Here is a 72,089-nt window from a genome sequence, read left to right on the forward strand (position 1 = left end):
AATTTGTATGAAACCACAATAAATCACAAAAGCCAAAGCAATCTCTGGGAAAAAATAAAAATAGAAACAAAAAAACACAGTAGTCTGGGAAAAAACATATACATAGACCATGAAACGGAATAAGGTGCTCAAAATGAATCCACACATGTACAGTGAATTGATTTCAACAAAGATACCAAGAACATATAATGGGGAAAGGACAATCTCTGTAATAAATGGTGCTGGGAAAACTGAATATCCACATGTGGAATAATGAAATTAGACTTTTATCTCACACCACATACCAAAAATCAACTGAAATTATATTAAAGACATTAGTGTAAGATCTGAAACTATAAAACTAGTAGAAGAAAACATAGGGAAAAACTCCATGACATTCATCTGGGCAATGATTTATTTGGCTATGGAGCCAAAAAGCACAGGCAACAAAAGCCAAAATAAGCAGTGTAATTATATATATATATATATATATATATATATATATATATGTATATATATATATATATATACACACACACACACATATATATATATATATATATATATATATATATATATATATATGCTTCTGCATAGGCAAGAAAACAATGAACAGATTTAAGACACAACCTACAGAATAGTATAAATCTTTAATATTTGTATGCTATACATCTGATAAGGGTTTAATATTCAATCTATATAAGGAACTCAAACAACTCAATAATAAGAAAAGAAAAGAAACCTGAATTTAAAATTGTAGAAGGACCTGAATAGACATTTCTCAAAAGAAGACATACAAATAGTTAGCAGACAAATGAAAAAGTTCAGAGTTTTCTCTAAATATCATTTAAAATTTTAAGATATACAACACCTTACCATTGAATGCTGTCACCCTACTGTATGATAGAACGTTTTATTCTCTTTTTGTTATTCATCCATTCTTAAAAGATAAACTTCCATACCTTTCAAAATTCTTAACATTGTGAATGTAGAAATTTATACAGGGATAAATCTTTTCCATATGTAAATGAGTAGTTCTGGGCAGGAGGAGGGATGACCAACTGGAGACATTGCTTGCCAAACTGTCCTGGAGGGAAGTTAGATCTCAGAAAAGGAGAGGGGAGAAGAGCTTCAGATCAAGTGTAGATCATAGAGAGAGATGCCAAAGTTAGCTGGGGAACTCATGAAGGGAAATTGTGAAATAAGGAAGAAGATAAGAGAAAAGGATATCCACTAGTATTGAACTCAGAGAAACTCAGCATCCAGAGAAACAATATTAAAAAAGAAAAAAAATATTAACTATATGGTCACATCAAACAATCTTTTGCTTATTCTCCATTCATGAATGTTTTTTATTTCTTTTGTTCCTCAATTATCTTCTAGTAATTCAGAAAATTCCTTGTGGTTGTTTTGCCAGATGAAATTGCTACCAAATGAGGTCCTCATGGCTTCCAAGTATAAAATTTCTCCTTTCCTTTTCCTGGTATTGGATTTGCTATCCTCTAAGCTTTACTACAGCAACAAGATTATAATATTATGGTTCCTAAACCCCCATTAAGATACATTATTTCATGTCTTGGGAGTATGTGGGGGGTTTGCTTTTGACTTTGGCCTTGTGTTACTTTGTCTTACTGGTTGTTAAATCTCCCATATGCTGCCTAGCTGCTTGAGATATTGCTGTCCTTTCAGATAGACACTTACAGTATGGAACCATTTGTTATACCAAGCTATGATTTGTTCTGACAGTCACCTCAGTAAAGAGGAAAACGTTTATTAGATAAATTGACCACCTTTTCTTTATTTCTAAAGTTTCCAACATGTTTCTCCAGGATGACTAGACCAAAACTAGGATAGTTGATAGATGGATAGATGATAGATGATAGATAGATAGATAGATAAGAGATAGAAATAGAGACTGAGACATAGACTCTGCTATGTTTAAAATCACCACTAATTGTTTTGTTCTAGGCCTAGGTGGTTTGACTCTGTCTTTGAATAAATAGTTTCTTATAAAACTCTTTGGTTTGTCATGAAAATAAACCACTTGATAGACTTACTTCCTTATCAGATTTCTAAGAATATCATGACGAATCTGAATCCTTAAAGCTTATACTTTGGGGTCACAATCTAGAGCCCTAACAACTATCAATAAATGGCATAGCAGCAATAGTCATAAGAAAATAGGGAAGACAAGAGGCACTGGACATAGAAATATCTAATAAAATAAAATGGTAAAGAAAGTGAATCAATGAGTAATTTGCTCAGACCCTTTATAAAATATTTAGCATTTTCATGCAAGCTCATACCTAAAAGGCAGAGAACCATTGTAGTCACCTATCCTTTTCTCTCAGATTTCTCCAGGCATGTCTTTCATTTCTTTCCTCTACTTCTCTTTTTCCTAGACTAATAGTTCAGTTTTGATGCCACAATTTGACTCCCAGTCTCTATCTAGGCTTTATATTGACCCTTTTTGAGGATGTTTTATCATTCACCTTTGACACTCCTTCTTGGATAGACTTTATCTTGGATGAGAGACATTCAATTCTAATATCCTCTCTGAGTCTCATGGGCTTACATGTATCAGGAAACAATTTTATTTGGCTTTAAACTAATAGGGGTTGGTAATTGGAAGTGTTCTGGAGACATGATCAAAATGAAAATACATTGATAAGGGTCAAACAGGAAATCAAAGAATATATGGATCCCTACTGTTTAATTTTTGGAAGCTGAGAAAGGTCAGTTAGGTAAAGTAATTAAAGGTCAGTTAGAAAGGTCAATTAGGTAAAGTAATAAAAAGAATACCAGAAAGTGATGTAAAGACAGAAGTCTATAAAGCAACCTAATAAAATGAAATAGTCATATATTATCTTCATGTAGTGTTGGCAGGTTTAGTAACTAAAAATGCAAGATGCTAAGTTAAATGTAAATTTCATCTTGACAACAATTTTAAGTGTAAATTTGTTCCTAAACATGTTTAATTATATTTAGTACACACTTATACTGAAAAAGTATTGTTTAGAAAAAATTCAAATTTTATTGTATATCTGGTATTTTATATGGCAGGCTTATTTCCACACTCTTTCAATCTTGAGGAGAGAATAGAGTTAGGATTTTATCTGTGATAAGGCAAAAATTATAAATTTATGGATGTTCCCAGCCTTTACCCTTTTCCTGACTTTTTCAGGTTTGCCATTTAAGTTATTCCCTCCTCCCACACTCTGGTGAGGGTTCTGTTTGGTTGCTAGGTTGCCAAGTTCTGTGGACATTATGATGCAGAGTCAAAAGAACTTTGAAATCAGTATAAATGGAGAGGTAGAGGGCAGAGGAAAAGGAGGAGAGCAGGCGAGGCCTAGCGAAGCACATATTACAGAGGGATTTCTACTAATGAGAATGGAGATAAAGGGTGAGTTGAAAATGAAACAGAAAACATAAGGATCTTAATAAGTACTTCTTAGTCTGTGTATCCATTTTATAGTATTTAAGAAATTATTTTTAAATTAGCTTTGCTTGATTGATTTATCATTCATTGATAGAGATGCTATTCTGAGACTTATCCCTCTGGATCAGGGCTTCAATATTCACACGTGGGTTTGTGTGAACATGTCTTAAATAGAGAAGAGTAACAGCTTTTATTTGTCACTAAACATTTTGAGAGATGAAAACATTTTTAAAGTAAAATCAATAAATTTGGAAGGAAGAAGAGATGTTAAATTCCTCCAGATGAAGGAGTTGGAATATAGTTAGGAGTTTCCTTTCATTTGTGAGAACTCAAGGCTCAGAAAGCTTATGTAGTTAAGGCTTTTTCATCTGAGGTAAAATGAAGATGTTTATTGGAGAGTTTGTCAGCAGGGAAAAATGAGACATTCACATAAAAAATGTTTCGACTGAGTTGATGAGTCATTAATTCAATTCAATGTACAATTTTTAAAGTTATGGTGGAAGGAACACACATTCTTTCCAAAGCACATGAACATTGAAGGACACAGTTCAACTAGAACACAAACAAACTCATCTCAATTTGGAGGGTATTTGAATCTGATTTAAAAAGGTTCAAGGTAGCCAGGTTCTTTCTACACTCCATATGTATCTTCCAAATCTCAAACAGGACTTTTTGTGTAAAAATCTGAATCAGAAGAGAATATCTAAAAACACTAACACTGTTATTTAGTGACAGATTTTTAAATATAATTTTTAATAAAATAAATCCAGAGCAAGAGTAAACTAATATTGTGCTTCCTCAGGGCCCCAATTATCAACTCAAAACGTGTTTTACTTTTAGTATTTTAAAAATTGTCATTTAAAAAGCCATCAGGCACATCTATATATATCTTTGTGTAGTACAATTTTGGTTTTCTGTATAATAAACAGTAAAATATTTCAGTGAATTTTGTCAATATTTCTATCTTTATCTATAATGCTCTAAGTGAGTAAATCACACCAAGTAGAATACAAAACAGAAAAGAAGAGCAGACTGTGTCTTTTTAAAAAAAATTTCAGTGTATTATGGGGGTACAAATGTTTAGGTTACATATATTGCCCTTGACCCACTAGAGTCGAAGCTTCAAGCGTGTCCATCCCCTAAACAGTGTGCACCACATCAATTAGGTGTGAATATACCCATCACCCCCACCTGCCGAACACCTGATAGATGTCACCACTATGTGCACATAAGTATTGATCAGTTAATACCACTTTGATGGTGAGTACATGTGTCATTTGTTTTTCCATTCTTGGGATACTTCACTTAGTAGAATGGACTCTAGTTCCATCCAGGATAACACAAGAAGTGCTAGATCACCATTGATTTCTGTGACTGAGTAGAACTCCATGGTATACATATACCACATTTTACTAATCCACTCGTGTACTTATGAGCAATTGGGTTGTTTCTACATCTTCGCAATTGTGAATTTTGCTACTATAAACATTTGAGTGCAGATGTCTTTTTTATAGAATGTCTTTTTTCCCTTTGAGTAGTTGCCCAGTAATAGGATTGCTGGATCAAATGGTAGATCTACATCTCTTTGAGGTATCTCCATATTGCTTTCCACAGAGGTTGTACTAGTTTGTAGCCTCACCAGCATTGTAGGAGTGTTCCTCTCTCTCTGCATCCACACTAACATTTATTGTTTGGGGAATTTTTGATAAAAGCCATTCTCATTGGAGTTAAGTGATATCTCATTGTCGTTTTCATTTGCATTTCCCTAATGATTAGAGATGCTGAGCATTTTCTCATATGTTTGTTGGCCATTAGTCTATTTTCTTTTTAAAAGTTTATGTTCATGTATTTTGCCCACTTTTTAATGGAGTTGTTTGATTTTTTCTTGCTGACTTTCCTGAGTTCTATATAGATTCTAGTTATAGCCCTTTATTGGATGTGTAACATGTGAATATTTTCTCCCATTCTGTAAGTTGTCTGTTGCCCTCATAATAGTTTCCTTATCTGTGCAGAAGCTTTTTGATTTGATCAGGTCCCATTTATTGATTTTTGTTTTTGCTGTGATTGTCTTTGGGGTCTTCTTCATAAATTCTTTGCCTAGGCCAATGTTTATAAGAGTTTTTCCAACATTTTCTTGGATCTGCACCTCTCTCCTCTCACAAAAATCAACTCACGGTGGATAACAGACTTAAACCTAAGGCATGAAACTATGAGAATTCTAGACTATGTTGTTTAAATAAACACACATTTGGCTGAGTTATTTGAAAATCATAAAGTAAGGATGAAGATGTGACTCTTTGCTATTTCCAAACCTAAGTCCAGGCATTAAAGGATAAAGGTTAGAAAGTTTAAGAGGATACCCAGAGCCTTCTTGTGCAATTCCCATGAGTTTATTTTTTAAGTGAGCAATAATAGTCCTAAATGTATAGCTTTGTGATGTAACTACTTTGCAGAGGATGATAAGCTATTAGATATAAAATATAGTCTATTTGTTGACAAACCAATCTTCATATAGTCTAATAGCATTAATATTTGTGATAGACATGAGCATATGCAGAACAGTCACTATATATCTCATGCAAAATGCTACTTCAGATTGTGGAAAGGAACAATGAATCTCATAGTTACCCTGGGATGTGAAAGTCGAATATCCTATCAATAAGCAAAACAGCACAGGTACTTTCCTTGGGGGAAAAAGTTACAGGAGCTGACTATTCTCCATTTGCTTTATGAAAATATCTTGACTTGTTTTCAGGGTGCATCTGACAAGATCTAGATGACCACCTGGAACTTCAGTTCTCACCAAAGTATTGAATCTCAGCCTTACTGAGAAGAAGCCAGTCATATTATCCTCAAATTTTGTGAGATCAATTTGTTTATTTCTGACATTTTTAAAAATGTAGACTGTGTTACATGTTTTACCTTGATTATAACTCTATTGATGCTCAAGTGTCTTGGTAGAGAGCTCCTACAACTGCTAATCTAAAAAAATATAAAACTCAGTAAAGTTTAGCAAGGCCCCACAAATATTCCTGTATAATTTGGGGGGAGTATTAGGACTCTGTAAAAGAGAGGGAAGAAAAATTAGAACATAGAATCAAGAAAAGAGTCTTGATGAATACCTATGTTGAAAAGTTAGAAAGAGCTTTTAAAACCAAGTATAAAAGACATAAATGAGATAAAGATGAAAGAAGCAGAAGGGTAACAAACTATAACATGGTCACATAAGTCAAGGAATGGTACCTGTAAAATTAGGGGGAGATGATAAGTATACACTCTCATGACCTTAGAACAGTACTGGAAAGTGGAAGATATGTAATAAAATCATATTGTGATCACTGCCTTCAAAAAAGAATAAATGTAGGCCAGGCATGGTGGCTCACACCTGTAATCCAGCACTCTGGGAGGCTGAGACAGGAGGATTGTTGGAGCTCAGGAGTTCTAGACCAGCCTGAGCAAGAGGGAGACCCCATCTCTGCTAAAAATAGAAAGAAATTAGCTGGACAACTAAAAATATATAGAAAATATTACCCAGGCATGATGGCACATGCCTGTAGTCCCCGCTACTTGGGAGGCTGAGGCAGAAGGATTGCTTGAGCCCAGGAGTTTGAGGTTGCTGTGAGCTAGGCTGATGCCACTGCCATGGCATTCTAGCCAGGGCAACAGAGGTAGACTCTGACTCAAAAATAAATAAATAAATAAATGTAAAGTCTGTTGAAAATAGTCACACTTGAATTAATATCAAACTTTGGAAAAATAAGTAAAGTTTAAATTGATGGGAAAGAGATCATTAAATAAAAGCTCAGCAGTATTAGAACAGAGAAAGTATGTTGAATTAGTGGAGAAAAGAAAGACAGTGGAGGTGGAGGTTGAGTCAGATTGTGGAGGCTCTCTGGAGACTGCAGTATGAGATGAGGCCCACATCGTTCTCCATCTTTAAATCCAGCTGACCTATGCATAAATTATTCCCATGTTATCTCATAAAAGCTAGCCATGAGAAGTGAAAGGCATGTTAGTTAATTTCTCAAAGTCCTCCAGATTTGTTTTCAGCCCACTTGAATTTGTCTTTCCCCACCATTGTCTTTAGTGAGAAATGGCCCTACCCATCTTCCTACTCTGAAAAAATTTCCCAACTGTAATTGCTCCAAGTCGCCTCACAGAAGAGAATTAGAAGCACAGAGTTCAGAGAATTAGGATACACTGATGGTGATTGAGCATGTAAATGACATAAGGAAAGAAATAGGTGAAAGGAGAGTGTTAAGTGGAGAATTTGGAATTAGGGAAATTCAAGCAAGCATGAGGCGATTACCAGCTTGACTAGTACTGAGGCAGTGAGAATGAAACGAAATGGTAAATTTTGAAGATATTTTAACAAATGGCCTCAGAGTTTGGACTTCATTGATGAGCTTCCTACCTTCTTACCCACCCTGCCTTCCCTTCTCATATAATTTACAATTGCTCCTCTTTGTATGACTATTATTTTTATTTTAAAAAAGCAGATTTATTTATTTATTTATCTTTATTTTTTATTTTAGCATATTATGGGAGTACAAGTGTTAAGTTTATGTATATTGCCCATAAAAAGCAGATTTAAAGCAACAGCATCAGCAACAGAGACAAAATTCCAGAAGAATGGCTTGTTTTTCATACAAATTCAACCATTTAATTTTTACATAGGTCTTAACTCTCAAATATATATATACTTTTAATAACTGCCTTCTATTTTAGTCTCATTTTAAACTCCCAGGTTAGTAATTCAGATCTATTTTACTCAGTGAAAACTCTATTTAGTTCACCTTCCAAAAGGGAATGATCGGGCTTCCTATCCAGAATTGTATGTGCTCTGCTACATAGAATACATTCCAAAAATAGTCAAATGAGAGGTTATGTTATTTTAAGATTATGCAATTTCCATAACTAAGTAATAAGAATATGTATTTAATAGAAGATTTTTTATATTCTCTCAGTTTTTGCAGAGGCAAGCATAGTTGAGGCAGGCCTGCAAGGAGATTAGCTACTTCTCCCCAAGGGGCCAAGTCTCTAAGATAGGGGTCACCACAGAGGATAAGGAAATTGATAGGCAACAGAGAGAAATAAAAGAATACACAGAGACTAAGGTAGAGTTTATAGTTATATATATAAAGAGATCAGATATAACACAGAGGGGGGCACCTAGGGGACTGGTAGATCTCCATAACCTCCAGCAATATGGTTAGATTCATACAGGTTTTTGTAATCACAGACATCAATTACCAGTTGTCAGGGTAACATATTTGCATATCAGGGAATGCAGTTGCTAGGGGATACAGGTAGTGGGTTAGGGTCAAAAGTCCTCTCAAGGGGCTTCTAATCTATCTAGGTGAACAAACAGGTACAAAGTCTTTCAGGGGCTAATTTCTAAAGAGGTAGTAGTTGTCAATTAACAAAGGCAAAACAAAAGAGGTATAGTGACTCTATATATTTCTTTGATTAGTTATGGTGGACTTAAAGGTCGACAGACAGGAGAGAGCAGGAAGCCCATCTCTATAAAACAGGTTGTTTATAACCACCAGGGCGCTTCTCTGGGCAAAGTGCACTCATTGTCTCTGTCTCCCATCCTGTGGACCATGTTTCCCTTGTCTTGTCTTTCAAGACACAGGGAAGCTCACAGATTTTGAGATACTGGGAAGCCTTCCTGGAAAACATCCCTACCGAAGATTTGAGAGATCTCCCATGTTAGCAGCCTCTAATAAGTGAACCATTGAGTTCACACATTCCTTCAGGGCAAAACCCTGCAAACTGCTGTTTCTGTCTTTAACATAGTAATATTGGGTTATACAATAAAATAATGGTCTTATGAGCCACATCTCATTAATTCCTCAATCATATTTTCTTAACAAGTTTTGACTTTTCCCTATTTTATTTTGTGGGTTTATGACTCTGATAAAATATTTATAGTTGTGAAAAAGCACAGGAATAACACGTCCATATGCATTTTCCCAAGAATAAAGAACTGATTTCTTATAAAGTGGAACATTCCTCAATTTAATAAATCTTTTTCTTCTTTCTCACAAATAGAACCCAGGATGACTTCTCCTACTAAAGAAGGAAGTGATCCAGCTGACAATATTCTCAAAAATTCTGAAAATGAGGCTCCAAATGACTGTAATACAGACATAGAGCCTCTATCTGCAGATACCAATATTATCTCTCAGGTGGAAAACAACCCAATAAATAGGGAACCAGACACAACCACCTCCCAGGAGGATGTTCCTCAAGCAGCAGAAAGCAGTGAGCTTGAAACAGAGAAGATTCAAAAAGACACTGAAAAAGAAAATATAAAAGAAGAAGAGTCTTTTCTAATTCAGATCCCCATTCCTAGAAAATGGATCTTTCTTATGTCAGGATCAGATAGAATTAACTATATGAGTATTCCACTAGTAAAAATTAATAAAAACAGTCCCTTAACTGAAAGATCAAGATTCTACTCAGGGAAAGTGGAGATGAAAGCAAGTGATTTCCCTCATAGCACCATAAATTACAAAATTCCTCTCCAACTTTCAATTTCATGGAGAATCCCATTTATTAACAATCATGAGATAAGAAGAATGATTCTCCGTCTGCTCTGTGGGAGACAGTTCTCTCAGTCTACAGGTCGCCCAAATACCACATGGGTAAAGCAAAAATATATAGCATTTCTTCCTCGCCCAAATATCCTCATCCATGATGAGAGAGCAATAATATTTGGAAGGCCTTTGAGGGTGTACTACTACCGTCCCCTAATTGAGAGAATGACATCAGGAAAATTTTACAAATCAACTGACACTAAGGGGAAGGATGGATTTTACATTTTTGTGAGGCCCGTGTTCTATATCCAACGGACCCAAATTCAAAACACATTTACTGGAAAAGCTTTTGAGAATCATTTGAGATCTCACCATGAGATGAGGGTTGTGATCATAAGTACCAACAATGGTTGGAAATACCTGTGTCCCATATGTGGGTGTAGTTTCAACAATTTGGTTGAATTTAGGCAGCATTCCTGCAGCTTTCCTGGGAATTAAATTAAATTGGGGTGAATTCATTTTAAAATGTAACTTCTAAAAATTCATAATTTGACTACCAAAGTGATAAAAAATTGCATGAACATAAATTTTATTAGTATTAGATGAAGTTGCAGAAATAAAATATTTCCCTATTTTAAATTTTATATCCTATTTGAATTTTTATCTCATTTTCTTTTGATTATAAAATATAGTTTTGCAAAAATATAAGTCATCAAGTAGAAATTCACAAATTAATAGAATTTCTCAGTAAGAAACATCTTTGGGGAGAAAGGAAACTTGTGTATTTTTACAAACAGATCAAAATATTCAGTCCTTGATATATATTAAGTCAGCAATTGAACCATGAAAATGTTTGTACTTCCTTAACATCTATTTCTGCAGATAGGAATATTGTTAACAACAGATTCCAAGTTAACAGAATCCTGATAAAGATAGCAAACATATATTGGAGGGCTAGACAAAGTCCTACCAAGTGTTTCCAGAGATTCTGTGAAATTTAATATCTGAAATGTTCATAAATCCAATAAAAATCATTTTAAAAGTATTAAAGGTTGTATTGTATTCTTGTATCTACATAAAAATTCCCATGCTTCAAAAAAAGTGTCAAAGTAGTGTAAATATGGAATATTTGGGTAATTTCGATAATACAAAATAGTAACAAAACTCAGAAAGAAAGTCATTTCATAGAAGTGAAGTGGTTTGAGATACAAGTGAGCAAATATTAAATTGGTAACATACAACTGTAAACTTTGTTTCTTATAGATAGCACCTTCACCATTGTCCACAATCATCACTCACATTTTGCCTTCTCCCTGTACACATTTGTGCAAATGCTCACACACTTAAGGAATTCCCTATTTTGCTACTTGCAACTCAAGTATCAGTCCCTCTTCTCTCCTTTTATCTGCATATTCATAAAGATTAAAGTTAGATTCTATAACTATATCTCATATTTCTATTATATATTATATTTAATATATAAAGAAACATAAATGTAATAAATGCATATGATTATATATCATGTATTCATATATAGTAATATGTTTTATATTATATATGTATTATATGATACAACTTATACTGGATCACCCATTTTGTATGAGCTTTAGGCTAGGATCATTTTATGTGTTAATCTTTGTAATAATCTTAAATTAAGATATTTTATGGTAAAATTAAATATATAGAAACTGTTTCCAGAAAACTGAATGACTTGGCCAGGTCACATAGTTAGTACGTGCTGTTGTCATCATATAAAAATGCAATATAGCTGAATTTTACTTCAATAGAAGGGTTTGTTCATATTATGCCTTATTTAATAATTACATGCATATGAAATAGCATATAGATTTTATATTTAATACATAGATATATTGCATTACAGAAATTCTAAACTCTCATGAAGCAGAGGATATTTAAGCTACATCTACAACATGCTAAATTTATTCATTTGGAAGTAAACTTTATGCTTCCAAGATATAGCTAGTCAGTGTGAGCAATGAATTGGAGTAAAATATTAAGCTGATTAAGACAATTCAAGAAACTAAATCAAATATTTCTTCATTTTAAATATTATATGATATTTGAATTTTTAATCTCATATGCTTTTGAGTATGAAATATAGTTTTGCAAAAATATAACCCATCAAGTAGAAATTCATAAAAATAAAATTTAAAAAATTATTTTTCCACTTTTCCTAACTGGGAATAAAATAAAAATAGCAATTGGCTCTTAAAAAATTAGGTTTTAACATTTTAACATTCCCATCCATGGAATCCATATTTTCTCTGGCAAACCTCCCCAAAATTTAAATGCATAAAAAATAGTTAAATTGGATATTATTTGGATGTTCTCCTTTTTTCAAAAATACAAAGGAATCTATTAAGCTAAAATTTTAGAAACAATAAATGAAAATCAGGATTAAGTAAGAATGGGGAAATCAGAAGAATCTAAATTGAAGAATCCTAGATGCATCCTTCTCTAGCAACCTACTTGAAAGTTTTTCATAACTACCACAGGAGAGGAAATGAACTTTTACCTAAAAAAAAATGGCTGAGTCATCATGCATTCCAATGTTTCTAAAGATAGAGTACTCTATCTTTAAAAATTTACAAACTAACTCAACACATCATAGGTGTACTTATTTTTTCTTGAAGGTAGAGAAAAAAAGCATGTATTTTATTTCTTTATTATTATATTAATAATTTTCAGAAATTCTTCACAGATTGTTAAAAATATAAACACAGGATAATTTCTTTACTTCATTAACACACTGCATTACCATCTGAAATAATAGCTCATATTTAACATAACAAAGACTAGAAAATTATGTACTCATTACACGTTAGAAGAAATAAGCTTCTAGAACTGTGAAGATGGCAGCCTTTTACCATTTTAATTTCCCAAATTTTTACTACTTAGAATTTAAAATTATATTTTATTTCTAAAGTTTACTTTATGATAAAAAAATTTGTTTGCCTCATGTCATTTCAGTATGTCATCAGTGCATTTGATATCTCCTCATAAATTGTGTTTTAGACATATTTAACCAGAACAATTTCAGGTTTATTAAAGAATCAGACTGCCACATACGTGTGCTAATAATTTTTTCTAATTTATACAAGATATTTTAAATTTTAAATTGAAAGCATGAAAATCATTCCAGGAAATCTTCTAAAATTATAATAAAAGTGAATTCTCAAAAATATATTTTATTTTATTCTCACTCTTAATGGACACAGTGTATAATATCATTAGTTTTACATAGAGACAATCTTGGATAATTCCTTTTAATGAATTTGTCCACGAGTCCAAATCAGAACAGGGACAAGTAATTGAAGAGAAGGAAAGTGATTTATTCCTTTGCTGGCAAAGGGAACAAAAACACAGACTATCATCCCCAAATCCAATTTTCCTCCCCCATAAGCAAAAATACAGAGCTTTCTCAGGTTCAGAGTGTTGTTGTCAATTACTGTTGATGGTTCTGTTCCTTTCATCTCCAGAATCTGTTTGGACACCTCTATCAGTCTGGAGCCAGGTGGAGCTGCCCAGGATCTCCTGGGACTGCCTCCTGATCCTCCATATCTCCTGCAATACAGAGAACAAAGAAAACACTCCCCTGGTCCACCCAGCCGCCAGCCTTGGGCAGGGAAGATGATTTCAATGAGAGACAGAATACACATTTTCTTTTTCTTTCTTTCAGGCCATCCTCTCTATTACATATTCCTCACTTTCAATTTTATTTCCTTCCATATCTGTGGGAGGAGGAGTATTGTATTCACTGAGTTACTTCCTGCTGAATCCTGGTGGTGGTATAGATGGAAGGTTTATATTTGTCTAATACAGGGTTGGATTAGAATACTTGCCCTGAACGAGGTCTACAGAACCATCTGCAAGACAAAAGCAGCAGAAAAGGTTGTATCCTGGAGAAACCCACACTGTGGAGTTGTTTTTCTATCCTATCCAGGGGTCCTAAAAGTTTTTAAACAGGGGGCCAGTACACTGTCCCTCAGACCGTTGGAGGGCAGTTGAAGAGTGTGGCGCACATTCCACACATGTGCACTGTGGGCCTGGGATGAGTCGGCTGCTAAGCAGGACAGGCAGTGGTGGCAAAATCACCCGGCGGGCCGTATAAATGTCCGGAGTTTGAGGATCTATAGTATAGACAACAAATAATTAGAGAAAGATTAGGGGGGGAAAGACTACCAACAATTTCATTTTTCTTTTATTTTAAACAGATACTTTAGGTCTCCTAAAGGCTGGCCTTTCCATTGGGGTTTTGGGTCCTCTTCCTCTATAGGACGCCTCTTTACCTTGGTATGATTGGCCCAAGGTTTTATTCCTGACAATTTTGATGATGTGTGAGTTGTTGGAAGCACTTCATGGGGACTCTTCCCCTTCTCTGCCAGTTGTTGTTTGGGTCCATGTTCTTTTCAGACTTTAAGCAGCACCTGATCTCCTGATTTAAAAGGGTGGAGGGGTGCTTCCAGCTGAGGTGAGGACCTAAAGAGGGCAAACGAATAAGCCAATACTATAGTGATTAGTATTGGCTTATTTGTTTAACATATTGTTTTACCTTGTTTCCCTCACTTATAATTATGTCACTATATTTACCTAGGGGTGCTAGGAAGGGTCTCCCATAAACTATTTTGCAGGGGCTTAACTTAAGCCTGCTTCTAGGGATGACCCCAATCCAGAGCAGTGCAAGCAGCAGCGCCCTATCTAACATAGGTGGGTTTCGTGCATTAATTTTTCTATAATTTTCTTTAAAGTTTGATTCATTTTTTGTTTTTTCTGTAGATTGAGGTCTCCAGGATGCATGTAATTTCCATTCAACATGCAGGCTTTACTTACTTGCTGAGTTATTTCCAAGATAAAGGCAAGTCCATTATCACTCTGTATGGAGGAAGGGAGCCCATATCTTGGAATAAGTTCCTTCAGAAGAATCCGGGTAACTTCAGATGCCTCTCTATCTGGGTGGGATAGGCCTCTACCTGCCCTGAAAAAGTATCCACTAATACAAGCAAATATATACAGTTTCCAGTTGTTTTAGGCATCTGAATAAAATCAATTTGTCAATCATCAAAATGGTGGGACCCCACATGTTGGGTTGAGTCCCTTGTGCAGCAGGTCACTTTCCTGGTTTTGGATTATTTCTAGAACACAGAGGGTAATTCTCAGTTATTTGTTGTACAGTTACTGGCAAATGAAGTCCTTTTAAATGATGTCCCACTAAGTCCACTAAGGCATCATGCCCATAATGTGTGCATTCATATAGATGTCTCATAAGGGGCTAGACCAATGCTTCTGGTAGAAGAATAAGTCTGTGGGAATTCTGCCTTCACTTAGCTGTGTCGTCCCAAGTGTCAAAACCCCAATCTTTAGCTCCTTTTTCATCCTCCTCAGTGTACTGTGCTTTATATTGATCTAAATCCAAGTAACAGATCACTTTTAGCAGCCTTTTCAGAGGCCCTGTCAATAGCTTGATTCCCTTTTGTGACATAAGTGTCCTTTTTCTGATGATCAGGACAGGGCATAATGGCCACTTGCTTGGGCTCAGCCACAGCCTGTATTAGGGCCATTATTTCAGTAGTGTACTTAATGTCCTTATTTTCTGCTGTTAGGTGTCCCATTTCCTTCCAAATAGCACCATGAGCATGTATAATCATAAAAGCATATTTAGAGTACATATAAATATCTACCTTTTTCCCCAGGATAGTTGGAGAGCTCTGGTTAAAGCAATCAGCTCAGCGTTTTTGGACTGAAGTCCCACGTGGCAATGCTATTGCTTCCAGCACCCATTGTTCTGAGACCACCACATAACAGCTCTTTGTTGTCCATTGTCCATAATGCTGTTCCTGTCTTTGACAAGGTCCCAATTTGGCTCTGGCATCAGCTGATCAGACAGATCCAACCTGCTAGAAGAGACATCTTCCAGAATCTCTAAACAGTCATGCTGCAGAGGTGTGTTCTCTTCAGCTGGTAAGAGGGTGACAGGATTAAGAGTAGACACAGTTTTTAATTTAACATTGGGATTATCCAAAAGGATGGCCTGGTATTTCCCCAGCCTTCCTGCAGTCAGCCACAATCCCCTTCTAATAAAGTCAGAACATGGTTGGGTGCATGTACTACAACAGATTGTCCTAACGTGAATTGTTCAGCCTCTTGCAACAGGTGACAAGTGGTTGCCACTGCTTGGAGGCAAGGAAGCCATTCTCTCACAGTATTATCCAGCTGCTTTGACAAATATGCCACTGGCTGTGGGATGTTTTCCAGCAGCTGCACCAGAACTCCAAGATCCATTCTTTGTTTTTCACGAGCATATAGTTTAAATTATTTCTGCAAGTCAGGCAACCCCAAAGCGGGGACAGTCATAAGAATCTGTTTCAGTCTCTCAAAGGCATTTTGGCAGTCTATGGTCCAGATCAGGGACTCTGTATCTGCCCCTTTAAGGGCCTTGTACAAGGGGTTTGCTATTAGTTCAAAGTTTGGGATCCAGGCACGACAGAACCCTGGCATTCCTAGGAATCCACACAATTGCCTTTTATTTCTAGGCATTTTGAGATTCAGGATGACTTGTTTTGGTCTGACATTAAGCTGCAGGTTCTTTGCTAATATGAAATCCCAAATAAGTAACCAATTGTTTGCAAATTTATGCCTTCCTCAGTGACAACTTATAGCCACATGAGACTAGATGGTTTAGCGTAGCCACTTTATTTGCAAAGCAATCATCATGGTCAGGGATGGCTATAAGTAAATCACCTACATACTGCAACAAGATTCTTTGATTCAATTACAAACTGCAAGTCTCTTCCTAAGCTCTCACTAAACAGGGTAGGCAAGCTCTTAAACCTCTGAGGCAAGGCAATCCAACAGAACTGTGATGTCATCCTTGCCTCAGGATCCTGCCATTCAAATGCAAAGAAGAGTTGCGTATCCTTTTCCAAAGGAAACCAAAAGAAAGCATCTTTTATTTTTTTCTTTTTTTTTCTTTTATTTCTTTATTTTTTATTTCAGCATATTATGGGGGTACAGATTTTAAGGTTTCAATAAATGCCCATTACCCCCCTCCCGCCACAAGTCTGAGTCTCCAGCATGACCATCCCCCAGATGGTGCACATCTCACTCATTATATATGTATATACCCGCCCCCCACCCCCCTCCCACCTGCCCAATACCCTATTACTGTAGTACCTATGTGTCCACTTAGGTGCTGCTCAGTTAATACCAATTGGCTGGTGAGTATATGTGGTGCTTGTTTTTCCATTCTTGGGAAACTTCACTTAATAGTATGGGTTCCAGCTCTAACCAGGAAAATATAAGATGTGAGAAAGCATCCTTTAAATCCAGTACTGAATACCATTCATAGTCACCCAGTAAAGTTGTCAAAAGAGTATATGGGTTTGGCACCATAGAATGTATGTCTTGTACAATATCATTAATAGCCCATAGATCCAGCATGAATCTGTACTCATTTGTGTGGGGCTTCTTGATGGGCAAAATTGGTGTATTATGGGGGGGGGGCAGACAGGGATTACTTAGTCTATGCTCTAGAAATCTATTAAATGTAAGGTGGATTCCTTCCAACACTTCCTTTTTAAGAGGATATTGTTTTCTACAAGGGTATGGGGCCCCTTATTTTAACAAAATGGTAACTGGCATGGCTGTTATTGCCCATCCTGGGGTCCCATCAGCCCATACTGCCTTACTCACTTTTTCATAGACCTGGGAGGGGCAAGAATGGTATTTGCCTCTTCTCCTTTTTCTTCCCCCTCAGTTTCCATAAGTAATCATTGTGATTGGAGAGCATGCTCTGGTGAGACCTATAGACGAAGTTGTTGCTTCTCTGGAGAAAAGGTTATTTGAGCATTTTACTTGCATCCCAGCCCAGAAGTGGTATTGGACTGTCTGACATGTATAAGAAGCTGTGCCTTAGCTTTTGTTCTCCCAGTTGGCATTCGAGAGTTTGGAGCATAGGTCATTGTTGGGTTTGACCAGTCACCTCACCTGCCACCACCATGTCTTTGCTAAGGTAAGTTACTTTAGAGTTTATGGCAGAAAAGTTAGCACCTGTGTTGAGTAAAAAGTACACTAATTGGGTCCCCACTTTCAATTTTTACCTGGGTCTCCTTTGGGGATTTCGGATTGGAGTCCTTAGTGAGGCATGGGGCCCTGGGTCCCCTCATTCATCATCTGAAGCCTGGGCTCAAAAGATCATTTGCTCCCCTGGGATTTTTAATGCTATCTGGAGCCTTTTTGCAACTTTGGACAGTGATTTTTCCAATTTCCTTTCTCTTTTTCAGAAAGCACACTGATTGTGATTCACCCTGGGGTGGACTTTTCTGCCCTTTAGTTTTGACAATTTCAAAGGAGCCTCGTATAATGCAACTAACAAAATGCACATGGGTTTCTGTTTCTGTTCTTCCCTGGCATTGCATACTTTGAAGGTGATGTCAACCAACTGGAAGGGATTCATGCCAATTGCTCCTTCCACCTGCTATAGCTTTCTCCTTATAACTAGAGTGCTCTGTCCTATAAAATTCATATTAACCATGTACATGTTTTCAGGGGCTTCTGGATCCGCATCTGTATATTTCCGATACACCTATTCCGATAGATGTGTTCCAAAAATTCAGAGGGATCCTCATTATTTTTTTGCTGTAACTCTGGTATCTTATTTAGATTCCTCTGTCTAGGCACTCCCCTCTGAATGTCTGCCAGCATGCACTTTCAGTACTGATTAATTCTCACCTTGCCAGCGTCAGTGTTAGGATCCTCACAATGGAGACTCTGTGCTTCCTCCTTGGTCCTATCCATTACTAGTCTATGCTCATCTACAGTAAGTAATATATTCAACAAGGTCTGAACATCCGCCCAAGTTTCACTGTGTGTTGTAAAGATGGTTGTGAACAACTCCATCATTTTCTGGGGGTTCCTTTCTATAAGTTGGATTTGAGTTCTTCCAATTTAATAAATCCAAGGTGGAAAATGGAGTGTACATCCAATAATACCCTGCTGGCTGTCCTTGCACGTTCAAGCCTACTATGGGGTACTTGCCTCAATGAAAATTGCCCTGCCCCAGCACTGGACACTCCCTGGCTAAGTTGAGTACCATGCCTGGTCTTGGAAGGGGATACTTTTTCAATTCTCAAGTCATAACCTGGCAGGGGTAGGACTGAGGAATCAGTTCCAGCTTTGCTCTCCCCGACCATAAGCCCTCCCACCAGCATGGTGGGTACAGGGGAGCTGATGGTATGGGAGGGGGCTCAGAGAATTTGGATTGTAAGAGTTTATAAGGTCTAATCTAGCTAATTCCTCCTTGATTTTATCATCCAGGTCCTGGCTACCTTACCTGACCATGGGTGGAAATTTCCTTTGCACCATTAACTTTTTCCCAGGCCTTTCAATCTCCTTATCATGTAATTGGATGAAAGACTGTGCCTACGGGACCTTGTCTCATTTATGTGATCTCTAATCTATAATTAGAGATCTCTAGATCTATAATTCTAGCTCTGAGATAATTAAATAATTTAGGGTTCTATTCAATGGCCACCTCTCCTCATACTCCAACACATATGTTGGCCAAGCAATATTACAACAATACATCATTCTTTCTTTAGTCGTAAACCTGTTGCTATAAATTAACCATTCAGTGAAAAATTTTCCCAAGGGACTTTTGGATGGAACAGAAACGGAGCCTCCCATGTTGCACAATCAAACACAGACACTACAAGGCAATATGCCAAGTCTGTCGAACAAATGCGAATCTGAAGGGGACAGACATCAACCTCAAAAGGCCCTGCTATAGGGCCAAAAGGTTCAAGACCCTTCTGAAATGGTGGTATAGTTCCCCCATTCCCTGGGAACCATAAACAAGCTCAGTTCAAACAAGGCCCTCCTAGTTCCACAAGACTCCATGATTTCCCACCCCAAATCGGCACCTTCAAAAGTCCTCCAAATGAGTGGGATCAAGGATCATAGGGTGCGCTCCAGAGATCTTATTCAAAACAAACAGCCAAAGCTGTTAAAATGTTTCCTGATCTATTTCCTTCTGTCCAAAAAAGTTAAAGCTAGTTAGAACTGCGTCTAATTCAGGGGAGAAAGATGGGTCATTCCCCAGAGCTAATTGAACTCCAGCAGGTGCTGGGAATTTTCCCACTCTCTCAGCCAAAAAAGGTGAGAATCCTGCCCACAGCTTGACCTGGGGATGCTCCCTGCCTCTGAAAAATCCTCTTCTCTTCCAGCAGTTACAAGGTGTCTCTCCACCAGGAAGTCGTTGAGGCAGCCCACCCAGGGGCAGCTTACCAAAAGTTTCCAGCACTTGTCCAAAGGCTGAATCAGAAGAACGAGGACAATTAGTTGAAGAGAAGGAATGTGATTTATTCCTTGTCCAGGAAAAGGAGGAAAAATGCAGACTATCTTCCCCAAATCCAAATTTTCCTCCTTGTGCTGGCAAAGGAGTAAATCACTTTCCTTGTCTTCAAATACTTGTCCTCATTCTTCTGATTTGGCCTCGTGGACAAGTGCGAAGCTTTTGGTAGCAAAAGTGATGAGAGAGAAGGTGTCTCTGATATGTGATTTTGAATTTATTCTTGCATCAGGGTTTGGGGATAAAAGCCTAAAGCTGTGGATTTACACACTAAAAATTCAGTACCACAGTCATTCATATAGAGTAAAACAGACTTAAATTCTAAACAGACTTTTGTTATTCAGTGTTCAAGTAGAAATATATTAATATATTAAAACAAAATGAAGTTTCTCAGCAGTTATTTGCTCAATTGTCAATTTGAAATAAAAAGTAATCATTTAATTACTTAATCAAATCATTATGTTGAAATCACCCCATAAATTTTACTACAAAGTTTGAATAGTATAATGCTAGCAACTGATATATAAAAAAATTGTGGCCGGGCGTGGTGGCTCACGCCTGTAATCCTAGCACTCTGGGAGGCCGAGGCAGGCGGATTGCTCGAGGTCAGGCGTTCGAAACCAGCCTGAGTGAGACCCCGTCTCTACTAAAAATAGAAAGAAATTAATTGGCCAACTAAAAATATATAGAAAAAAAATTAGCCGGGCATGGTGGTGCATGCCTGTAGTCCCAGCTACTCTGGAGGCTGAGGCAGTAGGATCGCTTGAGCCCAGGAGATTGAGGTTGCTGTGAGCTAGGCTGACACCATGGCACTCACTCTAGCCTGGGCAACAAAGTGAGACTCTGTCTCAAAAAAAAAAAAAAAATTTGTGAAACTTTGATTTTTCAAAGAGCAAAACTTGGGTAGCAAGTTTTATAATTTTCTCCATCTAATACCCAGCTAAAAAAATAGAGTACTGTGCACTAATGTAAAGATTAGGATTATCTATGGATTTGATAAAGGGTTATCAATTGCTCTTGTTCTTGTTGTATTCTGATTATTGAGGTTGAGTTAAAGAAAATGGGATATTAGCCTAAGCATGGTTTATAAATGTGTAAATCTCAAACTTTTCTAAGACTCACTATAGTTCATGCTGGCTAATAGGTGGGTGGTTAGGGAAAATTTCCTGTGTTGCCTCTACATATCTTAGGAGAAACAGAGCTTTTGTTCCTAACTATCTTTTCACAGATATTTGTGAATTTGCTGCCTTCTGGTCACTTATAGTAGAGTCCCTCTCTAGTAATTACTCTAAATCAAGGGAGCTTCCACTTTCAAGGTTATGTCTGTTCCCAGGGCCAGTCCACATCCAATTACTGACCAATGAAAGGATACAAAAACTTGGCCCCTTGCCTCATTTCAGGACATCTCTGTCATGCTATCTTAGTTCCAGAACTTCCCTGAAATTGTCTGAAATCTTTTAACTGCTTTATGTTCAAACTTTGCCTCTAAGTAATCCTGCATCCCTCACTCTCTCACAGGTGTTGTCATCAGTGGCATTCCCCATACCCCAAAGCATTCTGAACATAAATCTCTATTTCAGAGATTGTTTTCCTTGTGAACCTGATATAAGATAGTTTGTAACAAAGAAAACAGACAAGAACATTAACAGAGACAGAAAGAGATAATATGATCTAATGTCAAAATCATTAGCTTGGATGTGATTCAGAAGCATAGATAGGTGTTTTAATAAGAGTAAACCTGTGTTGCATGAAGCATCAGAGGGAAATGGATAATCACTAAGTTTAAAAGCCATAGCTACAAGGTAAAAGTTATTTGGAAGGCTAGCCCAGGCTTATCTAGATGTCACTAAAGGGGATTTCAGACAGAGCACTTTATTCTTATTGCATATCTAATAGTACTTCCTTTACACTTGGAACACATTCAAAAAATCACATGTTACAGATTTGGATAGATAAACACAACAGCACAGCTTTCATAATTATACTACATTAGAACAACTGGGGTCTTAAGGAATATATATCAGATTAACTTGAAAGAGAAACAACAGCCAGTTCTCCTTCACAAATGCCCCCTCTCACAAATCTCCATTGTCTATATTCCCTATTCATATTAGGTATAATTTTTTTTTGTGAAGACTCCTTTAGCAATTCAAAATTCACAAGTGATATTATTCATTAATTTTCTTCTCACTCATATTTTTTTTTCTTTTGTATGCTGTCTCTTCTTTCCAAAAAACAGATACAAATAAAGGAGAACCTTGAAAATCCTTCAACTTTGTGGGAGGAAGGGCAGCTATAAATTGAGGATTCAACCTCCCAAACATAGACATGCAATCTTAATTTACTTAATGTTCAAACCTAAGATCTAGAAGGAAAAAAAAATCAGCTTTACAGTGTCCCTGCTACAAGCATAACACTATTAGCCACTTTAAGAATAATATTTTCCAAATTAAAGTGAATTCTATTAGCCACCCATAATATTTACCATATCCAAGTAACCTTTGTATTATTTACATAATTTTTTATTTAATTTGACTCATTGTACACTTATAATATCATTTAAAATGGACATGAGTGGAAAAGAAAGGAGACACAGACATGAGAATTAGGCAGGGAAATGGCCTCAGAAGAAAAAGTTGCACTCACAGTTGAAAAGTAGTGACTAGCAACTTCAGGGATGGCAATATAATTGGCTCTTGACCTGCTGAGCTAAGTTTATGGGGGCTAAGATCAACGGACAGCAGGAAAAGAATAGAAACATGGAAACCTAGATGGCCCTATAATATACTGCAACTATAGAAAAAAAGGGAACTGCAGTTTGAGGGGTAAAATTTTGCCAAAAGATAGATGCATGCATTTACAGAGGGGAAGGGTTTGTGTATCTACAACAGATAGATTCCTATAAGTGTATTATAGGGATGTTTTAGTTAGGATAAAGCTATAATTAAATAAGTACTATAGACTGTATGAAATGGAAGGATGTGAGGAAGATATGTAAGGGTTGAGGTTGAGAGATGGAGAGCTTGTAGCAATTATAGGTGTGTGGACTAAGATCAATGCCACCTTAGGAAAAAAAATTGGACTGAGGAAGGAATGTAGTACACAGATTGAGGCCTAGAATAATGTATTGAGAGAATTAAAGAAAAGAAGGTTAATATGAGAACAAAGGAATATGTTAGACTTTTTAAAAATGTTAAGTAATTTGTGGGAATTGAAGGAAAATTAAAGATGGGAGTGCTAAGATAGAGAAGATGAGGAATATAGACACTGGGAGAAGATCCTAAAATTCAGATTTTAGGATCTGATTTTAGGATCAGATTTTCAGAAACAAAATGGGTTTCTGACAGAGAATTACAGTGGGAGAGAAGTAATTTCAGGAGGATAATAGCCTCCTTAACAGGATCTATCAATCGTCTTATTAAAACTGAACAGTTATATGAGCTGTCATAATATTCAGTAAGTAAAATCCATGCATCAGTTTACCACTTAAGTAATCAGATGTTCCAACAAAGGTATTGGTACTACCTAGAGCCCAATAACATCTATGAACTGAGAATTATAGGAAGTAGTCTGTGGGTTCAGTGGGTTTACAAGGTAATTGGGAAGATAAAACTTGCATATATAAAGCAGAGATCAGATTAAAATGGTGGACTAGAAGCAGCCCACGAACATGCTGCTCTGAAGGAAAGGGGTGTAAATTGCAGGCAAATGCCTACCTATGGATAGTTCTTTTCAGAAGAAATGTGAAATCACAGAGAAGTGATGTGGAACACTGAGAGTGAAGGAGACGGTGACAGGGCATTACATTCGACATGATCAAATGGATCTGTGGGGGCCCTCTACACACAGGGAAGATTAGCAAGATACAGTTCTGGGGCACTGAGCTCACCTCACAGGCACTGTGATTGGGTTGTGAGAGGGCTCCATCCACCACCATAGGACTCTGGCTGGACAGATTGCAGAGCTGTCTGGAGTCTGTGCAGTGTTACTGCACCAGAGAATAGGTGCAATAAGGATCTGATGGCACCCAATCTCAGGTTTCTGCAGCTGATGACATCCTGAGCTCTCAGGTGCCCAGTGCCAGGTCTGCACAGGACTCAGATTTGCAGTAGTAGACTACACATCACACCACTGGGCTGGGGAGGGAGCAGACTGAGAGGACATTCCTCTGAGCTGTACTCTGTGACTGAAGCCAAGTAGACCTCCCCTCCAGCACAGTGGGATCAGAGCAGAGGAGTTGCCTTGGGTGCTACAGGCTGCAACCTGGGAAGTTTTGGGCTACTGCTTTAGTGGGACCAAGGAGATGGGGAGAACTTCAAAGTCCCTACTCCACTGGAACTGACCCCCATCTGCATGACTTGGCGTCCGTAAGCATGAGCCTGTGGAACAGCTTGCCACTTGTGTGGACCTGCCTATGCCCCCCAGGTAAGAACAGCCCATTGCTCACACAGCCCTGCTTCTAGCTCTGAGGCCCTGCGGAGAAGACCTCCTGGCTCTTCCACAGCCCCAGCTTTGACACTCTTGTGCAGGAGCCTGAGGCACCACCACTGTGGCACCAGAGCAACCCCCAATATTCCAGTACTGTACCTGGACCCCAAGACCGCATTCCTGAGTCCCCACCACTGCTACAAGACCAGCAGAAATGGCCCAAGATCCAAAGCCCAACCAGAAACCACTCAGATTCAAGCTGTCCTTACTCCTGGATGCAGTTCAAGTAAAAGCCCACAGCCCAGGAACTGACTCTCCATGACTTGGCATCTGTATCCATGAGCCTGTGGAACAGCCTGCCACTTGCGTGGACCTGCCTATGCCCCCAAGTAAGAATAGCCCACTGCTCACACAGCCAGTGCCTAGATAGCCTCACCCAGCTGCAACTATCATATCTGTGGGGACATCCTGGGCAGAGCAATCACAATAAGGCCAGCCTCCATGGAGAGGGTCCCACCCAGCCGCAATTCAAACTTCCTATTATGATCTGGAGAACAACCCAGCACCCTGCAGAAAGATCATCTAGCACAGGCTTGAACTGTGGCAATCACAAGTGAATAGGAAAAATCTGAACATCTGCAGGAGAGTTTCCAGCAAACAACAGGTGCCCTGCAAATCTATTAGCCCAGGGTCAAGAGAAGAGGACTCAGCTGAGAAAAAAACAGCAAAAGAACCCTGGCATAATGAAAAACCAAACCAATTCAGTATCCCCCAGGGGATCACAATGGCACTTCAATAGAGGACTCTGACCACAAGGAAATTGCTGATGTGAAAGATGAAATTCAGAACATAGATGGCAAATAAGATGAATGGAATTGAAGAGAAAGTTAAAAACCAACAAAAAGAAGCCAAAAATATTTCAGAAAATTAATGAAAAAGTCACCAAATAGCTAGACAACATAAAAGGGATATAATATTAATAGAACTTAAAGAAATGAAAGAGTCATTTAGGAAATTTCAAAACACAGCAGAAAGTTTTAACAAAAGACAAAGGCAAGGAGAAGAAATAATCTCAGCTTGAAGACAAGGCTCTCAAGTTAACCAACTCATTTAAAGAGGTAGAGAAGAGAATAGCATAGCCTGAGCTATCACTGAGATAGATATGGTATTAAGCAAATTAACATACAAATTATAGGATCCCTGAAGGAGAAGAAGAAAAACCTAAAAGCATGGAAAATCTATTTGAGAGAATTATTGCAGAAATTTTCCCTGGTAATGCCGGAGAACCAGACATCCAGATATCAGGTGACCATCAAACAATGTGAAGATTCATAGCAAATAGGACACCTCCAAGATGAATAGTCACCTACCTGGACAAAGTCAAAATGAAGAAGAAAATTTTACAAGCATCAAGATAAGAGCAACAACTAATCTACAAAGGAAAACCCATCAGACAAACTGCTGTCTTCACTGCGGAGACTTTACAAGCCAGAATATTGAATCTTGAATATTCTTAAACAGAACAATAGCCAGCGTCGAGTTTTGTACCTGGCAAAACTGAGTTTCACAATAGATGAAGAAATTAAGTCTTTTCCAGAAAAGCAAACACTGTGGGAATTTATGACCAGAGCTCCCTGCAGGAAATACTCAGGACTGTACTGTATACAACTTAGCACAATAAGTACATGCCAGTGAAAAATTACACAAAAAAGCTACAGCCCACAACTCATATAAAACAATAGCATAAGAGGAAAAACAGTGCAATAAGGTACAACCCAACATGATGAACACTAACAGCATCCCACATATCAATTTTACCACTTAATAGTTTGAATGTTCCACTCAAAACATATAAGTTGGCTGAATGGATGAAAAAACACAACCAAAGTATCTGCTGTATCCACAACACACATCTAACCCACAAGGACACCCACAGATCAATGTGAAAAGATGAGAAAAATATAGTACGCAAACACAAACCCAAGAGAGCATGTGTAGCCATTCTCATACCAGATAATATTGACTTTAAATCAACAATAGTAAAGAAAGACAAAGACGTCATTATACAATGGTAAAGGAAGCAATTCAACAAGAAGACATAACAACCCTAAATATATATGCACCTATTACAGGTCATCCGTGATATGTAAAGTAAATTCTACTATTACTAAGCAAGAAAATAAATAGTAGAATCATAGTTGCCAGGGACTTCAACAACCTAGTGTCAGAACTGGACAAATATTCAAAGCAGAAAAATGAATAAACACTGGACTTAAATGGGACTCTGAAAGAAATAAACCTAAGTGACAGTTACAGAAAGCTCTACTCACAAACTACTGAATATACATTCTTCTCATCAGCACATGGGACAGTCTTCAAGATTGATCAGATCTTAGGCCACAAAACAGTTCTCAACAAATTAAAAAAGTCAAAATCATACCATGTATCTTCTCAGACCACAGTGGAATGAAACTATAATTCAATTCCAAGAGAACCAGTAAAATCTGCAGAAAGCCATGAAAATTAAACACTCTGCTGCTAGATGACTATTGAGTCAATAGTTAAATTAAGATGGAAATCAAAAGATCTTTGAAACTGAACAACAAAGGGGAAAAAGTTATCAAAATCTATGGGATTCAGCAAAAGCGTTTCTGAGAGGAAAATTCATAGCCTTAACTGCCTACATCACAAACACAGAAAGATCACATATTAACAACCTGATGCCACATGTTAAGGAACTAGGAAAGGAAGAGCAAACCCAACTGAAAGCCAGCAGAAGAAAATGAATAACCAAGGTCAGAGCAGAATTAAATAAAATAGAAAGCAAAATAATAATAATAATACAAAAGATCAATGAAACAAAATCTTGATTGTTTGAAAAGACAGACAAAATTGATAGAAATCTTGCTACATTAACAGGACTGGAAGACAAATGGTCCAAATAAGCTCAATAAGAGATGAAAAAAGAAATATTACAACTGACACCACAGAAATATGAAATGTCATCCATCAATAAAGAAAAATTTCTATACACATATACCAGAAAACATAGATGAAATGGACAAACTCTGGGAAACACAAAACCTCCCAGACTTCAACAGAAAGTAATATAATTCCTGAGCAAACCAATAACAAGCAGTGAAATTGAAGCAACAATTAAAAATTTTCCAAGAAAAAAAGCACTGAACCAGACAGATTCAAAGCCAAATTTTACCAGACCTATAAAGAAGAAATAGTAAACATACTACAGAAATTATTCCATAACATTGAGAAAGAGGAAATCCTCCCAACCTCATTCTATGAATCCAGTGTGAATGTAGAAAAAAAGTAAAGTTAATGAGACAAAAAGCTAATACTTAGAATCAACAACATTGATAAACTTCTAGCAAGATGAATAAAAATAAAAAAAGAAAAGAAAAAATTGCTTTAGTCAGGAATAAAATAGAGGCTATCACTACAGATCTTGTAGCCATTAAAATGGTAATAAGAGAATACTTTAAACAACTTTACACACATTTGTTTGGTAACTTATAAAAAAATGCACCAATTCTTCCTAAACCACAAACTACCAAAAATCAACCAATATGAAACAGCCAATAAAAATAGATATATAGCCATAACATATATATATATATATATATATATATATATATATATATATATATGATCTGAAAAAGTAATTTTTAGGTCCAGATTATTTCAATATGGAATCTTAACAAACATTTAAAGAAGTGATACCAATTTTTCATAATGTCTTCCAGAAATGGGAAAGGATGGAATACTTCCCATCTCACTTTATGAGGCCAATATTAACCTGATACCAAAACCTGAAAAAAGCCATATGAAAAGAAGAAAACCATAAACCAATATATTTGACTTTGATGGTGGCTACATAAAGCTACACATATGATAAAATAATATGGAAGTAATTACACACACACATACAAATGAATACGAACAGAACTAGAGAAACATGAATAACTCTGGTAAATTGTAACCACGTCAAAATCTGGGATATATTATTGTGCTACAACTCTGCACAATGTCATCATGGTGGAAAGTGCCAAAGGATAAAAGGAATCTGTCTATGTTATTTCTTACAACTGCATGTGGAAATCTACAATTATATTACAAAAATTTCAATTGAAAATATATGTGATAGTAGAAACATGACTAGACTAAGAGTCAAAGAATTATAGGATTCTAGTACTGTAAGGTACCATAGGGATCATCTTGGCTAAAATCTTATTTTATAGATGAGGAAACAGAGATGGACTTTTTCCAAGGTTATGAAGAACATTAGTGACAGAGTCACAGAATCTGAGCTTGTTTCATCTCTACCATTTATGAGTTAGGACCTTATACAACTCATAACCTCATTTAGCTTGTTTCATTATCTGTAAATTAGGGATAATAGAATCATCCCCAACAACTTTATAAGGATTATTATAAGGATCAAGTGAGATAATCTATGTGAAATTGCTTTTAAAACTATAAAGTCCCATCTGCTTCAGAATGATGGAAATAAAATAATAATTATGAAAGCTCTTTTATTTTTTATTTTTTTTGAAAGCTCTTTTAAAAGATAACAACTCTACATTAATGTAACTGCAAGTAAGAAAAAATGTTCAGAATAGATGTGTAAAAAATTTTTCTTTTTAATTTCAAAGCTGTGTAAGCTTAAATTTCTTATTGGTTTTAAAGAGTTCTATTATAGAAAATGACTTGTGCTTTATTTAACTTGACCCATATTAAGGTAATTATTTTGTTTCATTGAAAGTAAACTGTTTGGTTTGATCTCATGGATATACTATCCACGGTACATTTTAAAGAAAACAGTAAAAACACAATCCCAAAGGGCTGGTGTTAGTACATGTTTTCCTCCTGCTCTCAAAAACAGTATTTATGTTTTACTGCTAATTATTGCTAGAGTATATTCTTAAACTAAGCTTATTCATGAGATATAAACAAATATGTTTAAAAAATCCAGAGGTTCAAAATGTTTTAATTACATTATTTTGAGTTTACTTAGTATATCAAATCACCAACTCACATTTGTATCAGGTGAATTTTTAAATGGTACTCCTGTCCCTCTTCCTTATGCACAAGCCATACTAGAAAAAAAATGTAGTATTTTTTTTGTTACATATTGAGGCATTATATTCTTTTTCTGCCTTTTCTATGTGCCAGTTTCCTAAATTAAATTATCCATAATGATAGTATTCAATTATTTTAAGAAAAGATGAATCAGCATTGTACCCTATTAACCTTGTACGGTACAGGGCTATACAAATTGCTAGCTAGAAAACTTTTAGCTATTAAAAATTACTTATTTCAGAGGGAAGAAAAGAAAAAGATCTTGTTTGTGCTCTATTAAATATCTCATTATAAAAGTAAATGTAGCCATTTTAACATCTTTATTATCTATAAAAAAAATCTGTTCTAGTCAATTATTGATAATGTAAAAGCCTAATAGGTTGCTCTTTCTCCTCACTCAATTTGTAATTTGTAAAGCTTCACATCATGCAGGCTGTGTTTGCAGGGGTTTAATATGCCTTAATATGAGAAGATCTAGCCTGTTATTTTCTGTTTTTAAGTATTTATATTTTATTAAGTGATTTTATATTTCAAAGTAAACTTTTATACTTGCAGTAAACATACCTGGTCAATTTTGAATCAAAGTTCAATATTATATTCATGGCATTTCTTGGGAACAGAGGAGAAACACAGTCATTTCAGTTTGCCACATTAATAAAGTTTAGTAATCAAAATGCAGTCTATTCATTAAAGTTTTAGATTTTCTTTACTAAGTCTTTCATAGGCCATCTCAACTTAATAGCCTTTATACTTTTCCTTAATATTATTCAAACTTCCTATACAAGTGAATTTAGTTGTTAAAACATTAAATGTTAATGTCTTGAGAGAATCGAAGGTGTTGTATTAATGTTTTGCAACTGTTAAATTTATAAAGATTTACTGCTGTAAGTACAATTTAAATTATTTAAACCACATGTAGATTAGATCTTAAAACAATAGTTTTTGTTGCTGTGAAAAGTGGATACTTGCTGAATTTGAATATATAGTTAGAAATATGTAATGATGTAGGCATCATGTATATATTTTTAAACAATATCAAACTCAACTGTTAGTCCTTATAGGGAGAAAAATAGTCTTTCTTTGATGGTTGAGTAACCAACTTGGTCTGTGAGTCATAATTCTATTTCACTATATAGTTGTGATTATCTGTGAAAACACTATCACTATGTGGAGCATCATCACAAAATTATAATGATAGGAAGGCCCAACTTTGTACCCTACTAAGCAATATTTCATGGGAATAATACAAGTGAGGAAAAGATAAGCAGTTAATTCTAGAAATCTCATGTAAATTATTATGAGATGATATGCAACAGTAGAGGCACTAAAAACTGAACTTTATTTGTATTATCTGCAAACAGAGCCTGAAGGAATGTAATATAGTATAGCATAACAGTTTAATACACATACTTTGGGGACTGATCATTGATTGAGGTTCTGGCTCTTCCTTAATGATTATGTATCAATTGGAAAATTATTTTGTTATAGCTGTCTCATCTGTAAATTTGTAAAAATATTAATAAATATATTTAAAGGATGTATGAAGATAAATTAGGTATTACATTAGCATTTGGCCTGGCCCATATCAAGCACTCAAGAAACTTAAACTATCATATCCTAATGTGATATAGCTAAAATCTTAAATCATTTGGATAATCTACCTATTCTACAATGGACACACTCAACGATTGGAAACAGTTGTTATCTGAGGAACTAGAAATAACTTAAGGGGCCAATATACAAGAAGGCAACTAGCGTATTGGCCTATGAGTAGGATAGATATTAATTTTGTTCTGGCAGAGAAGAATAATAGCTTGTCTGACACTTGAGCTATGGACCAGGGAGGATAATGCATGTTTATGTGTGTGCATGTCTGTGGTTGCCTAGGAAAGAGTGACAGAAAGAAGAGAGTAAATATGTCAATAAACTGAATTTCTCTAATCTGTAATGAGTAGCATAATCAAATATTTAATGGAAAAACTCATAATTATAACTACAACTGAATTCTTTGGTACATTTCTAAATTGCTTACCACATCTTTGTATCATGGGAATTTGCCTGACTTATACCAAGGAGAAATTCTAACTCTGAATAATATATGGAAGTAAATGTTCCATCTATAACTATGAGTGAATTAAAGTGACAGAGACGTGTGCCCAGATGATGAAATGAATAATTTTTGAAGGGCATTTAATGTATAGATTAACATAATGAAGGACAAAGAACATTTAATCTATATTTAAAAGAAATTGAGATATTCAGTGTATATGAGTAAAGTACTACTTAAAGTGAAATGATTTTAATAAAAATTTTCATGCACAATTTGAAGAAACATAGCACTCTTCTAGAATTTAGATACATAAAATAATAATCATTAAAATGTCTGAATAAACTGGTAGTAAATTTCTTTTACAATTCCCCAATAAATTATCATAATGTAAATAAGATTGCCAAGAGTGGCTATTAAAGCATCCCAGATGTATAATTATAAGTGTATTTAATAATATTCTACAAATTGTAATAAAGATCAGTGGCTTACAGAACAATTTGGTATATAAAGCATAGCTGATATGATGGCATTGCATTCATAAACATGTTTTAAGCTGTTGATAATTTGAGGTCTGTCAAGTAATAGAAATTGAACTCATTGTACAAATTTCCACAAGATTGTTAACATCAACAGAGAAATAGACATACTAACATCCCCAGACATTCTTGCCATTTGTGATACATGCTAAAGTACAAAAAATGACTTCTGGGAAATCCCTGAACTGGTCAGAGAATACAATGTCATTCAAACCAAAAATCCCAAAGGTGACTCCTCCAGTGGGAGAAACATATTTGGTAAGTAAATATATATATATATATATATATATATATATATATATATATATATATATATCATATACGTTTACTATTATATATATATATATATTTACTATAGATATATGAGATAAATCTCTATATAGGTATACCTATATGACCATATATAGATATATCTATATATGAGAGCAGCTCTGATATTACTATAATATTACTATGAGATGGCTATATAAGAAGGATGAGAATTCATTTAATTCTAATAATTATAAATACAACTGAATTATTTAGTACCTTTCTAATGGATGAAGCAGTAGCTGATGCCTATATGCCAGAAGCCACAAAATTTATCAAAATGAAAAGCATCACACTTCCTTAGAACTTGAAAACTTTACTATGGTAGTGTCAAGTTTAAAAATGTTTATCAAGGCACAGGATACTTTCTACTGTAAAACAAATGCTTTCAAAGCAACTAAGTAACATTAGAGTAAATAATAATTTAAATCCTCAGATGCATTGCAAAGTAATACATGGATCATTCTCTTAGCTAGAATACAGGCTATAAAATCAATACACAATAATCAGAGGCATTAATATACAACAACAACAGTAAAAATGAGAACCAAGTCAAAGACTCAATTCCCTTCAAAATAGCAACAAAGAATAAAGTACCTAGGAATATATTTAACTAAGGAGGTAAAAGATCTATACAGGGAGAACTATGAAACACTTAGGAAGGAAATAACATAGGACATAAACAAGTGGAAAACCATACCATGCTCATGAGTTGGCAGAATCAACATTGCTAAAATGTCTATATTACCCCAAGTGATCTACAGAGTCAATGCAATCCCTATTAAAAATACCATCATCAATTTTCACAGATATAGAAAAAATAATTTTATGCTTTGTATGGAACCAGAGAAGACCCCATATAGCAAAATCAATCCTAGGCAATAAAACAAAATGGGAGGTATCAATTTACCAGTCTTCAAACTATACTACAAGGCTATAGCAATTAAAACAGCTTGGCACTGCCACAAGAACAGGAACATTGGCCAGTGGAACAGAAGAAAGAACCCAGATATAAAACCATCCTCATATAGCCATCTAATCTTTGACAAAGCAGACAAAAACATACACTGGGGAAAAGAATCCTTATTCAATAAATGGTGCTGGGAAAGCTGGATAGCCGTATGTAGAAGACTGAACGAGGATCCACACCTTTTACCTCTCACAAAAATCAACTTGCACTGGGAAACAGACCTAAGATGTGAAACTATAAGAATTCTACATTAAAACATTGGAAATACTCCTCTAGACATTGGCCTAAGCAAAGAATTTATGAAGAAGATCCCAAAGGCAATCACGGCAACAACAAAAATAAATAAATGGGACCAGATCAAATTAAAAACCTTCTGCACAGCCAAGAAAACTGTCAGGAGAGCAAACAGACAACCTATAGAATGGGAGAAAATTTTCAGAAGCTACACATCTGATAAAGGGCTGATAACAAGAATCGATTTAGAACTCAAGAAAATCAGTAAGAAAAAATCAAGCAACCCTATCAAATAGTGGGCAAAGGACATGGACAGAAGCTTTTCAAAAGAAGACAGAATAATGGCTAAGAAACGATGAAAAAATGCTCAACATCTCTAACCATCATGGAAATGCAAATCAAAACCACAATGAAATGTCACTTATCTACAGTGAGAATGGCCTTTATCAAAAAGTCCCAAAACTAAATGTTGGTATGGATGTGGAGTGATAGTAACACTCCTACCCTGCTGGTGGGACTGCAAACTAGTTCAACCTCTGTGGAAAGCAATATGGAGATACCTTAAAGCGATACAAGTAGATCTACCATTTGATCCAGCAATTCCATTACTAGGCATCTTACCCAAAAGAACAAAAGACATTCTATAAAAAAACACATCTTCACTCGAATGTTTATATATATAATATATATATATATTATATATATAAATGTCATATGTATTATATATATATAAACATTTGCTGGATATTAAAATCAATAAATATAGAATAAACATAGCCAAATGAATATAAAAATTCAAAGAAGAGGAGAATCCAATATTCAATGAACTTATAAAAGTAGGATAACCTCATCTAATAGAGAAGTACAAGTCCAACTACCTTAAGGTACCATTTCACACATGATTAACCCTAATTATTTTCCTTCTTTTATTTTTTTTTTGGATAATATAATTTACCTTTCAAAATGCAGCCTAAAAAAGTTCTTTCATGTTTTCTTACAAATACACAGCAGTATTTACAATTGAATTACACCTAATCATTTATTTTCATTTTGAAAGTATTGGCATATTTACTGTATTTAATCTACCAATGCAGAAATGTGGTCTTTCTGTTTATTTAGGTGTTATTTTATATACTTCAAAAAAGTTTTACAGTTCACCTTATATAGATTTTTCATATGTTTTATTATCTTTATTCCTAGATAATTCAAATTATTCTGTTAGAACTTTTAGGGCGATTATTGTGGGAATTGTCCTTCCATAAAAAAAATTTAAATGTTCTAACATTCATAAATTTTTAAGTTCGTAATCCATTCACTCCAACAAGTAGTTGGCAGTCTCTTTAAGAAGACAAGAATACATTTCTTTAAAGACAATCAGAGAATTCAAAGGGGGATCTCACAAATTATATATATATATATATATATATATATATATATATATATATATATACTTTTAATAAATAAAAATTTAAAAGATTTTGTAGAGTGAAAGATAAAATAAAACAAGTTTCTGGAAAGCAGAGGATGATAACACTTTGAATATACTCTATTTGTTCCTTGAGGTAAGCAAAATTTATATGACAAGTTCTGGTCCAAGGATGTAAGTGGAAATAAACTGTCAGTTACAGACTGACACATAGAAGAAATGGTTTCAGGGTTTTTTTTCTATATACCTGCTATAATGATCATAAAAGACCTCAGGTTTCGATGATAGTGGTACAAGATCAAAGCTGCTCAAAATGCAATGCAGCTTCATGGAGGGAAGTTTCTCTGGAGAGTATCTAAGAAACTGTGGTGATCTTTACTTGAAAAAGAAATGATTACTTTGTTAAGCCACTGAGAGTTGGACATAGTTTATTACCACAGCATAAAATAGATTACTCCAATGGAAGGTAAATCTTTTTAATATGTGTTTGCACACACATAATCCTCCCCAGTAAATCTTAAAAATATTAGAATTGTTTCTTTGTTCCTCAGTCTCTGTTATGCAATTTTAGAATTAATATATACTGATACTTTTTTCCCAAACTTTTTACCACTCTTGAATGGTCCCTTTCACTCAAAAGAAATAGGGCATCCTTCAACTTAGAGGGCCCATTTCTATTATTGTTTTGATAACATTCTCCATTCCATTTCCTGTTTTCCTTTTCTAAATTCTGTTGTCAGGTATTGCCACTATAGGAATTAGTTTTTAGGCCTTCTATCTTCCCTATTATATTTTCTATTTCTTTGTCAAAAGGACAGAATTTCATTTTGGAACTTCATTTTCAAGAATTTGTAATAAATGTAAAAGTTTTACACTTTTTCTTTTTTTCAAAATTTCAAAATATTAAGTGGATACAAATGTTTTTGTTACATGAATACCTTTTATAATGCTTCAGTTAGGGCTTTTACTGTGCCCATGATGACAATAGTGTTTGTTGTACCCCACAGGTAGGTTTTTATGCCTCCCCTCTTCTTCCCTCCCCTTTCTTCATTTCCAATGACCTTTACGTCTCTTTGTGCCCATGTATGAGCATCAGTAAGTTGCCCATTATTAAAGAGCATATGTGGTGTTTGTTTATCCATTCCTGAGATGCTTTACTTAGAATAATGGTCTCCAGTTCCATCTAAGTTGCTGTGAATGGCATTATTTCATTCCTTTTTATGGCTGAGTAGTACTTCATGGTAAATATATGACACATTTTCTCAATCCACTCATGAATTGATGAGCATTTAGGTTGATTCCACATCTTTGTGATTGTGAATTTTGTTGCAATAAACAATCAAATGCAGTTTTTTTTTTAATTAATTCTTTTCTTTGAGGTAGGTGCCCATTAGTGGGATTGCTAGGTTGAATATTAAGTCTACATTTATTTCCTTTAGACATCTCCACATTGTTTCCCATAGAGGTCATACTAGTTTGCAGTCCCACCAGTGATGTATAAGTGTTCCTTTCTCTCTGCATCCATGCTGACATGTATTGATTTTTGGCTTTTTAATAATGGCCATTCTGACAGGATAAGATGATATCTCATTGTGGTTTGAATCTGCATTTTCCTGATGATTAGTGATGTTGAACAGTTCTTCATATATTTGTTGGCCATTTGTCTATCTTCTTTAAAAAAAAAAAAAAACAACTATTTTCACATCTTTTGCCCACGTTTTTAAATGGGACAATTTGTTTTGTTCTTGCTGATTGATAAAAGACTTAAACATAAAGCATACAACCTAAAAATTCCACAAGAATATGTAGGAAAAATTCTTCTAGACATCAAACTAGGAAAAGAATATATGACTGATGTATGTACAAACCCAAAGACAAATACAGAAAAAACAAAAATACATGGGTCTTGATTAAATTAAAAAGCTGCACAGCCAAAGAAATAATCAACAGAGAAAATAGACAATCTACAGAATGGGAGAAAATATCTGTCTGCTATACATCCAATAAAGGGCTAATGGCCAGAATTGACAAAGAACTCAAGCAAATCAACAAGAAAAAACAAACAACTCCATTAAAAAGTGGACAAAAGATATGAGCAGAAGCTTTTCAAAAGAAGATAGACAAATGGACAATAAATATATGGAAAAATACTCACTATCACAAATCATCAGGAGAATGAAAATTAAAACCACGATGAGATATCACCTTACCTCAGTAAGAATGACTTTTATTTAAAAGTTCAAAAACAAGAGATGCTGGTGTGGATGCAGAGAAAAAGGAACACTTATACACTGATGGTGGGACTTCAAATTAGTATAACCTCTACGGAAAACAGTATGGAGTTTCCTTAATGAACTAAAAGTAGACCTACCATTTAATTCAGGAATTCTACTACTAAGTATTTACTCAAAGCAAAAGAAATCATTTTATGAAAGACACCTGCACTCAAATGTTTATTGCAGTACAATTCACAATTGCAAAGATGTGGAATCAACCCAATTGCCCAACAATTCGTGAGTGGATTAACAAAATGTGTTGCATGTATACTATGGAATACTATGCAGCCATGAAAAAGGAAGAATTAAGGCCTTTTGCTAAAATTTGGATGGAACTATAAACCATTATCCTAAGTGAAATATCTATAAAATGGAAAAACAAACACCACATATACTCACTCTTAAATTGAAAGTAACCAGCCCCGCCCTTGCATCTCAAACTACTGGTGGGCTTCCCAGAGATTGGAGAGACCTGCGGACACCAGCCCAGAGACAGCCACTACCAGTGAGTGGTAAGCCGGTAGCGGATGTGGCACCAGGCTCCCAACTCCCTCAGGGCACTTCTGTGTTCACAGACCCTAGCCACTGTGCAGTCACCATATTGCTACATTCTCCCCTCTCCCTTACCCATCTGCAGCTGCCAGGAAAGACAATATAGCCTCCAGCCTCAGGAATATCCAGGGAATGGGACCTTCCCTTTTGCGGCCCTACATCTGACTGAGGGGTACTAAGATGGTGAGATGCGTACCCGCCAGCCCTCCCAGGTGCTGCTGGCCTGGTGATTCCAGGAGAATGGGGCAGACTCTGAGGTAGAGAGACATCAACCCAGCTTGGGCTCCTCATGGGTGAATTAGGACTGGCACTCCTCTCCCTGGTGGGATCAGGGATTGAATTCCGGAGCCCAGAGATCAGACCTGCAGACCAGATCCCATGCACCCAGGTCTCGCATTGCCTGGGGCACAGAAGATATATTCCTGAATGAGCCTACTAAGGTGTGTCTGCCTTCAGAGGCAGATCAATGTGCTTGAGGGCAACCCCCCTCCCAGGGGGGGTGCGTGTGCCCAGCCCAGTTGGCAACCTCATGCAAGGAACTTCCTGGCCCCTGTTGCAGCCGGGGAAAAGGCTGATGTGAGTTCTGGCCTGCTGACAGAGGCCCAGGAGAAGCCACGGAGTTTGGAAGGGTAGAAAGGAGCAAGGTCTGCTCCAGACTGCAGGTCTCAGACAGCCCCACCCCCCCACACAGACTTTCTGACTGAGTGGGGTCATTCCAGCCCCTCCCTGACAGCTATTCCCAGAAGCAGAGAACAGAACATTGACCCCTGCTAATAGCATTTGTGGTGTTTAAGAGAAGGCTTACCCAACCCAGCTCCACCCAGACTCACTCACAGACCAGCCCTCACTGAGGTGGAGAATAAGGACACACCTGGAAGTCTCAGGACCCCACCCACCACCTGAGGCACTAGAGGGCCTCTCCAGAGGAACAAGAGTTGGTTACAGGACCCAAAGGCAACAGTGTAGCCTACTTCTCCCAGCAAGGGCCACCTACTGACAGAGAGGTCATTCTGCACACCATTTTACAGCATCTAGTGACTCATCATAGAGGGTGTGGTCAAATTTCACCCACTAGCACCACCTACTGGCTCAGAGACTAAACAGGGTGTGTCATTATCAAAATGAAAACCTAAATGTAAGAAGCAACAACTCATCCAGATGGGAAGAAATCAGCGAAGGAACTCTGGAAAATGAAGACTCAAATGGAAAACACACCACCAAAGAGGAAAACTAGCCCCTTAGAAATGGAGATCAACCAAAATCAGACCACTAAAATGACAGAAAAAGAATTTTGAACATGGATGGTAAGAAAATTCAATGACTTGCAAGAAAAACTGGATAACCAACAAAAATAAACCACAAAAAGATTCCAGGACCTGGAAGAAAAATTCAATAAATAAATTGAAATAATAAACAATCAAACTGAACCTCTAGAAATGAAGAATCAATTTAGGGAACTACAAAATGCAGTGGAAAGCCTCAAGAACAGGGTAGATTAAACAGAGAAAGAAACACAAAGACTGAAGATAACACCCTCCAACTAAATAAAACCATCACAGAGATAGAGCAGAGAAATAAGAGAAAAGAGCAAAGCCTCCAAGAGATGTGGACTTATGTGAAGAAACGTAATGTGAGGGTTATAGGGTTACCAGAAGGAGAAGAAGAAAACATTCAAGGGCTGGACAACCTATTAGAAGATATAATAGAGAAACATTTCCCAGGCCTTGCTAAAAATCTCGATATACAAGTTCAAGAAGCTCAAATGACCCCTGGGAGATTCAATGCAAACAGGAAGACATTACGACATGCAGTCATCAGACTGAAAAAATAACAATTAAAGAGGCCCTTCTACGAGCTGTAAGACAAAAGAAGCAAGTAACATACAAAGGAAAGCCAATCCAAATAACACGAGACCTCTCTACTAAAACCTTACAAGCAACAAGAGACTGGGGCCACATTCTCACTTTCTGAAACAGAATAATGCCAAGCCTAGAATCTTGTTCCCTGCAAAACTAAGTTTTGTATACGAAGGAGAAATCATGACATTCTCAGATAAGCAAAGACTGAGGGAATTCACAAAGACAAGACAAGCCCTTCAAGAAGTACTCAAAATAATTTTAACCATGGCTCAGCACAATGAACACTCACGAATGTAAATCCACTCAAAAGCCAATGATCAAAGGCCAGATACCACAATGATTCAAGAGAGAAAACAAAGCAACAAAGTTCAACCCAACATAATGAACAGAAATCTGCCCCACCTATCAGATATCTCAATAAATGTGAATGGCTTGAACTCCCCACTCAAGAGACGTAGGCTGGCAGAATGGATAAAAAAAAAAAATTCAAGACAAGTATCTGCTGCCTTCAGGAAACACATCTAACCTGCAAGGATGCAGTTAGACTAAAGGTAAAGGGGTGGAGAACAATATTTCAAGCAAATTGAAGCCAAAAGAAGGCTGGCATGGTGGTGCTAATTACAGACAACTTAGTTTTTAAATCAACAAAAGTAATAAAAGACAAAGAAGGTCACTATATAATGGTGAAAGGTATAGTTCAACAAGAAGTCATAACAATTCTAAACATGTATGCACCCAACCTAGGTGCACCCAGATTCATAAAGCAAACTCTACTTGATCTAAACAAATGGATAAACAACAACACCATAATAGCCGGAGACTTTAACACCCCACTGACAGCACAGGACAGATACTCCAAACTGAAAATCAACAAACAAATAATGGACTTACACAGAACTCCAGAACAAATGGGCCTGACTGACGTTTACAGGACATTCCACCCCCAAATCACTGAATATACGTTCTTCTCATCAGCTCATGGGTCATTCTCTAAGATTGACCATATCCTAGTACACAAAGCTTATCTCGAACAATTTAAAAAAATAGAAATTATACCATGTATCTTTTCAGATCACAATGGAATAAATGTAGAAATAAACCCTAACAGGAACTCTCATTTCTAAACAAAGTCATGGAAACTAAACAACCTTCTGCTGAATGATCACTTCATAAATGAGGAAATCAAGATGGAAATCAAAAGATTCTTTGAACTAAATGGCAAAGGAGACACAGTTATCAAAACCTGTGGGACAGAGCTAAAAGAGTCCTGAGAGGAAAGTTTATTTCCACAAATGCCTATATCCAAAAGTCGAAAAGATCACAAATAGACAACCTAATGAATCATCTCAAAGAGCTGGAAAAAGAAGAACAGACCGACCCCAAACCTAGCAGAAGAAGTGAAATCATTAAAATCAAATCAGAATTAAACGAAATTGACAACAGGGAAACTATATGGAAGATTAATAAAAGAAAAAGTTGGTACTTTGAAAAAATAAACAAAATTGACACACCTTTGGCTAGACTAACAAAAAGCAAAAAAGAAAAATCTCTATTAAGTTCCATCAGGAACAATAAAGAATAAATTACTATTGATGGTATGGAGATACAATACATAATTTATGAATACTACAAAAACCTCTATGCATACATACAAACTGGAAAATGTGGAAGAAATGGACAATTTGTTAGAAACACACAGCCTCCCTAGGTTCAACCAGGAAGAAACAGAATTCCTGAACAGACCAATATTAAGTACTAAAATTAAAACAAAAAAACTTTCCTAAATATGAAAGTCGTGCATCAGATGGTTTCACACCAGAATTAAGGGCATCCAAATGGGAACAGAAGAGATCAAACTCTCACTCTTTGCTGATGACATACTATTATACCAAGAAAGCATCAAGGATTCAACAATGATACTCCTTGAATTGATAAATGAATTTGGTAAAGTCTTAGGATACAAAATCAATACACAGAAATCAGAGGCATTCATATATCCCAACAATGGTAAAAGTCAGAACCAAATCAAAGCCTCAATTCTCTTCAAAATAGCAACAAAGAAAATAAAGTATATATTTAACTAAGGTAACTATATAACTAGGTATATATTTAACTAAGGAGGTAAAAGACCTCTACAGGGAGAACTATGAAACACCAAGGAAAGAAACACCAGAGGATGTAAATAGGTGGAAAAATATACCATGCTCATGGATCGGCAAAATCAACATTGTTAAAATGTCTATACTACCCAAAGTGATCTACAGAGTCAATGCAATCCCTATTAAAAATACCATCATCATTTTTCACAAATATAGAAAAAATAATTTTACGCTTTGTATGGGACCAGAGAAGACTCCATATTGCAAAACCAATCCTAGGCAATAAAACCAAAATGGTAGGTATCAATTTACCAGACTTCAAACTATACTAAAAGGGTATAATAATTAAAACAGCTTGGGACTGGCACAAGAACAGGGGCATTCACCAGTGGAACAGAACAGAGAACCCAGATATAAAACCATACTCATATAGCCATCCAATCTTCAACAAAGCTGACGAAAACATCCACTGGGGAAAAGAATCCTTATTCAATAAATGGTGCTTGGAAAACTACATAGTCACATGTACAAGACTGAAAGAGGATCCACACCTTTTACCTCTCACAAAAATCAACTCACACTGAGCGACAGACTTGAACCTTATGTGTGAAACTATTAGAATTCTATAGGAAAACATTGGAAATACTCTTCTAGACATTGGCTTAGGCAAATAATTTATGAAGAAGACTCGAAAGGCAATCACAGCAGCAACAAAAATAAATAAATAGGACCTGATCAAATTTAAAAGCTTCTGCACAGCAAAAGAAACTATCTCAAGAGCAAACAGACTGCCCACAGAATGGGAGAAAATCTTCACAAGATACACATCCGATAAAGGTCTGATAAGTAGAATTTATTTAGAACTCAGGAAAATCAGCAAGGAAAAAATCAAACAACTCTATCAAATAGTGGGCAAAGGACATGAACAGAAATTTTTCAAAAGAAGACAGAAAAATGGCCAAGAAACCGATGAAAAAAGGCTCAACATTTCTAATCATCCAGGGAAATTCAAATCAAAACTGTAATGAGATATCACTTATCTCCTTTAAGAATGGCCTTTATTAAAAAGTCCCCACACAATAAATGTTGGCATGGATGCGGAGAGATAGGAACACTCCTACACTGCTGGTGGGACTGCAAACTAGTTCAACCTCTGTGGAAAGCAATATGGAGACACCTGAAAGCGATACAAGTAGATCTACCATTTGATCCAGCAATTCCACTTCTGGGTGTCTACTCAAAAGCTCAAATGACACCTGCACACAAATTTTTATGGCAGCACAATTCATAATTGCAAGGCTGTGGAAACAGCCCAAGTGCCCATCAATCCAAGAATAGATTAATAAAATGTGGTATAAGTATACCATGGAGTACTATTCAGCTTTAAGAAACAATGGTGATCTAGCACCGCTTGTATTTTCCTGGATAGAGCTGGAACCCATTCTACTATGTGAAGTATTTCAATAATGGAAAAACAAGCAGCACATGTACTCACCAGCAAATTGGTATTAACGGATCAATACCTAATTGGACATATAGGAATAACATTTATGGGTGTCAGGCAGGTGGGAGGGGGGAGTAGGGGATGGGTATATACAAACATAATGAGTGAGATTTGCAACGTTTGGGGGATGGTCACGCTTGAAGCTCTGACTCGAAGTGGGAGTGGGGACACGGGAAATATATGTAACCTTAACATTTGTACCCCCATATTATTCTGAAATAAAAAAATTGTAACTAACCAATGAGCGTAGGTCTGCACAGAGAGAAGTAAAACTCAGTGGATATCAAGCAGGGGAAGGGGAAAGAGGAGTTGGTTAAAAACCTACCAAAGAGGTACAATCAATGCTATCTGGGTGATCGACACATTTGTAACCCTGACTCAAGCATAACAAAATTGATACATGTAACCTAAAACAATGTGATATATATATATATATATATATATATATATATATATATATATATATAATGGAATACTACTCAACTACAAAAACAATGTTGATCTAGCACCTCTTATATTATCATGGACAGAAATTGAGCCCATCCTTTGCAGTGAGATGTCATAAGAATGGAACAACATGCTCCACATGTACTCACCATCAAATTGGTACTAAGTGACCAACACTAATGTGTTCACATGGTTGTAATACTCATTGGGTGCTGGTCAGGTGGGGATGTGGGAGTAGGTAAACACACAACTAATGGAAGTGGACTGCACTGTATGGAGGAGGGACATGCTTGTAGAACCCTGGCTTGGACAGGGCAAATACAGTATATGTAACCACAATGTTTGTACTCTATAATATTCTGAATAAAAAAAATCAAATTGATTTTCATTTTAGTTTAATACATAAGTATATATCAAAAAGATATATTATTAAATTTTATATATCTTGGAGCTTTAAAGAACTGATATCATATATTCACTCAATAATTTTCTTGATATTTATATTTTAATACATAAAGCTATAACTTGTTTATTTTCACACAATATGTGTATGCAGGAAGCAAAAAGTAGTCATTGTTTCAATCTTCTCTTCCCAAATCTAGACAATGGATACCTAAAGTTGATGTTCAAGAAAATGAGATTAAGAATTTTGCATCTAAAAAATCATCATTTTCACACCCATTGCAGTAGAGAAAGAGCCCTGGAATAATGGTACAATAAAGTATCACATTTCCAAATCTTGTTTGTCAGCAAGAACTGCCCAGGGCCACATGAAAATGGCCCATGCTTCATTTTCCTTCCAAATTTCACAAGTGCGTCTAATTAGTGAAACCCAATTCACAATAAAACCCATATCTTTATCAAAGACTTAGAAATGTGGGTTTTAGCTGTCTACCCTTTCAAAAAATAAAGTGGAATAGAACTTGAGAAAGCCTGTCCAAAGCAACTATACCAAAAATGTTAAAAGAGGGAGGAAACTAAAATGTGTCCCAAGTTCCTGATTTCAGCAACTGTGTAGATGGTACTACCATTCATTAAGGAACATACCTTTTATTTTTCAGTAGAGAAGCTTAAAATTATGATATAACTTTAGAAGAGTTATTTGACTTGGGGATACAATACACAAATAGTAACTGAAGCCATAAGGTAGATGTAATTGTATGGTGAGAAGATAATAGGCCCTATGAATTGAAAAATATCGACATTTATGGAGTAAGCAGAAGACTGTCAGTTACGTAGCATAGCCAAAATTTGAACACATACTTATCTCACTTTTTGAAACCCATACTTTTATTGATAATAACCTACAGCTTTTCACTTACATGGTCACATTTTTTATTTATAAAGATAATTCTGACATTAGTTAAATAATATCATCTTTCAAAATCACTGTAACTATGTCAATTATTTTGTTCAAGTAAACACATTAGTTCTAGAAACTAGATATTTTATAACAAATTATTGAAAGGTAAGAATTTAAGATCTTAAATATTTCCTTGGAGAGGACATAAGATGATCCTTAGTTTAAATTATTTTTATAAATCTGAGAATTGATACAATCTATTCTAAGTGTCGAAATTTTAAGAGGGGTGATTGAGCATGGGTAATAATGAAGTACATGGATTGGTAGGCCTTCCACATAAACAGTGCAAAGTTGAAGGAACCCCTCTAGAATCCGATGGCATGAGTCATAGCCCCACCAAAGCTCTTTACTACTCTTATCCACTTGGCCATTTTGCCTATTCTTCAACATTCTCGCTACCTACTCATCTTAAGTTTTGGTTTGCCTGATAATATTAATGCATGAAAGAAGAAAAGGCAGGGTACATAGGGATTAACAAATGCATTATCTTAATTAGTTCTTGTATATATTTCACTCATATATTTTAATAGTAATCTCTTTGCTATTTGGAGCCTCATATATTTCTATATTATTTATTTTTATACCTTATAGTTTGAATGATACTTTCTAAAACTTGTATAACTAGTGAAAATTCCTTCTCTACACTGTTTTCTTCTTTCCCTTTCTACCTTACCTCTTTCCTTGGACTATTCAAACTTTATCTGTGAAATCTTACCTGACAACTCTTATTTGAATGAGTTGCTATACCTTCCAGTGGGTGAATGAAGAAATAAAGATGCAAATTTTATAAGCTTCTATCAGCACAAATCGCATTATAAGCTACATATTTGTTTCTATATCTGCCTCTATACTATACTGCAAATTCCTGCAGTTCATGTTTACGTTCCTATTTTTTCTCTGTGTCTTTAGCTTTAGCTCAGTAACTGGTCATATAGTTGGTATCTAGAAATACTTGTTGAAAAGTTGACTAAATTGACTCATCATATAAATGCCAAAAAAGAGAATGGAAGAATAAATAGTATAAAATTATTTAGAAAAGGACCAACTGACAGAAGTAATGAGCATAGAAAACTAGTGAGTGTTACAAGACAGGAGAGAAAGATATTTAGAAGGAGGGGAATAAAATCATAAACTCAAAGAGGTCAGATGAATGTACCTCTCTCATGTTTTTGAATTTTGGTGCTCCAAATATAGCTTATTTTTATAGGCCAAAAGGGAATCAGTGACTCAGAATGTGTGCACAATAATAAAAATTATCTACTAGTTATGAAGTTGGAAATTCTATTCTCTGGGAAATTTGATATGTAAAATGAGAAATATCAGTAGTGCTCACAAACCTCAAATGGACACTAAACACTGCCTAGTAAGCCTACTTGCTTTCTCTAATATATTAGGTTTCCTTTTCACCATAACAACTATTACACTCTTTCTAGTCTCACCTCAAACCGCTCATATTAATTTACCTCCTCTCAGTCTCAGATGATGACTAAATTTCTTATTTCAAACAAAAATTGGAAGTGATCTGGTAAGTCTCTTATCCTCCCAGTAACAAACCTACCTGCATCTGTACCCAAATACTCCAATCTTAATTCCTGTTAATACAGAGGGAGTGTTACTTTTCCTATAGTAGGCCACACTCTTTTTATTTGGCTTGGAATCAAATTTATTCTCAAGAAACTCACTCTTGTAAATTTCCTCTCTTCTGCATCATTAATTTTCTACCCCAATGGATAATTCCCATCACCATACAAACATGTTCTATATCATTTATTAATTTAATAATTTAACAAATATCTATTTAACACTTTCTAGTACCAAGGATATAGCAGTAAGCAAAAGAAACAAAAATTACTAAACAATGAACATAATATGTTATTAAACATAATATGCAACAAAATATATACAATACAAAGTACATGCTATACATAAAATACAATTATCAATATATAATCTCAGTTATATAATAAATTAGAAGATTATAAGTACTAAGAGAACAAAATAAGAGTATTTTATGGACACTTGAAAATGTTGGGGAAACAGTTAAAATTTCAAATGGGATCTTTAGGGTAGGCCTCAATGAGAAGAAAATACTTGAGCAAATGTTTGAAAGAAGAAAGAAAATGGGTCATGAGTATATCTAGTGTATGGGATAAAGTTATAACACTGTCTGTCATGAAATATACAATTTGCACTTGATCCCACATCAACTTTCAGCTACCATCTATTATTCTATTTCCTCAAAGTCACAATTCTTAAAAGAGATGCCTGTAGCTTTCATATACACTTACTCCTGTCATATTTCCTTCTCAGCCCATTTCAATTGTGCTTCCAGATACATTCTTTCAATAAATTTCTCTTGTCAATTTCACTAATGCCTTTCATGTTGCCATATCCAATGGTCCCACTTTTTCCCCCATAGACACGACTCACGCTTTTTAAAGAAAAAAAAAAAAAATGAAAGGCAAAACTGTCTTAAGATTTGTTTTTAAACAGTACACTGTCTGTTTTTTATAACAAACTTTTGCTGCCAAATGTGTCTTACAATAGCGCTGTCTAGGTGGTATTTTCTATAGTCACGAACCTTGCCTGGTAAAGTTGTAAATTGGCATGGAAATTTAAAGCAGGTTTTTGTTGGTGCACGGTACAAATTAATAATATATGGACATGGTAGTGTTTTCGTTTTCAGTTGTCTCTGATGCAGCTTATAGGATATCATGTTCTATTAAATGAAGACCATTCTGTAATTGCAAAATAAAAAGTTGCAGCTGTTTTCTTGGCATTATGAATGCTTCTAAATAAACACAATTTTTCATTCATTTTGCTGTCTTGTTTTTTAGGACTGAATTTTTTTCTTTGTAAGAGAAAGCTAGTCTTTTGCTTTGCCCACTTTGGGTCACATGATCTATTGCAGTGTTTATTTTTTCATACAGTTAGCTGATAAAAAGTTTTTGTTTACACACTGCATACTCATAATGAGAGTAATGCAAATTGAATTAAGACAGTTTTATCCATAACTGAAACTCCCAAATCTTGATCAGTTGATATTAAATCTCACATAGCCTAGTTACATTTGCAAAGTGAAGAGTAAGCAATCTAGTCACAGCATGGACTTACTAGAATAAAAAGTTTTAAAAGTCTGTTCTTAAAGAACTAATAGAAAGGTATATTCTAATCTTTACATGAAGACTATACATCCTTTAACTTCCATTGCTAAGTAATGGCAGTTATATTTGCAGTTCCCACATTAATGAAAACCTGAGGATGTATCCCCAAAAGTGTGAGATTGAAACACAAGAGTGCTATATTATTTTGTTGTTGTTGTTATTAGCTCCAGTAAAGGTTCTTTGAAAGTGTTGCCTGTAAATGTCTTTTCCCATTTATCTAAATATGGACTGTTTAGGAAACTTGAGATCTCTATTACACTAAGTATCTTATTATTATTAATTAGGCCAGCTTTTAAAATTATAATGTCATTTTTAAAATAGAGTATATTTTCCTATATTGTGCTTTGTTGCTTTATAAATCAAATATACACTAGGAAAGAAAACACTTAAACTTTACATCTCAATGCCAATTATCCAATTTGTTTGAATTTGATTTTTCATTACAAAACCCACACTGTTGTTCATTAGGGTCATATGTTTACCTGCTTGGCAGTTTAGGGAACAATTTGGCAATTTTGCATATTTTGAGATTATCATTCTTTTAAGGTACCAGTGTTTTAAAATAGAGTTCTTGTCATTTTAGACACTTTTGTGACAGAGTGCTATTTTCTTATAGAATTTTGACTTGAATTATTTCCATTTGCATTAATTTATGTATAATTTCAGGAGGAATACTGAACACCTGAATCTTGGATGATATTAATAAACTAATTATTGCAGAGATTGAAAAAGGAAAGAGAGAGAGATCTTATATCAATTCATTATTTTAAACCCACCAATGATTTCCCATTGCACTTGGAGAAGTAGGGCAGAAAGAACTTTTTTCCTTGACCCATCTATCATGTCCCTCATAAAATCTTATCAGTATCTTTCTGAACCTATATACTACCACTCTTCTCATTGATACAGTCCAGTTGCATTAACTGATTTTTTTTTTAATCCTAGACTACAAGTAGTTCTGTATAAGGCCTTTAAATTAACTGTACCTCTACCTGGAAAGTGATATCCTCCTAATCTGCTTATGGCTGAATTATTTTAACCATGTAGCTCTCAATTTAAAAACCCATTTAAAAATCACAGTGAGGCTTTCTTTTACTATCCAATCCAAAATATTACTACAAGTTTTGAATTGGGCTTCTGCCCTCTTTCCAGCCTCAGTCGGATGGGTACAGAGAGACCCATCCGTTCTAGAAGGAACATCACAATGGCTGCCCAAGAAGAAGCCCAAGTCCAGTTCAACTTGTATTGGTGGTGATGGTAGTATTAGAAAAAAAAATTACATATGTGAAACATCATTTGATTGGTGTATTTGAAAAGTATGTAGCCATCCTGGGTGTTGAGATCCATCCTCTTGTGTTCCACACCAACAGAGGACCTATTTAGTTCAATGTATGGGATATAGCAGGCCAAGAGAAATTTGGTAGACCGAGAGAGATGGCTATTATATTCAAGAACAGTGTTCCATTATCATGTTTGATGTAACATTAAGTTACTTACAAGAATGCACCTAACTGGCATAGAGATCTGATGTGAGTATGTGGAAATATTATCATCATATTGTGTGACAACAAAGTGAATATTAAGGACAGGAAAGTGAAGGCAAATTCTATTGTCTTTCACTAAAAGAAGAATCTTCACTACTATGGCATTTTTGACAAAAATAACTACAACTTTGAAAAGCCCTTCCTCTGGCTTGCTAGAAAGCTCACTGGAGACTCTTTCTTGGAGTTTGTTGCCATGCCTGTTCTTGTTCTACCAGAGATTTTTACAGACCCAGCTTTGGTAGTGCAATATGACCATGACCTAGAGGTTGCTCAGATAACTGCTCTCCCAGGATCAGGATGATGACCTTTCAGAATGAAGCCCAGCTAATTTTTTAAGCAGTTGTACTGTGATGTCAGCAGTGCAGCATGTGTACCTCTTTATTTATCTAGCTAAGCAGAACATGTGCTTCATCTGTAGCATGCTGGAGGGTATGAATGCACTTTGGAGTGAATGCGACAGTTTAAAAAATACCTTCATTATTTGGACCTGCATATTTAGCTGTTTGAGAATGCAAAAAAAATGTTGACTCTTTCCTGAGTTTCAAATAAAAGACTTTTACATCACAAAATACAGTGGTTAAATATTCTTTGTTACTGTCATTCCCGTTCTTTTTCATTTAGAATCAAAGAAAGTTGTATTTCAAATTTAAAAAGTAATCCTACAGAGAATCTTTGAAATCATCTTATTTTATGCTTATAATGACACCTATAATTAACTGATAGTTTCTTTTTAAATGGAATTTTGGGGATATAATTTACATACAATATGCTGTGCATATTCCAAGGGCACAATTTGATAAGTTATGACATACATGTACACCCCTGTAACCATCACTGCAATCAAGATAGTGGGTACATCCATTATTTCCACCGGTTTTCTCTTACCCCTTTGTAATTCCTCCATCCTCCCTCCTTAACGCCTCTCCTCATCCCAAGGAAGCCACTGATATTCTTTTTGTCACTATAGATTAATTACATTTTTGAGAATTTCACATAAATGGAATTATAGAGTAGGTACTCTTTTATGACTGGCCTCTTTCACTCAACACAATTACTTTGGGATTCATCCATGCTGTTGTATCAATAGTTCATTCTTTTATACAATAATATCCTGTTATATAGATATATCACAGTTTTGTTTATGAATTTTCCTGGTGTATTAGTTTGCTAGAGCTGGCGTAACAACAAGGTACCAGAAACTGGATGGCTTAAACAACAGAAATTTATTGTTTCAAAATTCTGGAGGCTATAAGTCAGAGATCAAGGTGTTGTCAGGGTTGGTTTCTCCTGAGGCCTCTCTACTTGGTTTGAAGATGGCCATCTTCTCCCTGTGTCTTCATGGTCTTCCGTCTGTGTGTGTCTGTGTCCTAATCTCCTCTTATTATGAGGACACTAGTCATATTGAATTCAAACTTACCCTAATGAGCTTATTCTAGATTAATTAGCTCTTTAATGATGGTGTCTACAAATATAGTCACATTCTGAGGTACTACAGGTTAGTAATTTAACATATGAATTTGGGATTGGGAGACACACTTTAGCCAGCAACTCCTGGTTACAGATAATTGTGTTGTTTTCAGTTTGGGGATATTACAAATAAAGATGTCATGACATTTGTGTAAATGGAATATGCTTTTGTTATGGATATCTGAGTGTAATAGAGAGATCACATTGAAGGTGTAAGTTTAAATTTTTAAGAAAATATAAAAATGATACTCAAAGTGATTGTACAGTTTTGCATTCCCTTGAGCAGTGTATAAGAGTTCTAATTCCTCCACATATTTGAGATTTGTTATGATCAGTGTTTATAATTTTAACCATCCTACATGTTGTATATAGCTATATCATTGTGAATTTCAATTTACAATTCCCTAAATGCTAATGATGTCAAGCATCTTGTGAGAAAACTTATTTTCTTTCTCTATATTTTATTTGGTGATGTTTCATTCAAACATTTTGCTCATTTTGGTCATTGTTGCACTATTTGTTTCTTATTATTTAGAATTAAGAGTTTTTATTTATTCTGAATTCAAGTCCCTTATCAGATATATGCTTTGTAAATGTTTTCCCAGTCTATCCCTTGGCATTTTTCAAAAAGTACATTTTAATTTTGGAATAATGCTTTGATTTTTCATTCATTTAACAGTGTTTACTGAAAGTCTGCTCTAATCATTGGCATTCCTTGCTCACTTTACAACATCACTAAGAGAATCAGCTTTGCTTATAACAGCCTAAGTTTTTTTTTCCATTCATTTGAACTAATAGAATAAGTAAGAGTGTGTAAGTTTTGTAATACTTGATTTAGTTGTTCTAGTTTCAAACATGCCAGCAGAAATAAAAACTGACAAAAATTGTTTCAAGAATTTCTCATAGATACCACAACTCAACATTTCCAATATCATCTCCGATACTATCCTCTGTAAAAAGTTATTCTTAGCTACACCTCAGTTATAAACAAAAAGCAGCAGTACAAAGAAGAAAGGCAGCTTAGCAGGAGTGGAAGAATATTCACTAGTTGAATATTCCCTACTGTATAGCATTCTGTGGAATTCAGCCAGCCATGCCCTAATTTAAACCTTAATTTACTCTGACAATTCATCCAATTAATTTGTTATTATCAAACCCCTTAAGTTACTCAGTAAGTAAAAATAACTGCAATTTCACAGACAAAAAGTAAGCATGCAAGAAAATATTTCTATTGAATTTTCATGACATAATTAATACATTATATTTTTAAAAATGAAAATATCTCAGATATTTATAAATATTTTTAAAAGAACCCTCAAACACTTGTCTTCTCCACAGAGATATACACTATTCTCTTCTCAACTAATTTGGGTAGACTTGACATTTTTAGTATTCTGAAAGTTCCTTTTAATACTCATGGTATTTATCCATTTGTTTAGGGAATTTTATTGTCATCCATCAATAAGGATTTGTGATTTCATAAGTAAAATATGTGCATATTTCTTATCAGTTTGCTTCCCAATCATTTAAAATTTTTATTTTAGTCATATATAGGACTATTTATTTCTATTATGTTTTGTATATAAATATAACTGAATTTTTATATTGTTTTTGAATAAGGTTTGTTTGCTGTGTTTCCTTATTATCCCCAACAGTTTATCAACTGATTCTTCATTTCCAAAGATATCTCTTTTTTTCCAAATCAATCATTATTTCTTATTGAATTGCCTAGGGGTGTAGGTTGGTACAATGTGGAATAATAGCGGCAATAACAGGCATCCTGGTCTTGTTCTTCTCCTTAATGGAAAATTTCCAGTATATTATTTATTATTATGTAAATTTTTTCAGATTTTCTTTATCAGCTAAAAAATATTCTGCTCCAAGTTTTTTTAGTTTTCTTTAATTTTTGATTTTACATTAATCAGTGTTGAATGTCATCAAATGCACATTAGAGGAAGATATTTATTGATATAATTTTTTGATATTTATTCAATAATCTGTTTGTAGTCAAATACATAGAAACATCTTCTAAGTTTAAACCATTTATACTCTCCAGATAAATCTCACTTGGTTATGATATACTTTTAATACATTACTTGATTTTATTCATTAATATTTTATTCTGAATTTTTATTGAGGTTTATAAGTTACCTAAACAACAACTTCTTTTTCTTTTGGTTTGTCATTTTTTTAAGTGGAGATTAAATTCACTAAAACAAAATTAACCATTTTAAAATGGACAAATGAAAGGCATTTACTATATTCACAATATTATGCAATCACCAACTATATCAAGTTCCAAAACATTTTTATCACTTCCAAAGAAAATTCTATACCCATTATGCAGTTCCTTCCCATTTCCTCTTCCCCTTAGCTTTTAGCATCCACTAACGTGCTTACTTAGAGTATGGATTTATCTATTCTGAATATTTCATATAAATGGAATCATACAATATATGACCTTTTGTGTCTAGCTTCTTTTTTTTAGCATAATGACTTTGAGTTTTATCCATGGTGTGCATTTATCAATACTTTATTCCTGGTGGGCACGGTGGCTCACACCTGTAATCCTAGCACTCTGAGAGGCCAAGGTGGGAGGATGGCTCAAGGTCAGGAGTTTGAAACCAGCCTGAGCAAGAGTGAGACCCCTGTCTCTACTAAAAATAGAAAGAAATTAATTGGCAAACTAAAAATACATAGAAAAAATTAGCCTGGCATGGTGGCACATGCCTGTAGTTGAGGCCACGCGGGAGGCTGAGGCAGAAGGATTGCTTGAGCTTAGGAGTCTGAGGTTGCTGTGAGCTAGGTTGACATCCATAGGAAGAACTGCATTTTCATACCAGCATCCTAACCTACCTCCTCTTTCCCAGATTCCCCAGAAAAGTGAAAGAATGCATATCTTGGAGATCCTCCCTTGCCACCCTTCATTTTGAGTGTAAATAATATTTAAGAATTCATGTCTTTATCTCTTCCCTATTTTAGATAGCAAATGTTTTAATTGCCTATTTCAATTTTTTGTGTATTATTCTGAAGATGATATACAGCATGTGTCCATGTGTTGTAATATCTCTTTGCCAATTGTTGGACACTATGGAATGGAAAGTCTGTTTCTTGGTCTTAGGGAAATCATAACCAGTAATCCGTATTTGTAAAATAACTTATGTTTCATTCATTTTATGGTATTTTGAGTATTTGCATGCACCACCGGTTAACCAAAGCCCAGTCCAGAGAAGTGTTTATTCCTACCAGGACACATTTGTAACCCTCCAGTATTATTGGCCTTGGCCCAATATAATCCACTTGCCTACTATGTGTGGAGTATTCCTCCCAGGGAATCTGCCTTACAGTTATCTGCAGTCTCTCTGTCTCTCTCATTAGCAGGCAAAGGAAACTTTGTTAGCATATTATACCTCAGAGAGTTCAAGAAGAATGTGCATTTTAACAATATTGATTCTACCAATCCATGAGCATGGTATGCTTTTCCATATGTTTAAGTCCTCTGCTATTTCCTTCCTCAGTGTTTCATAGTTCTCCCTGCAGAGGTCTTTCACCTCCTTAGCTAAATGTATTCCAAGGTATTTTATTTTCTTTGTTGCTATTTTAAAATATCTATACTACTTAAAGTGATCTACAGATTCAACGCAATCCTACTAAAATGACATCTCACAGATCTAGAAAAAATAATTCTATGCTTTATATAGAACCTGAGAAAAAAAACCTTGTATAGCAAAACCAACCTTAAGCAAAAAGAACAATTTAAGAATCATCAATTTACCATACTTCAAGCTATACTAAAATGCTATCGTAAACAAAATAGCATGGTACTGACACTTGAACAGAGACATAGACCAAAGAAACACAACTGAGAACCCAGATACAAAACCATTTTCATGAGCCATCTGATCTTTGACAAAGCAGACAAAAATATACCCTGGGGAAAAAGAATCCTTATTTAATAAATGGTGCTAGGAAAACTGGATAGCCACATGCAGAGACTGAAACAGGATCCACACCTTTCATCTCTCACAAAAATCAATTCACAGTTGATAACAAACTTAAATCTACTGTATGAAACCATAAGAAATTCTAGAAGAAAATGTTGGGAAAACCCTTATAGATATTGGCCTTGGGAAATAATTTATGAAGAAGACCTCAAAGGCAGTCACAGCAACAATAAAAATAAATAATGGGACTTGATCAAATTACAAAGCTTTTGTATATCCAAGAAAACCATCATCAGAGCAAATAGCCTACAGAATGGGAGAAAATATCTGCACACTATACATTCGATAAAGGGCTGATACTTAGAATCTATATAAAACTCAGGAAAATCAGCAAGAAAAAGTCAAACAATCCCATTAAAAGTGGGCAAAGTACATGAACAGAAACTTTTCAAAAGAAGACAGAGTAATGGCCAAGAAACAGATGAAAAAATTCTCAACATGTCTAATCATCAGGGAATTGCAAATCAAAATCACGATGTGATATCACTTAACTCCAGGGAGAATGACTTTTATCAAAACGTCCCAAAACAGCAAATGTTGGCATGGATGTGGATAGATGGGAACACTCTTGCAATGCTTGTGGAACTGCAAACTAGTACAACCTCCATGGAAATTAATATGGGAATACCTGAAAGAACTCAAAAGTAGACCTACCTTTTGATCCAGCAGTTCCACTATTGGGTATTTACTCAAAGGAAAAAGAAGACATTCTATAAAAGACATCTACACTCAGATTTTCATAGCAGCACAATTCACAACTTCAAAGATGTGGAAACAACCCAAGTGCCCATCAATACATGATTGGATTAATAAAATGTGATATATGTATTCCATAGAGTACTACTCATCCATAAAAAATGATGAACTAATATGCCTTGTACTATCCTGGATGGAGTTGGAGCCAATTCTTCTAAGTGAAGTATCCCAAGAATGGAAAAATAAGCACCACATATACTCACCATTAAATTGGTATGAATTAATCCACACTTATGTGCACACCTGGAAGTAAATTCATAGTGTATGGGGCAGGTGGGAAGGGGGAGGAGAGGATCGGTAAATTGATACCTAATGGATATGGTGCGTGATGTCTGGGAGTTGGGCACGCTCTTAACGTGCACCTCAGACTTGAGTGGTGCAACGGCGAAATATGTAACCAAAGAATTTGTACCCTCATAATATTCTGAAATAAAAGAATAAATATTAAAAAAATACAGCATATGCAACCTAAACATTTGTATCCCCATCATACCCTGAAATAAAAAAAAATAATACGTCTACATTCAACCCAGCTCTGCATTGCTTCAATAGCCCTTCCTTATTCATTCATTCCATGGAACCAAGTAGGCACCTCATATAAGCACACCAAGATATCTAGTTGCTGATTCCAATTACCTTCAAATTCTGAAAGGTGTTTTTGTTTTGTTTTGTTTTGTTTTGTTTTGTTTTGTTTTTAATGGACATTGGTATGTCTTACTTTAATGTGCCCTTTAAATCCCATAGTTATTTCCATATGGCCATGCCCCATATGGGCATCCCTTTAATGGTCCAGGTCTAGTTTTCGGTTGCCCATGTATCTGACCATATGGCCGGGCCAGTGGCCTCCAGTCAGTTAAAACTCAAACACATGGGCTTTTATCGTTGTTCAGAAATTATTTCATTACTGCATAGAAAACAGCATTCAATTCAGCCCGTTGAGCCAATAATTTTTACCCTCTTCAATCAGTCCTTCCATCTGCCAATCTTAGTGCAGGTGCCTTCTAAACACGATGCTGTCTGTCCACCTTGGAACTGCCATCCATAAAGTAAACAGCTTTTTATTGTCAATAGAGAACTCTTCATGGGGCACTGTCCAGGTCGTTATAAGATCCAGCAGCTCCTCAGGTCATTCCAAAGTTTGTCATATAGAGAAAAAGGTGAAATGCTCTTGGATATAATGGCTACCTTATTACTTTCCCCCAGTGGCATGCTCTTGTGTAAACTATTTCCATTTTATTATGGGATTCCTTTGGGAACTGCCTTCCTCATTAGAACATTTCTTTGTTTTCATCCAGGGTTTGGGGTATTTATTATAGGTATTTCAGCTTCCAGGGTTATTTTATGTTCTTCAGCTATAGGGGAAGTTCCAATTAAAGCCCAATAGCAAGCTAGTAATTGTACCTCAAAAGGAAATTTCCCGGTCCAAAATCCCAGAAGTTATCACTGAATAGTGTTCACAGGCCTATTTTTTAGAAGCCCCAGTTTGCACTACAAACTGAGTTTTTGTACAGCAAATTAAAGACCTGTATGGACTCATAAAAACTGAATAGTTCCCACTTGGCATTTCCAATCAATATTGGCAGAAAGACTTTCTGTTTTATAATACTAGGCAGGGGAAATGTTCCCCAGTTAGACAAAATAACAGTCCCCATAATACAGTCAGGTAAAGGAGACACAATTACTTCACATAAAGTCTCTTCAAACCATACATATTTTCATGCAAACTTTTATCCCAGTCCCGTCAAATGTTGCATTCCTATGTTCTCCAATTCTAATTGTACCCGCATTAGGACATCATCAACAGGTTTTAGAACCACAGGTCTCCCATGTCAAAGAATCCCAGAAATGACTCTTTCCCACTTTTTCCCCCATATCCTAATCATTTTACTCATTCATGTGTAATACATATGGTTCTGTGTCCCAAGATGAGAGCTGAGCCAAGGAATCTAGGCATTCTAACTAGGCCTTATCCTGATTATATTGGGCAGCACATTTACCTCAGGCAACCCAAGATCACATTTTTCATAACCATCTTTGTCTTTTTAAAAAAATATATACTTAGCCAAGCTAGGGTGAATAAAGCAAATTTGTCTAGTGGCCTTGGATGTTGCAGTATCAGCAGGGGCTACCATTGGTCCACCTGACTTCTGAGAGATCTACACCAGAAATTTTGTTTTTACTAAATTAATGCCCACTTTATCCATTCCATTTTTCATTAGCCATTTAAAGATTTCCATCCTGCTGGAATAAGTCCCTTGATTCTTCTTCCCCCACCTTTTTTTATACATTCTAGCCTTCTTTGTTATTTGTTGCCTTTGGCTTAATTTTTTTTTTTTTTTCCTTTTGGAAAAGGCCATATCAACTATTGCTTAGAGTGGCCAGAATCCAAGCTTGGCAAGAATCCAAACTTGGCCCAGTGTCAAAGTTTGCTCCAACACCCCTTTTTACTTTCATTTTAACTTTACCCTTTGACAGGGGTCCTGAGGCTTGTGGCTAAAGCTTGAACCAGACAGTATTCAAGCTTAGTACAGCTTCAGGATTCACCCTAACATTCTCCCTTACTTTCTCTTTAGCTATCACAAATAATAATAACCAAGGGATTGCATATTTAGCCTGTTTCTTTTTACATTTCCTTATTCATCTGGTGGTCAAACACTCTATGGGTGGAATCCATAATTTCTCAATCAAATTGATAATTTTAACCTCCAGTAACTGATTATAAACTGAAGTTCTATAGCTTGGTTGACTCTATGATTAGCCAGGGACCAAAGGTTCAGAAGCCCTTGCCACTTATCCTTTCTATTTCCAAATGATGTATTTCAGTGAGTTGATCATTCTTGAAATCTGAATTTCTTTTAAATTTTCTTTTTTTTTTATTTTGGTATTTCAAAATTATTAAGGGAGTATAAATGTTGTCTGGGCACGGTTGCTCATACCTGTTATCCTAGCACTCTGGGAGGCCAAGGCGGGAGGATCACTTGAGCTCAAGAATTCGAGACCAGCCTAAGTAGGAGTGATACTCCATCTCTACTAATAAAGAAAAAATTAGCTGGGTGTGCTGGTGCATGCCTGTATTCCCAGCTACTCGGGAAGCTGAGGCAGAAGGATTACTTGATCCCAGAAGTTCGAGGTTGCTGTGAGCTAGGCTGATGCCATGGCACTCACCTGGGCAACAGAGTGATACTCTGTCTCAAAAAAAGAAAAAAAAAATTGATATTTAAGGGTTGGTTTGTGAAATGAACCCCAAAGCATATAGAAACCTGGGAAAATATAATGATATATTTATTTTTATAAACTTTATTTTTATACTCAGTTAACATTTTAATAAAGCTTTTGAAAATTTTTATAGTTTAACATTACTAACTAGGTTAGGAAAGTAAAATGTGTATTATTTACATTTGACTTTGATATACTCAAGGTAAAATTGACTTTACTAAACTTTTTGTTAATAAAAAGCACATTTTTTCTGGATGTGGCTGCTGTCATAAATTAAATGTTAATAAATGATTCTAGAGGGAAAAATGAAGACCAGTTTAGTCTGTACTAGTTTTTACTTCAAAGTGTGCTCCTTCATAAATTGAGTTCAGTGTTAACTGAACTGATGGTGAAGTGCTAAAACTACAATATGTAGTTTCCAGATATATATAGCCTTACCAAGTTATAAAAGCATAAAAATTTAGGTGGCATTTTTGGGTGGGGAACCTGGGGCTTTGGGGCTACATTTGGCCTTCTGGATCCTTGAGGACGACATTTTGGCTGAATCCAAATCCTACAGAACAAATCCTTTAATAAAGACATTTTAAAGCAATTTCAGCAAACTGAAATAATACATTTTTATAAAGGGATTTGTTCTGTGAAGTTTGGATTCAGTCAAGGGGGCCACACTTGGGAATCTGGAGGGCCACATGTGGCCTTGAGCCCACAGGTTCCCCACACCCACCAGAATCAAATGGTCAATATTTTGCATATAAGTTAGTATTTCTTATAATATAGAACTTAAGGTTGTTAAGTTTAAAATATGCACATATACTGAGATATTATTAAAAGACTACTTGAAAGTTGGTTGCTTGAAAATGTTGAAAGAATATGTGGCAAAAAGACATCTCGAGAACCACTTTCAAATTATAGCGTAGTTAAACATATTCAGGAAACAGAAAATGACATTAGAGACTGACATAGAATACATACAGACAGCCAAATATTTTAAGTGTAACTTGACAAAGGCACAGATATTGCTAACACTGTAATTTTTTACAAGGGTATACAATTTGAACATGATGATGATATATTTTTTTTATTTCAGCATATTATGGGGGTACAGATTTTAAGGTTTCAATAAATGCCCATTCCCCTCCTACCCCCACAAGTCTGAGTCTCCAGCATGACCATACCCCAGATGGTGCATATCTCATTCATTATATATGTATATGCCCGCACTCCTTCCCCCTCCCACCTGCCGAATACCCTATTACTATAGTACTTATGTGTCCACTTAGGTGCTACTCAGTTAATACCAATTTGCTGGTGAATATATGTGGTGCTTGTTTTTCCATTCTTGAGAAACTTCACTTAATAGTATGGGTCCCACCTCTAACCAGGAAAATATAAGATGTGCTATATCATCGTTGTTACTTAGAGCTGAAAAGTACTCCATGGTATACATATACCACATTTTAATAATCCATTACTGGATTGATGGGCACTTGGGCTGTTTCCACAGACTTGCAATTATGAATTGTGCTGCTATAAAAATTCGACTGCAGGTGTCTTTATTGCAGAGTGTCATTGGATCTTTTGGGTAGATGACCAGCAATGGGATTGCTGGATCAAATGGTAGTTTCACTTGTATCGCTTTAAAGTATCTCCATATTGTTTTCCACAGAGGTTGAACTAGTTTGCAGTCCTACCAGCAGTGTAGGAGTGTTCCTCTCTCTCCGCATCCATGCCAGCATGTATTGTTTGGAGACATTTTGACAAAGGCCATTCTCACTGGAGTTAAGTGATATCTCATTGTGGTTTTGATTTGCATGTCCCTGATGATTAGAGAAGTTGAGCATTTTTTCATATGTTTGTTGGCCATTCTTCTGTCTTCTTTAGAAAAATTTCTGTTCAAGTCCTTTGCCCACTTTTTAATAGAGTTATTTGATTTTTTTCTTCCTGATTTTCATGAGTTATAAGTATATTCTAGTTATCAGCCCCTTATCGGATGCGTAGGATGCGAAAATTTTCTTCCATTCTTAGGTTGTCTGATTACTTTCATGACCATTTCTTTGGCTATGCAGAAGCTTTTTAGTTTGATCATGTCCCATTTATTTATTTTTGTTGCTGCTGTGATTGCCTTTAGGGACTTCTTCATAAACTCTTTGCCTGGGCCGATGTCTAGGAGAGTGTTTCCAACATTTTCCTCTAGAATTCTAATAGTTTCATATCTTAGGTTTAAGTCTGTTATCCAGCGTGAGTTGGTTTTTGTGAGAGGTGAAAGGTGTGGGTCCTGTTTTAGCCTTCTACAGGTGGCTATCCAGTTTTCCCAGCACCATTTATTGAAAAGGGATTCTTTTACCCAGCATATGTTTTTGTCTGCTTTGTCAAAGATTAGATGGCTATATGAGGATGGTTTTATCTCAGGATTCTCACATCTGTTCCACTGGTCAATATTCCTATTTTTGTGCCAATATCAGATTGATTTAATTACTATAGCTTTGTAGTATAGTTTGATATCTGGCATATTAATGCCTCCCATTTTGTTTTTGTTGCCTAGAATTGCTTTTGATATTCGGGGTCTTCTTTGGTTCCATACGAAGCGTAAAATTATTTTTTCTATATCTGTGAAGAATGCTGATGGGATTTTAATAGGTGTTGCATTGAATCTGTACATCAGTTTGGGTAGTATAGACATTTTGACGATGTTGAGTCTGCCAATTCACGAGCATGGTATGGATTTCCATCTGTTTACATCCTCTGTTATTTCCTTCCTCAGTGTTTCATAGTTCTCCCTGTAGAGGGCTTTTACCTCCTTGCTTAAGTATATTCCTAGGTACTTTAATTTCTTTGTTGCTATTGTGAAGGGAATTGAGTCTTTGATTTGGTTCTCAATTAGATTGTTGTTGGCATATATGAATGTCTCCGATTTCTGTGTATTGATTTTGCATCCTGACACTTTACTAAATTCATTGATCAGCTCCAGGAGTTCCTTGGTTGAATCTTTGGGGATTTTCTAGATATAATATCATATCATCAGCAAACAGTGAAAGTTTGATCTCTTCTGGCCCTATTTGGATACATTTAATTCCATTTTCCTGTCTGATTGCTGTAGCCAGGACTTCTAGCACTATGTTGAATAGAAGTGGAATAGTGGGCAGCCTTAGTCTGGTTCCAGTTCTAAGTGGGAATGCTTTCAATTTTTCCCCATTCAGTATGATGTTGGCTATGGGTCTGTCATATATGGCTTGTATCATTTTTAGGTATGTTCCTTCTATGCCTATTTTAAGTGTTCATATCATGAAAGGGTGTTGAATTTTGTCAAAAGCTTTTTCTGGATCTATTGAAAGAATTATGTGGTCTTTGTTTTTGCTTCTGTTTATGTGGTGAATTTCATTTATAGATTTACATATGTTGAACCATCCCTGCATCCCTGGGATGAAGCCCACTTGGTCGTGATGGATTTTTTTTTTTTTTTTGATAAGCATCTGGATTTGGTTAGCTAAGATTTTGTTGAAAATTTTTGCATCTATATTCATTAGGGATATTGGTCTGTAGTTTTTTTTTTCTGTTGTTGCTTCCTTCCTGGTTTTGGTATCAGAGTAATATTTGCTTTATAAAAGGTGTCGGGGAGGTTTCCATTCTTCTGTATGTTGTGGAATAATTTCTGCCAGATAGGTACTAGTTCTTCTTTGTAAGTGGTGTAAAATTCGGGTGTGAAACCATCTCGACCAGGACTTTTATTTTTAGGGAGATTCTTAATTGCTGTTTCTATTTCAGCTCTTGAGATTGGACTGTTCAGGGAATCTATTTCTTCCTGATCGAGCCTAGGGAGGCTGTGTGTTTCTAGAAATTTGTCCATTTCCTCCACATTTTCCAGTTTGTGTGCATAAAGATTTTTGTAGTATTCATAAATTATATCTTGTATGACTTTGGGATCAGTTGTGATGTCTCCTTATTTGTTCCTGATGGAACTTATTTAAGATTACTATTTTCTGCTTTTCGTTAGCTTAGCCAATAGTGTGTCAATTTTGTTTATTTTTTCAAAGAACCAACTTTTTGTTTTATTAATCTCCTGAATAGCTTGCCTGTTTTCAATTCCATTTAGTTCTGATTAGATCTTGTTGATTTCACTTTTTCTGCTGGGTTTGGGGTTGGTCTGTCCTCTTTTTCCAGCTCTTGGAGTCATTTCATTAGATTGTCTATTTGTGATCTTTTTGACTTTTGGTTATAGGCATTTATGGAGATAAACTTTCCTCTCAGAACCGCTTTAGCTATGTCCCAGATGATTTGATAACTTGTCTCTCCATTATCATTTTCTTCATAGAATTTTTTTATTTCCATCTTGATTTCTTCATTTATGAAGTAATCATTTAGTAGGAGGTTGTTTAATTTCCACGTTTTTGTGTAGCAATGTGAGTTTCTGTTAGGGTTGATTTCTACTTTTATTCCATTGTGATCCGAGAAGGTACATGGTATGATTTCTATTTTTTTAAATTTCTTGAGAGTTACTTTGTGTCCTAGGATATGGTCAATCTTAGAGAATGTCCTGTGAGCTGAGGAGAAGAACGTATATTCAGTGTATTTTGGGGAGAATGTCCTAGAAAATGTCAGGCAGACCCAATTGGTCCAGAGTTTTGTTTAAGTCCATTATTTCTTTATTAATTTTCTGTTTGGAGGATCTGTCTTGTGCTGCAGTGGGGTGTTGAAATCTCCGGTGATTATAGAGTTGCTATTAATCCATTTGCTTAGCTTCACTAAGGTTTGCTTTATGAAACTGGGTGCACCTAAGTTGGATGCATATATATTTAAAATAGTTACCTCTTCTTGTTGAAGTGTGCCCTTCACCATTATATAATGACTCTCTTTGTCTTTCACTACTTTTGTTGGTTTAAATACTAAATCGTCTGAAATTAGAACTGCCACACCAGCCTTCTTTTGGCTTCCACTTGCCTAGAATACTGATCTCTACCCTTTTACTTTTAGTCTATATGCATCCTTGCAGGTTAGATGTGTTTCCTGAAGACAGCATATACTTGGCCTGTATTTTCTTATCCGTTCAGCCAGCCTAAGTCTCTTGAGTGGAGAGTTTAAGCCATTCACATTTATTGAGAGAACTGATAGGTAAGGTAGATTACTGTTCATTCTGTTGGGTTGGATGTTGTTGCTTTGATTTCTCTCTTGAGCTATTGTATTATCTGGCCTTTAATCTTTTGGTTTTGGTTGTTTATATATTTGTGGGTTTTTATTATGGTGTTCCATGGGTAACACTGTTTTGAGTACTTCTTGTAGTGCTGATCTTGTCTCGGTGAATTCTCTGAGAGTTTGCTTGTCTGAGAATATCTTTATTTCTCCTTCATATATGAAGCTTAGTTTTGCAGGAAATAAGATTCTAGGCTGGGCATTGTTTTGTTTCAGAAGAGTGAGAATGGGGCCCAGTCTCTCCTTGCTTGTGAAGTCTCAGTAGAGAAGTCTGGTGTTACTCAAATTGGCTTTCCCTTGTATGTCACTTGCTTCTTTCGTCTTACAGCTCTTAGAAGGGCCTCTTTAGTTAATATTTTGGTCAGTCTGATGACTGCATGTCGTGATGTCTTCCTGTTTGCATTGAATCTCCCAGGGGTCCTCTGAGCATCTTGAACTTGTATTTCAAGATTTTGAGCAAGGCCTGGGAAATTTTCCTCTATTATATCTTCAAATAGCTTGTCCAACCCTTGAGTGTTGTCTTCTTCCCCTTCTGGTAAGCCTATGACCCTCACATTAGGTTTCTTCACATAATCCCACAGCTCTTGTAGGCTTTGCTCTTTTCTCTTATTTCTCTGCTCTATCTCTGTCATGGTTTTATTTAGTTGGAGGGTGTTATCTTCAAGCTCTGCGATTCTTTCTTCTGTTTGATCTACCCTGTTCTTGAGACTTTCCACTGTATTTTGTAGTTCCCTGAATGGATTCTTCATTTCTAGGAGTTCAGTTAAACTTTTCTTCATTGTGTCTATTTCTTTAGTGAACTTTTGTTCTAGTTCCTGGATGCTTTTCGTGGTTTTTTTGTGTGTGTTGGTTATTGATTTGTGCTTGCTGGTCGGTGAGTTTTCTTTTGATCCACATACGAAATTCCTCTTCTGTCATTTTGGTTGCCTGATTTTGGTTGGTGTCCATTTCTAGGGCGCTGGTGCTCCTCTTTGGGGGTATGTTTTCCGTTTCTTCTTCATATTTCCTGAGTTCCTTCGCTGATTTCTTCCCATGTCGATCAGTTGTTGTTTCTTTCCTTTCTGTTTTTGTTTGGGTATTCACATGCCTTGTTTAGTTTCTGCGCCGGTAGGTGATGTCTGTGTTTTATATTCGACCATTCCCTGTATAATGAGTCAGTAGGTGCCGAGAAAAGGCTGTGCAGGATTCCGTCCCTGTCAGTAGGTGGCACTTGCTTGGAGGAACAGGCTACCCTGTTGTTTTTGTGTGCTGTTATCAGCTCTTGCTCCTATAGAGAGGCACTCTAGTGCCTCAAGTCCTCGGTGGGGCCCTGGGACTTCCAGGTGTGTCCTTTTCTCTCCCTAGTGAGGGCTGGTCTAGGAGAGAGTCTGGGCAGAGCTGGGTTTGGTAAGCCTGCCCTTAGGCACCACCACTGCTATTAGCAGGGGTCAAAGTTCTGTTCTCTGCTTCCAGGAAAATCTATCAGGTCTGGGCTGGAATGGCCCTGCTCAATCAGAAAATCTGTGTGTGGGGGTTGGATTGTCTGAGACCTGCCGTCTGGAGTGGGCCTCGCTTCTTTACACCCTCCCCAACTCCGCAGCTACTCCTGGGCCTCTGCCAGCAGGCCAGACCACACGCCACCAGGCCTGCCCGGACTGTGATGCCGGCGGGGAGGTTCCCTGCACAGGAACGCCACCTGGGTTGGGTATATGGCCTCCTTTTGGGAGAAGGGTTGCCCTCTAGGATGCTGATCTGCCCCTGGAGGCACACACACCTCAGTAGGCTGTTCACGTATATCCCTTCTGTGCCCCGGGCAATGCGAGACCTCAGTGCACGGGATCTGGTCTGCAGGTCTGACCTCTGGTTCTCAGAGTTCAAACTATATCCTCACCAGGGAGAGGAGTGCTGGACCCAATTTGCCCACAGGGAGCCCAAGCTGGATCTATGTCTCTCAGCCTCAGGGTCTGCCCTGTTCTCCCAGGATCCCCATGCCAGCAGCACCTGAGAGCGCTGGCGGTTAGGGAGCTCACAGTCTGAGTTCCCCTTAGTCAGCTGTGGGTTCACAAAAGGGAAGGTCCCGTTCCCTGGAGGTGCCTCCGGCTGGTGGCTATATTGTCTCTTGGACAGCCGGGGGTAGGGTCGGCGGAGGGGAGAGGGAGGCAATATGGCGCTTGCTGCGTGGCTCGGGTCTGTGAACACGGAGGTGCCCCATGGGATTTGGGAGCCCGGTGCCATGTCCGCTACAGGCTTACCACTCGCTTGCAGCGGCCGTCTCTGGGCTGGTGTCCGCAAGTCTCTCCACCCTCTGGGGAGCCCATCAGCAGTCCCAGATGCAGGGGAGGGGAAAGGTGACTGATCCACCCACCCTTCCCGCTGGTCTCCAGGCTGCTCCGATGGTCTCAGCTTCTAATTCTCCTCCACAACCTCCTCCCGTGGAGCCTCCCGGGGTCTCAGGTACCCCTCATTCTGACCCTCGTCTGCTGTATGCTCGTCTTCTTGCTTCTTTTTTCTAATTTCTGCTAGAATCTGTCTTTTCTGCAGAGACACTCTGTCTGGCGGTGTTTCTCGTCTGCCATCTTGATCCTCCCATGATGATGATATTAAGAAAGATTTTTTTCTTTAGTTTTCTTGCTGACAGATGCAACTAACTCTGAACTGTATAAATCTAGGAAGAATCACATTATAAATGAATGTGATTTAGAGTTTAAGTTTTGCCCAAGAGTATGTTCTGATGGAATGGTGGTAATGTATCCAGTTTAAATTGCTGGCCCCCGAATGTAAAATAATTTTTATCACTGAGAAATTCTTACTTAAAAAACCAGCCTTCTGAGCCAAACAGTTTGCTTAATGATATAGTAAAAACATGAATTAATACAAAAGATTAATATGATAAATTCAAAAATATTCTCTTTACTGTGCGACAATTTAGAAACTAGTCCTACACAACCATATTGCATGGTGAGGTATAGTTGTTAGTGAATACAATATTAGTGCTTCTGCAAGTAAGAAATCAGTTTGGTTTGAAATAGGCAAAGAAGTTAATGAGACAGTCATCTTTATCTGCTATATTTGACATACTTAACCATTTTACTATTTCCATGGAAGGATAGAAAGAAACATGTTTTTTGGTGACAGTTAAGATCAAAGGGCAAAAAAGAAAGTTAGAAGCTTGAAAGAGGAGAATTCCAATAATAACAATCCTGAACTTAGATAAGGAGATATTTTATGAGATAAGACTATTACAAAAGAAAGAACACTGTCCATCTCAAAATCATACAGAAAATATTTATTTTCTATTATAGTGAGAAGCTAGCAGCGAAGTTGGGCAAATGAGGAGTGAGTTGACTGTAGGATCTGCTAGTTTTGAAAGGAAATGTATCTCATTGTGGTAAGCCAATTCTCCTCTGCATTTTTGTGTTTCCTCAGGCTTGGGGGCAAGCCAAAATTCAGGAGCCTGTGAAAAGAAGAGAAACATGATTGACTTCAGGTCAAGACAAGCAGAGGATAAAATATTGGCAATTATGATCACTTGGTCAAAAATTTTTACAGATAATTATGCTATGCTCCACAATTGAACAATTAGTAAGTACATGATTATCTAGATATTGTATATTTGTAAAAGGTTACCACCAAACTTATTACAAATTTGGAAGACTGTACTGAATTTTCTTTTTCCTTCAGAAGAAAATCCATACATAGAAAATTCATGAATGTGGAAAATTTGAAATCCATCTTTTTCATTGAAAGATAACTTAATCCAATCACATATTGATGGGCACTTGGGTTGTTTCCATGTCTTTGCAGTTGTGAATTGTGCTACTGTAAACATTCTAGTGCAGATGTCTTTTTTATAGAATGTCTTTTGTTCTTTGGGGTAGATCCCCAGTAATGGGATTACTGGATCAAATGGTAGTTGAATCTCTTTGAGATATATCCATATTGCTTTCCACAGATGTTGTACTAGTTTACAGTCCCACCAGCAGTGTGTGAGTGTTCCTATCTCTCCGCATCCACACCAACATTTATTGTGTGGGGACTTTTAAATAAAGTCCATTCTCACTGGGGATAAGTGTTATCTCATTGTGGTTTTGATTTACATTTCCATGGTGGTTAGAGATGTTGAGCATTTTTTAATATGTTTTTTAGCCATTAGTCTATCTTCTTTTGAAAAGTTTCTAATAATAAAATGTGGTGTATATATACCATGGTGTTCCACACAACCACAAAAACAATGGTGACGTAGCACCACTTGTATTATCCTGAATAGAGCTGGAACCCATTTTACTAAGTGAAGTATCACAAGAATGGAAAAACAGGCAACACATGTACTCACCATCAAATTGGTATTAACTGATCAACACTTAAGTGCATATATAGTAATAACATTCATCAGGTGTTGGCCAGATGGGAGAAGGGGAGGGAATGCATATATACACATGTAATGGGTCCAGTGAGCACCGTCTGGGTAATGGACACACTTGAAGCTCTGACTCGGGTGGGGCATGGGCAATATATATAACCTAAACACTTGTACCCCCGTAATATGCTGAAATAAATTTTTTAAAAAAAAAATCTAGGCACAAACGGTTTTACAAAAAGAAAGATAATTTAAGCTTACAATATAAATTATTAGAACTGTATTGAATATGATTTTCAGAAAACAGCCCTGCTTGCTTTGCTGTACATAAAACTGGAAAGTTAGTATACTGATTTTGCTGAAATTGCTTTAAAATGTCATCTTCTTCTCCCATAAACATACCTCCCTGGGACTTGTTTCTTTACTATGAATGTTATTAAAACAAAACATACAAATAATAGTTTAAATATACATTATCCACATGAGTAGTATTGTCAAACAAAACTAGATTAAACAATAAGCAAAGTACTCTTTTGCATTAAAATCTTAAAAATTGATAAACAAGTTATTCATTCAAACTGTATAGAGGCATTTAATATTAAGAACTGCTATTTTCATCATTTCTTTAAATTACGTATGATTGACAAATGATAAGTTATAAGTGTAATAGAGAAATTTTACATTAATTGATCATAAAAATATTTTCAATAAATAATATAGACTTTCTTGATTCATTATTTTATACATGTTCTAATTATATTTATGGAACTATAATTTTATTTCTTTTTAATATTATAAAATTTTGAACTTATACTTTGTAACACTTGCATTTTCATATTTTATATTTTATTTGACAAAAATTAAAAATAAAAATAACATTTTTTATTTTACAAAAATATTAGGCATCAATGGATTGGACTGGAAAAACAACAATAACAACAACAACAACAACAACAAAATATAGTCCTTCAGTACCTCTAGTTTCAGGATCACTGACATATGACACTTTACATGAGTTAAGAAAAGTCACTCTTTTTAGTCAGATACAGTCCATAACCAGAGCAAAAGGTTTAGGAAATGGAATGAGAACTTATTTCATCTCCACTCCATGGGTGCCATTTCGAAAGGAAAAGGCTGCACAATTGTACTCAGCTATGCACAGCATGTATTTCATAAATGTAATCATACCAAAAGCAATATTTCTATTGTTGCTAATGTTGTTTTTCTTATATTTCCTTTGAGTGCAGAGCCTAACTTTGCAAAAACTGTGACTAAAACACTAGAAAAGCACCTTGTAGAATTGTCATTATGAGGCTGCCCCTGTGCTATGTCTAGTTGAAAGATAACAATGGAAGTTGATGTTGGAATCTTTTGTTGCATTGCACCAGAAGCAATGGGATCAGAAATGAGCTGGGATAAAACTTAAAGGGCAAAATCTGGAAAAGAAGTATTAGATATATAGTCTGAGTATCTAAAAGTCATATGTCCAAACCATATTTACTGTTTGTGAACAATTGACTTTTTTTTAGTCTGTCAAGTATAGAAATCTCATTTAAAGATTTTCATCTGAGTCATTTCTCATAGGCATTCAGATCTCTATTCCAACAATATACAATATATAACCAAATGCAAACTTATATAAATGTCAAACAGAGGAGATCTGTCTCAACCCATCAAGAATAAACAAATTTAAAAATGAGCATTTAATGTATAAGAACCTACCAAACTGTAACTGCTTTCTTGATCAATGTTCCTTAAAAAATAAAAATAAAAAAAGGAGGAGGCCTGGTATAGTGGCTCAGGCCTGTAATCCTAGCACCCTGGGACTCTGAGGTAGGGGTCGGGGGTTTTGGGGACATTGAATGGGGAGGATCACTTGAGGTCAGGAGTTTTAGATCAGCCTAAGCAAAAGCAAGACCCCTGTCTCTACAAAACATAGAAAAATTTGCTAGGTGCAGTGCTGTGAACCTTTAGTCCCAGCTACTTGGGAGGCTGAGGCAGGAGGATCACTTGAACCCAGGAACTGAAGGTTTCAGTGAGCTCTGATGATGCCACTGCACTCTAGCCCAGGCAAGAGAGGGAGACTCTGTCTCAAAAAAAATTGGTTACTGAAGGGTGGAGTGGGAGCAGGAAGCATGTGGGGTAGTGATAGTGAGTGACAGAAACCCTTAGGTAGTAAAGACAGAATTTTTAGAGGGTGTGTATAGTTTTAAAAAGTCCCCTCAAATAATTCTGTTATCCTTGCCCTGGGGGTGATGGTATACTACCCTTACATGACATTAGAATAATGTTTCCTAATTCTTTATACTTTTGGCAATTTCTGAATATTAAAATTAGTGATCCTCCACCATTATGTAACCCTTAGTAAAAATATATAGGTAGCTTTCATTAGTAGATGCTAAAATCATTGGGTGAAATTTGATGGGGAATCTTATAATGAAGTGATTAGACTGACACCACCTGAACCCATTGATCGAGCTCAGGAGATCTAAAATTGGTGCAATAGGAAGTTTGGAGCATCACATATTGAAAAATAAATAAAATCAATGATCTTCACCACATATTAGCAATAGGCACAAAATCTGGCCATCTTACTGGAGTCTTAGCCAGCTAAAGCCAGGGCATCTGACAAGTTTTGACCTGCTTGATGAAAATTTTATCCCAGAGGGTAAGGGGAGATGTCCAAACTCATCCTAGAAGTGGTAGAAACTAGTATGTTAAAATTTTGTGTTTTTATAAAAACAAAAAATGTATTTGATTATGTATTTTATATGCTTTTATAGTCATTTTAAAAGTCTCCATAAGGAATCTCCACACGGAGGACCTGGTTACACTGTTTGCCTCTGGCTTAGGAAGGTGGATGTCTAGGGCCAGGGAAAGTGAGAGATACTTATCACTGTTTGTTTTATTTTACAAATTTTGAACTATACAATATTGCC

General features: G+C 36.0%; 1 protein-coding gene and 1 pseudogene across 1 annotated transcript; both read left to right on the plus strand.

Moving 5' to 3' along the window:
• Positions 1 to 3,282: 3,282 nt before the first annotated feature.
• Positions 3,283 to 10,985, plus strand: CPXCR1 (CPX chromosome region candidate 1). Its single transcript, XM_012760965.2, has 3 exons — positions 3,283 to 3,382; positions 6,174 to 6,279; positions 9,476 to 10,985. The coding sequence occupies exon 3, from the start codon at positions 9,484 to 9,486 to the stop codon at positions 10,459 to 10,461; it is 978 nt and encodes a 325-aa protein (XP_012616419.1). The 5' UTR covers positions 3,283 to 3,382; positions 6,174 to 6,279; positions 9,476 to 9,483; the 3' UTR covers positions 10,462 to 10,985.
• Positions 10,986 to 49,847: 38,862 nt separating this feature from the next.
• Positions 49,848 to 50,504, plus strand: LOC105869280 (GTP-binding nuclear protein Ran-like; annotated as a pseudogene).
• Positions 50,505 to 72,089: the final 21,585 nt, after the last annotated feature.

Source organism: Microcebus murinus, chromosome X (genome assembly GCF_040939455.1).
Source record: "Microcebus murinus isolate Inina chromosome X, M.murinus_Inina_mat1.0, whole genome shotgun sequence".
Classification (NCBI taxonomy): Eukaryota; Metazoa; Chordata; class Mammalia; order Primates; family Cheirogaleidae; genus Microcebus; species Microcebus murinus.

Excerpts from the sequence above, each read along its gene's own strand:
- CPXCR1 (XM_012760965.2), top strand. The coding sequence starts at position 9,484 with ATGACTTCTCCTACTAAAGAAGGAAGTGATCCAGCTGACAATATTCTC.